The sequence below is a fragment of the Scomber scombrus genome, chromosome 21 (genome assembly GCF_963691925.1).
Source record: "Scomber scombrus chromosome 21, fScoSco1.1, whole genome shotgun sequence".
Classification (NCBI taxonomy): Eukaryota; Metazoa; Chordata; class Actinopteri; order Scombriformes; family Scombridae; genus Scomber; species Scomber scombrus.
In genome coordinates, this window is record NC_084990.1 from 5,666,808 (window position 1) to 5,738,409 (window position 71,602).

Here is a 71,602-nt window from a genome sequence, read left to right on the forward strand (position 1 = left end):
AGACACCAAGTAGCAAGCAGGGCACAAAACCGCCCCCTACAGGTTCACATGTAACCATCATATCATTTACACAATTCATGCTGTACAATCACAAAATATCATATATATAAAGGCTCATTTTATAGAAACAGAAACATGTCACATTTTCATGGTACAATATGTTCAAAGACCCCCCCAAAATTCTGAAAATATCATTGGAAGAAAAAGAAAGGAGCTCAACAAATAAATGAACATTATCATTAGATTTTTCCGACAGGAAGCTACACAGTCAGCTGAGTGAAGACTAACACATATGTAAACACATACAGACACTTACAGTATACACAATGTGTTTTTTTCCCCATTTTCCATTTCTGCTTCACCTTCGTCTCCTCTTTGAGTCTTTTCCTTTTTCATTTGTCTGCCTCTTAATTATAAACAGGAAACACAAAATACCTACGGCAGCAATGATGAATAAAAAACCCAATATAGTGGGTCTCGAAGCCACATTGCGGTCCCTCGATGGATCACCTGGCAAGATAAATTATTAATCAGTTATTATTATCTTAACATGTGGGTTTAATCCAACTTGTTCTATAAGTCCAAACTAAAACTTTAATATATAAAAATAATGAACATATCAGTGCTGCATTGATTGAAAAATACTCACTTGGAATGCTGGTTGGTGTTTGGGTTGTCTTGTCTTGTTTAACTCGTACTTTGATTGATTTATCAGGAAAACCACAGTCTGTATGTACTCTAACAGTGTAATTCTCCTCTTTGGTGACATTTGAGATGGTCAGATACACATAAGACAGTTTGTCCCAACCACAGATGTATTCCTTCAGGTCACTGTTACACTGTATGTCACCATGTGAGTTACTCCAGTGATATTCTTCACCTTTACAGTTGTTTCCAATCATGTAAATTATTCTGCAGTTCAGTGTCACAGCTTCTCCAGCATCAACCTCCACTGTGTCGTTGCACTTCAGTAACACTTCTGAATGAGAAAAGAAGACAATAATTGATGTAATTAATACTAAATAACACATTTACAATATATTCAATATATTTTATATGTATTTCTGGTACAAGCAATGTAATAATACCTGCATTTGAGGCACTGCTTTGTAGAATAGCAGCAGCACACACCAGACTGAAACATGTCCACATGTAAAACATCCTGAAGTTCTGCTGTCGTCACAAACTGCAAGAAAGAAAGAAAGAAAGTTTTGCATTTTAATTTGTTGTGTGTTTTTAGTTTAGTTTGACTGTTTTTAGTTTCCTCAAAGACTTTGATATTTTGGCAAATACTTTTTTGTAGAGGTTAGGTTGTGTTGTTATCTGAGCTTCTCGGTTTTTGTTTTGGTCGCTGGTCCGGCTGTACATGCATGTTAGTGCATGTGACCCTGCATGTTTAATGCATGTTAGTCCCTATGTGTCCTTCACATCTGTTTCCATGATTACAGTCATGTAACAAACTTTCATAGTAAAATAATTTTTTCTCAGAGCCTCATGCAGCCCCTGTGCAGTAACTACCTGTAGCTTTGACAAAAATATCATGTAAATAAATAATGGTTATATTCAGGGGAATCAAGAACCGGTTCCAGTTCCAAATTGTCCAATCCATTGGAATTGTATGCTTCCAAGCTTATCAATTCCTCTTATTGATGCTCAGGTGGTCTTGACTGAACGGAAAAGGTGGAACTCATCTTGGAAGGCAGTGCAGCCTCCAAACTGTCACGCTAAAGTCATCATCAGTCGTTCATCTTCAAAAACAGCAGAAGTTGCAGGCATGTTTTGATTTAATGACCTTTGTGAGACGAATGTGAGGTTTACTGTGAAGTTACTAACCCAAATTTATTGAGTACATAAAGCACACAATTGTTTTTGTCTGAAATGGTGGTTGGTGACATCTAGTGGCTAAATGTTGTTTATGCACCAGTCAATTAGCTTAGCTCAGCACAAAGGCTAAAAACGGTGCAACGGCTATAGACTCAGACGTGTCCTCATGATAAATTGGTACTTTTTAAAACTGCAACAATTAAATCAGTATATTTGAACTATTCATTATTTTAGAGAGTAGTAGAGTTACTATTTCTTAATTGCATGACCACAATACTGTGTATAGATCCTTAAACCATAAAGAGAAACTCAAAGTGGTGACAATAAATGACAGCCTTCAATGAAGTGTGCAGCAACACAACAATACAACATCTTCTGTACTTAGATCTCAGTATTAATATCAATAATACCTCTTTCAGAAAGAGAGGAACTTACCTTGTAGACTGCTTACATGAATGGTGACATGATGAATCCAGTTTTACACCTACACCAGATATCACAGCGGGGGAATTTCCTGAAGTTTGACCTTACGCAAGCCTGCACAAATAAAAAAACAAACAAGGGACAGGTAATAAAAGTAAAATGAGAGAGGGCGGGAGTGAGAGGGAGATATCAGGATTAAGGGCTGTGTTATTAAAGGCCTTTGAATTCGTACTATAAACATGTAGAGAATACCCCTCATTAAAGAGTAATTTTCAGTCATATAACTAATCAATTAATTGAGTTGAAAGTTCTGCGGAAAGTATTGTAGTTGATAAAGTGACAGTTCAGTTGAGCATTAAATCTGAGGTCATTCCATGTAAAAAGGCCCAAAGATACCTCTTTCCAACAGGAATGAAGGGCTACAACTGTGGAGAATCTGTTGTAAAATGTCATTTGATATAACAAATCATACTTTTTAATATGAAAAACTACTCTATACTGGTTCCTGTAACAGGTATGAAACATGTCAGGTAAGCTCAGATTCCTCCAATGTGCATTTAGTCTCCACAAGTTAACTATAAAAGAAGAAAGGGTCATTACTTCACTGTGACTGTGTAATGAATTTTTGCATTGATGCCAGATTTTGTTCACTACTATTGAAGTTAATGGGGTGGACATGGTAAGTCCCACTATAACCCTTCATATCTATGCTGTTTATGCTGTTTTACATTTGACTGAATGCTTCTACAAAATATAAAGTAAAGTATGTGATCTGTATGTAAATGTGCATGTTCATTTTCCTTATGATTGGTCTCCAAGCATCAGCTGCATATAGCTCAGCTCAAACCAGTGTGTAGTCCAATATAGCTGCAACATGATACGTGACTAAACAGTGTATGTCTTATCTATGATCACTAACTAGACTGCAATCATAACCAGGTCCGTTTATTGATGCCTTTGATTGTAACTGGCTCCGACAATGATATGCCAGAGTTATGGAAATATTCTGAGGAAATATACAAAATATACATCAACCAATGTGATTCAATATTATCAATATATATTCAATATGACTATGAATATAATTCTTCCATCTGGCACATTAAGCAGTTTAAATGATGGGTCATAAATGAGGAGATTCCAGTCCTATTCATGTCAATGTTGGCCAAACTGAAAGTTGTTAGACTTGGCATCATTGTGCAATCACTCACTACACAGTGATATAATGACTCTTTCTTCTAAAATGGATTCCTTGAATCTCCACAAGTCCAGATCACCCTCTGGTTTGTTTTCTTAAATTGTTTGCGCAAGAAAGTTTGACAAAAACAGTCTCACCATGAGGTCCATTCAGTAGCTCTTCTTTTCCTCAGCACAACTGTAGATGTTAAAATATCCATACATATATAAAATACTGCTTACCTACATTCAACACAAATACTGATGAATCCCACATAGATGTTATTTTTGTTGGCTTCTGGGTAATTTTTTGTTTTTAGTTTTCATTGCAAATTTCTACTAATTACATTTTTCAGTTTCACTTATTTTCCAGATCTTTATGTTTTTGTTCAGTTAAAACTGCAACTTTAAATTGTTATTCTCATTATTTTATGTTGACATGAAAGAAAAACTGGAAACCAGGTAACCAAATTGTTTGTCTTGCCAAGTCTCCAAAACCTAAAAATATCCAGTTTACAATAATATAAACACAAAGTTATTGATCAGTTTTCTGTTGACCAACTTATCAATCAATCGTTTTAGCAGTAATGGCTGCACACTGTACACATGAAGCACCTTTAAACTGTCAGTTCACAATCAAAAACACTGTCTCACTTACCTCCAGCGATATCTAAACATGCAGGAACTCACAGCACAGACTGAACTTCATGTGTATAATTGGTGGAGTGACCCTTTAATCAAATTCATCATTTTTACATTCATTTCATTTTTTACAAAAAAACAAATTCTGAAAATGTCATTGCAAAGAAACAAAAAAAAGCACAATAAAAACTAAATAAATAAACAAAGACAGGAAGTTACACAGCCAGCTGGGTGAAGAGTAACACATATTGGAACACAAACAGACACTTATACACAGCTTTCAGAATTTGTCAGTGAATCAGCATATTTTCCATTTCTGCTTCACTGCCGTCTCCTCCTTTAGTTTTATCCTTCATACGGCTGATGATTTGTCTGCCTCTGTTAGTTCTAACCAGGAAACACAAAATGCCTACAATAACAGCAGTGGTGACAAGAATACCCAATATGGTGGGAATCACGTGGCTGCGTTTCAGCGATGGCTCAGAGGACTTGGGGGATACACCTAGCAAGATAAATCATTATTAAGCAGTGATTTTAACGTGTGAGAGAATTTCAGTTTTCAAAAAATTATGAAAATAATGCACATATACACTCATTCATATATATTTGATAAAAGACTTAAAGATGTTGAACGATACTCACTCGTAATACCGGTTGATTTTTGGGCTGTCTTGTCTTGTTTAACTCGTACATTGATAGATTTATCAACACTATCACAGTCTGTCACGACTCTAACAGTGTATTTCTCTTCTTTGATGACATTTGAGATGATCAGATACACATAAGACAGACTGTCCCAACCACTCATGTATTTCGTCAGGTCACTGTCTAACTCTATGTCACCATGTGAGTTACTCCACTGATAATCTTCACCTTTACAGATCAGTCCAGCCAAGTAAATTATACTACAGTTCAGTGTCACATCTTCTCCAGCAACAACCTCCACTGTGTCTCTGCATGTTAGAGACACAACTAAATGAGAGAAGGAAACAACAATTGATACAATGAATAATAGCTATGTAACGCATTTACAATATACTTAACATATTTTATATGTATATGTATTTCTGGTACAAGCAATAAAAATACCATTATTTGAGGCGCTGCTTTGTAGAATAATAGCAGCACAAACCAGACTGAAACATGTCCACATGGAAGACATCCTGAAGTTCTGTTGTCGTCACAAAAAGAAAGAGAAAGAAAGAAAGAAAGAAAGAACAGTACAGAACTTTTAGGACAGAGTTTGTTTTTTGCATCTTAAGTTGTTTGTTTTTATCGAGTTCTTAGATTTATTTTTCCATTCAAATGAGTGCATGGCATTTTACACATACGTCCTCCTGCTTCATCACACTGTTCTGATCAGAATGATGAAAGGAATACTTTGACATTTTGGCAAATATATTATTCACTTTCTTGTAGAGATCAATGAAAAGATCGATGCAACTCTTAAAGGTGCAATAAATGACATTCAGTCTCACTGGGTGTGAGCTTCTCTGTTCTTTGTTTTGTTAGCTGGTCCAGCTGTACGTACATGTTAGTGCATGTGAGTGTGCCCGTTAGTGCATGTTAGTCCCTATGTATCCTTCACATCCATTTCCAGGATAGCCACTGTGTTTTAAACTTTCAAAAAGTTCATCTAAACTCAAATATGTTTTATAGTAAATATGAGAAACAGAACAGTAACAGAATCTTCATCCATGTTAGTACTTGATCTGAGTTTCAGTTCAGGGTCTGCTTTCTTTCTGGGGTTTTTTCCAACTTTGGTATGTAAATAAGGCACACATTTGTTGTGGTCAGAGATTTTTGGTGCTATAGGGCGACATCTAGTGGCTGAATGTCATGTATTGCACCTTTTATGTCTGTACAGTGAACACGAAGCTTCTGCTGACAGTCAATTAGCTCAGGTCAAAGGCTAAAAACGGCGAACCAGCTAGACTCAAACATGTCCTCATAATAAGTTGGTAACTTTTTAAACTGCAACAATTAAAGCAGTATTGTTGAACTCTTCATTATTTTAGTGAGTTGAAAAGTTACTATTTCTTCATTGCACGTCCACAATACTGTGTGTTGATCCTAAAATAAGATTCCAAACCTTGAGAGACCACAAAGGGAAACTAAAAGTGGTGACAGTCAATGACAGCCTTCAATGAACTTTATATTCTCTACAGTAATACAACATCCTCTGTGATTAGATCTCAGTAATAATATCAATAATACTGCTTTCAGAAAGAGAGGAGCTTACCTTATAGATAAAAATCCAGTTTTACAATTACGCACCACACCGGGGGAATTTTCTACACAACCTGCACACATGAAAAAAGAGTGAGAGGGAGCTAGTGAGGGAGAGAAATTGGGGTCAAGGGTTGTGTGTTATCAATTGAACATGCGCCTTTGAATTCGTGCTATAAAAAGTTATTACATCTTCTTCTATCTTTCCTTTTTGTGTGAGGCATGGCATGTCTGACTAGAAGTCTTCATATCTATGCTGTTTTACCTTTGACTGTTTATTCTGTTTATTTTTCTGTTTATTTTTCTAATGATTGGTCTCCAAACACGTCATTGCTCTGTCCAGCAGCTGCATATAGCTCAGCTCAAACCAGTGTATAATCCAAGATAGCTGCAACATGATACGTGACTAAACAGGGTAGCTCTTATCTATTATCACTTACCACACTGCAGTCATAACAGGTCAATTGCTGCCACACTATTTCCAGTAAGTTACTTTAATTACTGTAAGTGCATTTTACAGAAAACAGCATTACTGTAACTGCGCTTTACAGTATTATACTGTAATTGTGTTTTAGGGTGTAACATTAATATTATGGAGTATTACTGATAATTTAAGCACCTAAATTCAGCAGGTTTACTGAATTTAAATAAAAATATTTCAGTATAAACAATTTAATTTCATAAAGAAGCATTAGTCTGACTACAGTGACTAAAAACAGTTGTTTATTGTCAACAGATCTGAATAAAATGGCATCTATGACATTTTGACATAATCACAGTGGCAAAAACGTCACAAAAGAATGAACAGTATAGGGCACTTTACAATAACAAAACCACAGACAATAGAAGTACACAACACATTTTGTACAACACATATATGTAACCAAATGAGCACATGTGCCAGCAATAAACTGACTTGTAAAAAGGTAAAACTGTATATATGGATAATTTAGTTTGATTATAAATTGTATTTCATTCTAAAACAGCATCTGCATGAGTCTAAACGAAGTGAGTAGAATGAAAATGTCTTCATTAATTGTCAAACAGTTGAGACAATTCAGGTGTGCCATACCATATAACACAACAACCAGTAGAGAGTGCATAAGTGAATTTGCAAGACCTGACTACATTCAAAGCCTAGAGTGCTGGACAATAATACCCAAAGGATAAACAATATGTAAACAAAAATGTCAAGAAAATAATAATCTGTTTGATTGGTTCCCCTCATTTGTGCTGGCATTTAGCCCTTAAAATATCTAGTAAGTCAATCTTTAGAGTAGTATATAAATGTATCTGCCCAGAGCCAATCACCATAAATAAGTTCCTGGCTCTGTAAACAGGAGAAAAGCAGCTCGGACCAAACCATAAACTATTCCAGGAGCACAGAATGGAGGGGTGATCATTTGATTAGCTGTTGAGCGCAAATCAACAACCTTCCACTAGAATTGCGGAATGCACCTTTAAGTTATATTTTCAGCTGGTATTCAAACTGTGTCACTTTACAGAATTTTAACTACATGGAGCTTAGCCACTGCTTGGTTGTCTTGTGCTTAGGGTCGTTGTCCTGTTAGAAGGTAAACCTTTTCCCCAGTCTGAGGCCCTGAGCGCTCTGGAGCAGGTTTTCATCAAGAATCTCTCTGTACTCATCTTTACCTCTATCCTGACTAGTCTCCCAGTTTCTGCCGCTTTCAGCATTCAGGCCAAAGAATTCAATCTTGGTCTCCAAATCATGTCCAATCAATTGAATTTACTACAGGTGGACTACAATCAAGTTGTAGAAACATCTCACGGATAATCAGTGGAAACATGATGCACCTGAGCTCAATTTTGAGTGTCATAGCAAAGGGTGTGAATACTTGTGTACATGCGATATTTCAGTTTTTTATTTTTAATAAATTTACAAAAATGTCTAAAAACCTTTTTCACTTTGTCATTATGGGGTATTGTGTGTAGATGAATGAGGGGAAAAAAGGAGTTTAATTGATTTTGGAATAAGGCTGTAACATAAAATGTGGGGGAAGTGAAGGGGAGTGAATACTTTCTGTGTGTGTGCACTGTACATATAGCTCAGCTCAAACCAGTGTGTGGTTTAAGATAGCTGCATCATGATATCTGACTAAACGGTAGGTTTTATCTATGGTCATTGCGCAGATTTCAATCATAAACAGGTTAATTTATTGATGGCTCTGATAATAACTGGCTGAACTCAATAATATGGCAGAGTTATGTAAATATAATGACAAAATAACAAAACAAAAACAAATGTGAGAAAATATGCATCAACCAATGTGATTCAATATTATCAATATATATTCAATATGACTATGAATATGATTCTGCCATCTGGCACATTAACCAGTTAAAATGACGAAGAGATTCCAGTCCTATTCATCTCAATGTTGGCCAAACTGAAAGTTCTTAGACCTGGCATCATTGTGTAATCACTCACTACACAGTGATATAATGACTCCTTGAATCTGCACAAGTCCACACCATCTAAACGCTTCTGATTTATAATATATAGGTATGTATGTCCTTCCTCTCTCTCCTCTCTACCCCAACCAGTCGAGGCAGATGGCCTCCCACTTTGAGAAATTGGAAATTACATACATACTAAATGCAACTTTTCACAAATTAACAGTTCAGATGAAATCAGGGACTAAAACAAACCCACACACATCTACTGACTGATCATCAGAATGAAAAGCTGTTTTGAATGTTGATTTTAATGAGTTTCTTCTGAAATTCAGGCTGCTGATTTTTAACTTGCACGTCATCCTTTAACTGGAAAGTTTTAGACATTAAATGTTCACATATTAACAAAGTCATTCACTTTTCAGGAGGTCAATGAAGGTCAATGATACGACAGCGCGCACTGCTTTGTCACAATAGTTTAGTGCTCAACATGTATGACATGTATGTTTTGATCTTGTGAAATAAAGAATGCAAACGACATATAACTTAAAAATACTTGTCCTGGTTGTCTTTGTGGAATGGAAACAAAAGACTTAGAGCAATAATACAAATGAAAATATGTACCAATAATAAAATACTCACTCTAATTACAGAGCTATAGCAGACATTATAATGCTGTTTTCACTAGTGGAGTAAAGCTCCTTATAATGAGTAGAGTCAACTTCATGTGTATAATTGGTGGAGTTCTTTAATTAAATCCATCATATTATTCACATGATCCATGCCTTACAAACACAACATATAATATTTACATGGCTCATTCTGTAAGAACAATAAATGTGACAAGGCACAATATGTACAAAGACCCTCCCCAAACTCTGAAAAAGGCCAGTGGGAGACAAAAAATAAGTTCAATAAAATATTTACATTATCATGAGAGACAGGAAGCTACACAGTCAGCTGGGTGAAGAGTAACAAATACACACACAGACACTTATACACACATATCAGAATTTGTCAGTGATGCAGCACATTTTCTATTGCTGCTTCACTGTCGTCTCCTCTGATGATTTGTCTGCCTCTGTTAGTAATAAACAGGAAACACAAAATACCCACAACAGCAGCAGTGGTGACAAAAATAGCCAATATGGTGGGAATCACATGGCTGCGACTCTGTGGTGGCTCAGTGGGCTTGGGGGATACACCTGGCAAGAAAAATTGTTATTAATCAGTTATTATCTTAACATCAGGGTTTAATCCAACTACATATCTGGACATGAACTTCAATTCATAAAAATGATGAAAATGATGAACATACATATGCATTCATATATATTTGCTAAAATACTTTAAGACACTGACAGCTACTCACCAATAATTGGGTCACTGTGTGGCTGAACTTGTACTTTGATTGCAGATGACTGAACAATACCACAGCTTGTATGTACTGTAACAGTGTAATTCTCTTCTTTGATGACATTTGAGATGGTCAGATACACATAAGTCAGTTTGTCCCAACCACAGATGTATTCCTTCAGGTCACTGTTACACTGTATGCTGCCATGTGAGTTACTCCAGTGATATTGTAGACCTTTACAGTTATCTCCAGGCGTGTCAGTTATTCTGCAGTTCAGTGTCACATGTTTTCCAGCTACAACCTCTGCTTTGTCGTTGCACTTCAGTGACACTTCTGAATGAGAAAAGGAAACAACAATTGATACAATTACTAATACGAAACACATTTACTATATATATTTGATATGTATATGTATTTCTGGTATAAGCAATGTAAAAATACCTTCATTTGAGGCACTGCTGTGTAGAATAGTAGCAGCACACAACAGACTGAAACATGTCCGCATGGAAGACATCCTGATATTCTGCTGTTGTCACACACTGGAAGAAAGAAAGAAAGAAAGAACTTTTAGGACAGAGTTTGGTTTTGCATTTTAATTTGTTTGTTTTTAGTGTTTCCTCAAATAATCTAAAATTATCAGAGTTCTTAGATTTATGTTATTAAAGGAATTCATGATATTTTACACATACTTCCTCCTGCTTCATCACACTGTTCTGATCAAAATGATGAAAGGAATACTTTGATATTTTGGGAAATACACTAATTTGTTTTCTTGTAGAGGAATCAATGAGAAGATTGATGCGACTCTTAAAGGTGCAATAAATGACATTAAGCCTCACTATTTGTCAGCAAACCTCTCTTTACTACGTAAAGATATAGTGGTGTAATGACGTCACACTGACTCTGTGTGTGTTGTTTATCTGAGCTTCTCTGTTCTTTGTTTTGGTAGCTGGTTAGTATTACATGTGAGTCCCTCTGTGTCCTCTACGTCTGCTTTCAAGATAGCGGCCGTGTCACAAACTTTCACAAAGTACAGCTAAACTGAAATATTTGTTTCTGACAGCATTTGAGGTGAAAAACAGACAATACAGTAACATAATCTTCATCCATATGTGATCAGCACTGCCTAGTCTGACCATTTGACTGAGTTTCAGGTCAGTCTGCTTTCTTTCTTTCTTTTTCCAACTTTCTTGAGTAAACAAGGCACATGGATTTTCAGTGCTAAGGGCGCCATCTAGTGGATGACTGTCATGTATTGCACTTTTAATATCTGCACAGTAAACAGGAAGCTACTGCCATAAATCAATAAGACAAGCTCAACAGCCAGTCTCAGATGTGTCCTCATGAAAAGTTGTTAACTTTTTAAACTGCAACAATTCAAACAATATATTTGAACTCTTCATTATTTACAAATTATTATATTCATTGCATGTCGTCCTCAATACTGTGTGTTGATCCTGAAACAAGATTCCAAACCTTGAGAGACCAAAGTGGTGACACTAAATGACAGTCTTCAATGAACTTTATATTCTCTACAACAATACAACATCCTCTGTCCTTAGATCTCAGTATTTATCTCGTTAATACTTCTTTCAGAAAGAGAGGAACTTACCTTGTAGACTGCTTACATGAATGGTGACAATATAAATCCAGTTTTAAATCCAGGTACCACACTGGAGGAATTTCATGTTGGTTGACAGTACAGAAGCCTGCACATAATGAAAAAAACAAGAGACAGGGAATGAAAGTAAAATGAAAAGGGGCGGGAAATAAAACAGGGTCAAGGGTTGTGTGTTATCAATGGAACATTTGCCGATAAACTTTGCCCATAAACATACACTGTAAACCATCATAAAAGAGTAATTTTCCATCATATAACTCATTAATTGATTCAGGTGGACGTTTTGTGGAAAGCACTATGGTTGATAACACCAGTATATATTGGTTCCCATCACAGGTATGAAACATATCAGGTAAGCTGGGATTCCTCCAATGTGCATTTAGTCTCCAAGTTAACTATAAAAGAAGAAAGGGTCATTACCTCACTGTGATTGTGCATTCCATTTTTGCATTGATTCCAAATTGTGGTGACACTTCTATTGAAGTTAATGGGGTGGACATGGTAAGTCCCACTATAACCCTTCATATCTATGCTGTTTTACATTTGACTGAAAGTTTATACAAAATATAAAACGCAGTATGTGATGTTGGCTAGTGTTTTAAAAAAAAAAAAAACTCTCTCTCTCTCATTTTCCTCATGATTGTTCTCCAAACAGATCACGGCTCTCTCCAGCAGCTGCATATGGGTCAGCTCAAACCAGTGTATAGTCCAAGATAGCTACATCATGATATCTGTCTAAACAGGATAGGTCTTATTTATAGTCATAAGGCAGATTACAACGATAACCAGGTTAATTTATTGATGGCTCTGATAATATCTGGCTGAACTCAATGCTATGGCAGAGTTAGGTAAATATCCTGAACCCCAACCCCCACAAAAAGTAAGAAAGTGTGTTTTCAGTATTTTCAATATATATTCAATATGACTTTGAATATGATAAACAAGCATAAACAAGGTCATAAATGAGGTGATACACTGATATGACACTTTCTTCTTTAATGTATTATTTGAATCTCCGCAAGTGTAGACCATCTAAAAGCATCTGTTTATAATATATATGTGTGTATGATAAATATTCTCTACAGTCTCTTCTGGCTGGATTATGCTGCCTACCTACATTCAACACAAATACTGATGAGTCTCACATAGATGTTATTGTTGGCTTTTTAATGATTTGCGTGTCCTTGTCATTATTTAATTTGTCAATTTGTTTTTGTTTTCATTGCAAATTTCTACTGTCTAAATGTTTAGTTTCACTTATTTTCCAGATCTTTGGCCTTTTTTTGTTCAGTTAAAACTATGCAAGTTTAAATTGTTATTCTCATTATTTTATGTTGACTTCACATAACTACAGATTTTTTTTAAACTGTCAATTCATCATTTTGTTAAAAACAAAACAAAACTGAAAAGTCTCCAAGAGTCAAAATATGCAATTTACAATTGTTGATCAGTTTGTTATTTAGCTTATCAATCGTTTTGGCACTAGTGGCTGCAAATGAACCTTTAAACTGTCAGTTCACCATCAAAACACTTTCTCACTTACCTCCAGTGATCTAAACATACAGGAAATCAAAGCATTGGAAATATTACATACATACTAAATGCAACTTTTCACAAATTCACAGTTCAGATGAAATCACGGACCAGAAACAAACCCACACACATCTACTGACTGATCATCAGAATGAAAAGCTGTTTTGAATGTTGATTTTAATGAGTTTCTTCTGAAATTCAGGCTGCTGTTTTTTAACTTGCACGTCATCCTTTAACTGGAAAGTTTTAGACATTAAATGTTCACATATTAACAAAGTCATTCAATTTTTCAGGAGGTCAATGAAGGTCAATGATACGACAGCGCGCACTGCTTTGTCACAATAGTTTAGTGCTCAACATGTATGACATGTATGTTTTGATCTTGTAAAATAAAGAATGCAAACGACATATAACTTAAAAATACTTGTCCTGGTTGTCTTTGTGGAATGGAAACAAAAGACTTAGAGCAATAATACAAATGAAAATATGTACCAATAATAAAATACTCACTCTGATTCTTCACTGGGACGGATAAACCAAACACTCAGCTGGTAATAAGCTAACATCATTTGATAAGTCTATATAAGAAACTTTTAACTTTTCACGCAGGAGACTCAGTTTCGTTTTTGACTGTAGGATTACACAATCACACTGTTGCATAGTCATTCAAGCAAGACCGCCCCTGTTTGATACCACATTGGTTTGTCTTTAAATAAAGGAACAGTGGACACAACTTTGACACAAAACAAAAACAATTTGGATTTGGAATACATTAGATTCCTCCAGTGTGCATTAAGTATCCACAAGTTCAGATCACCTAAAACGGTTTAGTGGTTTATTGCTCTTTAAACTGGCCACAATAAATAGTTTATGCTTGCTACAGACTTCCTCAAATCAGGATGATCTAGATCCTGTTGATCCTGGTACCTTATTTGTGTCTGTCATCATTAGCATCATAAAAAGTTTGTACTTCTAGGCTCCTTCCTAAGGCCCATATTTGGAATATGGTCTCCACCACTTTTTACTCTACATGTCACCCCCTTGTGGACAAATGGAAGAATTGCACCCACTGACACTTCAGTTCTCACTCAGTGGTCTGTAGAGCATCGCGGTCCTCTACTTGTCCTTCATGGTGCCAGCATGAATGATGAAATGTGGTCCGAGCAGAATCAGGAGCCAACCGGAGGCGGCTTTTATTCCTGCCTCCATCATGTCTTAAAACTAAAATGTGTTCTCCTCTCTCTCACCACTGCATGTGTGGGGGCTGTGTATGGGTCTGAGTCTGACTCTTGTACTGGGTGTGCAGCAGTGTGCCGGCCTGTGGGGAGTCCTGGCCCTGCAGCCAGTCTTGATAAAGGGTGTGCAGGGTGGGGTTGACCTCCGGGAGACAGACCGGCATGCTGGTGTAGGCCTCCTCCATCTGCTGAACCAGGGTTTTATCTGTCCGTCCTCCAGCATCGCTCTCTGCCTGTCCGCGACCGCTCAAGCACCCTGAGAGACACACATGGATACATAAGTTAACTAAAGGGATGAACACGGACAGATTTCCACTGATGGGCAACATTTCAGATTAGAAAAGACATGAGAAAACGACTGGAATGATGTTACCTCCTGGGCAGGACAGCACCTCCACCAGCTGGTAAGGCACTCGTCCTTTCCTCATGCGGTGAACGAGGGTCTGGATGTTTCGGAAACCGTAGACGGCGGCAAACTGCAGCAGCGTTTCCCCATCCCGCTCCAGGGTCACTTCCTGGAAGTCGCGGTTCCTACAAAACCAACATGAGACAGGTGAGTAAAAGGGAAAAAAGGGTGATATGGATGATGGAACTGCTGTAAAGTCTTGTTGTCTCTCACTTGAGGGTTTTGTATGTGATCTCTTGGACGTCCAGACCAAAGAGCTCTTTGGCAGCGTGTTTGAACACGTGTTCCAGGAAGCCTTCTGAACTGCGGCCCTCGTATCTCACCAGAGCTGCGTCCCCGGCCTCTCCCAGCCTGCAGAGACAACGACAACAGCTGTTTAGAGGACGGATTAAATAACAGGAGACATTACAAGACAAAAACACCATGAAGTAGGATGTCATGAATTACTTGGGTTAATTTTATACCTCTGACACATTTAAAACATCTAAAGAATCAGACATTTATAATCTTCTTGCAATGTATTATATTGTACAGCTGTAGTTTTTTATGTGCAGTATCAAATATGATCAATACATGCAAAGTTGTCCTTTCTACATGACTGAATAATTAAGCTTCTTACAGTCTATTGCTTCACTGTTAGACATTGAGCTTGCTGACTCAAACTACAACTAAAGATAATTTTCATTATCCATTAATCTGTCAACAAGTTTCATGACAAATCATTAATAAAAAAAATAAAAAAAACAACTCACCAGATCCAAAGTGACATTCAGTAAGTAACAAATGTTTGACCCTTTTACTGGAAAATGACTCAAACTGTTCATCCATTATCAAAAGAGTTTCTGCTTGATTTTCGACTCGTTTAATCTCTTTAGCTGATAACACCCTTTCTTGTCCTCAAAGATCTAATTTTTCATACGATATCTAATGATCGCAGAAGTGGTCATTTACTATAATATTATCATCAGGTTGACTACTCACACGTGGTCCAACGGAACTGAGTCCAGATTCTCCACTGAAACCTTCCTCTGCTCCATCAGGTAGTAGATCTCCCCTGAACCATGAAACATCGCTGTTACTGTCACATCTCCACATCATTATCAACTTTATTGACTGGTTCAGCTTGTTGGCTTTCATTATGAGCTTCAATTAATACAAATTACACAAGCTATCATATACAAAAGACTCATTTTCTAACTTTCTTTTAACATGAAGAGACACTATGTACAGGAACGTGGAGGTTCTCTGCTTGGTTGGAAATGATTCGTATCTTCCTACACTATGACACACCAAACCTCCAGGCAGTAAAAGTTACCGATGGGTCAAAATGAACTCAAATAAGTATTTGCATGTCTATTTAGCACTGGGAATCAGTGCAAGATAAAGAGAACTGAACCTGAGGTGAGGACACAGTCCACATCCCTGCTCTCCAGCAGACTGTTGTAAAACTCCTCTCTGACCGCCTCCAGCTTCTTATCAAAGCAAGGTGCCACCACCACATGATAGACCTTCTCTGGACTCAGCTTCTGCAAGGCAGGAGGAAAAACAACATGTGACACATGGCAGATCTTGTGCAGAACCTTGTGTACTGTTTTGGATGACTAGTGAGTATTGAGTATCAGTTTATTACGGTTGTTTGCAGTCCTAAAGTTGCTCGGCTAGCAAGTGTTTTCATGTCTGTTTGTTGTTTGTCTTTTAAAGTTCGTCAGGCATAAGTGTTTTAACAGCTGTGTTAAACCTGCAAAGGTTTCTAAAGGTTTTCCTGGAAGTCCAAAGGGTCTTGCACCTGTAGACATGGACCCTGGACTAAATCAGCTGTCAACCAGCCAAGTAACACTGCTGTCTGACAAATGCTGACTGCAAGAGAAAATAATGTTGGCAGTTTCCCAAAACCTGACAGCAGAGTACGTCAGTGTGTGACTGATACACAAACTACGTAAATAGAGATTTTTTCAATGGCAGAATTTAACTATAAAAAAAAACTACAATAAAAAGATTTGGACTTTTTGTTAGAGGGCAATGTTCACTCAAGTGTCAGAGACTCCTGTTAAAAAATTTTTCTACCACAACACTGAGTGTGGTGTGCCTCACCACATCACCACCTGACAGCTGTGACAGTCTCTGACCTGTCTCTGGAGATCTGCTGGTCAGGATGCAGAGACAGAGTTCTGCTACTGAACAAACCAAATGACGGTAAACTAGTCAATCATACGGTGCAGAAGAAATGTTTGGAAATTGGAAGCTCATACTGGTCCCAGTGCTTGTCCAGTGCACTCAGTTAATGTGATTAGTTTTGTCTGCAGGCTGCTCGGTCTCAATGGTGAACTGAAACTATACAGATGTGAAATAGCATTGTATTTAGCTCTGATGATAATTTGTGATGTCGTTGTCTGTGCCAGGTGTAAGCTTGGAGAGGACTGTGTGTATCTGTCCACAGCTAATCTCACATACCAGTCAGTGCAATAATGTTTGTGCACATTCATGACTTGCTCAAGGACCTCTACACACTTTTGTCTTTTCAGCAGTTCTCGCCATTTTATGACAGCTTTACGACATCTGTGTGGAAATTGGCTAGGCTAAAAAAAGCAACGTCTATGTGCTGGCCACGTTTTGGCCTTTGCCGTGGCTCAAAAATAACAGTGCTGCTGTAGAACTGGAGACCTTTGACTGTGAGAGGTGTAGTACAGTAAATTCTCACCTGCTGTTTAGAGAAGAAGTCTTTGACCAGGCAGCCCATGATCTGCTGGGAAGATCTGGCTGAGCAGATATGAGGGGTGACCAAACTGCCCAGTACACGCTCTGCATAGCGGATCCACCCTGTATATACACACACACACACACACACACACACACACACACACACACACACACACACACACACACACACACACACACACACACACACACACACACACACACACACACACACACACACACACACACTTATATTGTTAGAGGAACATCTGGTTTATAGCGGCCCAATTTCAAATGTTTACATCCTCTTGTAGGGAAGCATACAGGAAGAAAGTGCTGATTAGTAAGGTTAAATTTACACAGATAGAAAAGCGCACACACTCACACACAAAATAACAAGATTTATACTCAACATGTGTGATTGGCTGTTGCAAAATTTAAAACCTATCCATAGAATTTAAAATAGCTCAAATTTAATTTTGTTTTTAAAGAATAAACCGAGAATCAGCATGACAAGCTAGAAATATAAAAGAAAGTGTAAAGCATTTTCAGTAGATTCCTGTAAATAGACACATTTGTCAAATTTATGGATAACTAAATACTTTCATGGCATTTATCGCAAATTCCCTGAACACACTTCCTAAACACTGAATAAACTAATGGATGTCAATAATAAGTTCCAGCAAAAAAGAACAGAGGTTAAGATAGTTTGTAACTCTGTACGCTCATATCTCTGATGAAGGGAGTGGTGGAAGAAGAGCTTTCTATCTATCCCCACCAGCACTCCAGTGCTATCTCTACTTCTAAAACAAGCTCTATGGGCCTGACAAGCAACAGCTTTGAGTGGAGGGTAGTTCAGCTGGCTAGAAAATTAGTCTGGCAGATGGGTAATGAAAAAAGAAAAGAGGACAGACGGAAGGAGGAAGAAGGCTTTTTACCCGGGCAGGAGGAGGTGAACATGGGCATGGCGTGGGAGTCGTGGTGTCTTCTGCGATACCTCTGGATGAACTCCTTTTGAGACTCCAAGATGCTGAAACCTGCCGCCAGAGTGGTGTCGAACACATACTGCACTCCTGCAAGAGGAAAGAGAGACGGTGACATAAGTAATGGGGGAGAAATGTCGAGCATCTGTGATAGATACCAATGAGTAGGTGGCAGTTTCTCCACACCAGCGATATAGGAATGTATCTAAAGTTTGCAGATAGACAAATTAAAGATGTTTATATGAGAAAATGTGAATCAAGATCAATTTAACATAATAAAAGCAGGAGGAAATCAGGTCAATTTCTGACTTGAAAAAGTAGGATATTGCTTATTCCTCGATCTGATCTGGATAAATATCGACTTCATGATGTCGCCACATACACTCAAAACAACCTTCATGACCTTTTACAGATGAATGCACTTTAATACTTCTTCCTGACAGCTCACCCAGGCTCTTGAGGAAGCTGCAGAGTTTGTGGGCGGCCTCATTGATGTCCAGACCCAACTTCACAGCAAAGTAGGGAAGAGACTGTGGACACACCGACGCCACCAGCACCTTGTGCTTCGTTACGTCACATTTCTGATGGGGACGGAGAAAAAAATAAAGTAAGATATTTCTCAAAGTGCAACAAGACAAACACCCTGACTTTCTCAGGTTGACTGAGCGTGCACCACACCTTGTTGAGGGCTAGAACTCGCTCCACTTCCTCCAGGCTCTGCTGAGAGATCTTCAAGCTCTCCTCCTCTGACAGACAGCCATCACAGGACAGGCAGGCGCTCAGCAGCAGCTGCGGCCCTTCATTCACCTGAGGGAATGGAGACGTGAGTGTTAGGTGATTGAAGAATCCTAATGAAGATTGATTTTGAAGATCAATGGAGTAAACAGCCATTACCTGTCCATTGACTTCATCCCCTTCCTGTTGTGAGCCGGCACCATCATCAGTCTGTTTCTTGTTGCACTGCGAGTAGATTAGAAAAAAAATCTGTGTATATGGTTTTTTCCACAACATCACAGTATTAACAATAATAACATAAATTCACCTGTTTGGTGCAGTTCTCACACTTCTCCTTGCGCTTCCCTATGTTGACCTCTGACATTTTCCTCGGTGGTAGTCTGTACATAGTTGATGACAAACACAAGACAGCATCAGTACCTCCTCACATCGCTTGTTCCCTCTGCAGCACCGGCATGATGACTACGCCTGCAGCCCGCAGCTGTGTCACTGCTTTGCCAACTCCACCCTCCTCTGACTGTCCTCCACCGTCCTATCACAAGCAGCCCGCTTATCATAAACACAACAGCCTCATACTAGGAAGGTGGGAGGCTGTCATTAAAAATCCAATGGCTCACGTTAATTATAGACACAATAATGACAATAGGAACTGTATTGAAACATTAAACAGTCACAAAGCCCATTACATCACAGCATGTTTGTATAAGGGGAGGGGGAGATAAGTGTGGCTAGAGGTTATAATACTGTAAAAAACACACCAATAGTTTAAACAGCATATATTAGTCTCCCATGGTGTAAAAGCCTCCTGTGGTGAATATTTGATCACAGCTGTCTATAATTACAGTCCCGTATGTGTGACCTTAATGAGCTAACTGTTACGTAGGATTTTATATGAGCTATAACTACGTGATTTAAAACTAGGCTAGTGCGTTACAGGCCTTTTCTCTTTAGTTAGCAGTGAATTTAATCACTCTGTTCGCTTTAAATGTTTAACTGACAGTCCCTGCGGTTAAATTACAAAGTTGAATTTTGAGTTAACTCACCGGACGGTTTGTATTGCTCTGCTCTTTCAGACAAAGACATGTAAAACATGCAGAGGACAGTCAGTCAGAGCAGGTGAAACCCAGCAAGCTAACCCAAGTTACTAAGCACTCTTTCAGTTCCCGCTCAAGTCCCCTGTGGACGGCGTCACTGCAGCTATCCTCCGCCGCTAGTTCATAGTCTACAGAGAGCAGCGCTTTCAAAGCTGGGGCTTTTAGTATTGAAACCAGTCATTTCTACGTGTTTCAGTTATGTATGTATGTCCGACTCCATTGTGTTGTGAACCCCGGTGAATCCACACGCATGCGCATATGGGGCGGCGTTCTGTTCCCCCCACCCGCATTCTTCGAAGACCCGCCCTACTGCACGCGAAAAGACGAGTCCTATAGGGCCCTTCGAAGAGCCAACGAATATTAACCAATCAGAGGCAGAGTAGGGCCGAATGCGGGGGAAATAAAAGATAAGACGCTCCAGAAGCGTTGACTTCAGTTAAAAAGCATTGACTTCAGTTTTAAAAAAAAAAAGTAAAGTCTTAAAACAGTTATTTACACGTTGTCACTGCATGAACACTAATACATTATAGATTTACATGGTTAAATATCCCGCGTGAAGTTGATATTAGTTGATTAGTTTTTCAGAGAATGTGTGAAATCAAGAAGAAAACGTGGTTATTGTCAAAGTAACGGCCTACTTCCGTACATTTTAAATTTAGCACACAACTGTTGTGAAGAACGGAAAGTCCTCTTGCGTAATAAACAGACAACGCTGCGAAATATATATATTTTTTACCTCTTCAAATAACGCCTTTTGAGCTTTTATTTCGAAGGCGGTGCTCCTCCAATCAGAGCAGGGGCATCCAGGAAGGAAGTATCACCCATTCAAGACAGTTGTTGCAATAATATGAACAGAACTTCCTTATAACTCACTGCACGTGTTTCTTCGTACAAATACCCTTTTGCTAAATTTTCTATACGAAGACTTTGCAGGAAGATCAACACGTTTCAGGTAAGCGTCTCCAAATAGTCTCCTATATGTTATATTTACTCAGTCCTGGTGAGACAGTGGTGTGTCTTCTCCCATCAGCAACAACAACAGCAGCATCCTGTTGTGCGTCCAGCTGAAATTAAAGGGTTAGTTCACCCAAATCACTAAAGAGAATGTGTTTTTTTCTCTGTCTTTCCTCTTGTGATATCAGGGCATTGGTTTTATTATTGAGGTAATTGGTCACTCTGGTTGATCCAAAGAACACAGTGTTAACAGTGTTTAGTTGTGGGACTATTTCCTTGGTAGAAAGTAGTCCCAATGTAAGATGTCGTCAGCAAGGTGTGGCAGATCATCTTGTGTAAAAGGGACATTGTTTCTGGATTAACCTGTTAGGTGAAAACTGCTACTGACCCCCCATTTCTTTAAGGTAGAACACTGATTAGGCCCAGATTTGCTGTTGACAATTGATTTTAACATTTAGAAATATGCAGTATAGAGAATAAGCACAACACTGAAATAATATTTTTGTTTTAAATAAGGAAAAAAACAACATATTTATGTACCAGCTGTCCCACATATATCAAATTAGAGTTATATACATTTCCATGCATAGACACACGTGCACTCTATATAATGACATACAAACATACCCAAGTATACAAAACAAAAGCTAATCCTACTGAAATGCATTGTAACCACCACTCCCCACTTTCTCCCCACCCCCGGATGAGTGAAAATAATTCTAATCCTTCTAATGTGTATGTATATATATATGTATTTACGTAAGATACTGTATACTGTATTTTAGCACAAGCAGCCTATGAACCAAAAAAGGTCTGAAAACTAGAATTAAATATAATCCCTGTCTCTTCAACACACACGTACACAGTTAGACCACAACTTCCCCATATTTTATGTGAGAGCACCTCTCCTGTGTTGGTCTCTCAAATGAACCAAAATTATCTGCATGGTACCACCACATATGACTGAGAACATTTATTTTTTTGTAATTAGGGTGAACTGATCCTTTTAATGTAGCAATTATATAAGCATCAGGTAACCTTGGCTTTCATTTATCAACAGTAATCTGATATCTTTTTCTGACACAGGTAAATATATAAAGTGCTAGACTTACTTCACATTTGTGCCTTCTGTGCAGATGGGGTACATGACAGTAGAGGTGAACACCTCCACCTTGCTCCACCTGAAGAGATCCCCTGGCATTCGCTCCTGGTCTCTTCTTGTCGGTAAGTGTGTGTATATCTGTGTGTCTGCTGCTCATACCATCTATACTCTTAATGTGAAATCAGTTTATTACACTATCTCCTCTCTCCCCGTTTTACCTCCAAAATGATAAGCCTCTTTTTTAATTTCAGGTATAGCTTCTGTTGGGTTGGCAGCTGCATACTACAGCTCAGGTACACAAAGTGAATGTACATAATCTGTTAACTAATTTGCATCTTTCCATTGACATAACGGTCCATATTTGCTAACTGCACTGCATCTCATACCACTTCTCCTTTTGATTTCCACTTCACAGACAGCATATTATGGAAACTTTTTTACGTTACCGGCTGTCTCTTTGTGGCAATGCAGAACATGGAGGAATGGGAGGAGGCTGTGTTTGACAAAACCAAGAACCTGATCGAGCTGAAGACCATAAGCTTGTACACTTTAATCCTGACATTAAGACGGAAGGGCCAAGAGAAAAGTCAGTGATGGAGATGTGGTTAGCACAGTTCAGTTGTCCATATTTAATTATTAAAGAGGGCAGAATCTGATGTTTTTCTGTCCTCTTTCTCTCTCAAGTTGTGTTGGACCTGACACATCTACGTGATATCTCCATCCAGGAAGAGAAGGTGCGTTATTTGGGGAAAGGCTATGTGCTGGTGTTGCGGCTGGCTACAGGGTTCTCCTACCCCCTAACTCAGAATGCCACACTGGGAGGACGCAGGTAGATATCTGCTGCTGACAGTACAAACCTATAATACATAATGTAATACATAACCTTCATGTTTTTAGTTATATCAAATGCTTTATGATACCTTTTCACGCCTGCATTTTCCAATGTATTTTCATTTTATTAACTGTCTCTTTATGTAGCAGTTGTCATTGTTACATCAGGCTCCACCTTTCCTTTGTGGGATTCAAATGTGGTTCCAACAAGCATAAGAGATAAATGAATGGATTTTATACAGTATGGTCAAGGCAGTAATCAGCAAGTGAAAAGAAACAAAAGACAGGAAGTGAAGGCATTTGCATTCAGACAGGAACCATGGCAATCTTTGTAAGGGGGAAGATGGTTCTTAGACAGTCAAATGTCAATGTTAACTGAGAAGGGCCAAAACAGGAGGTGGTACTTCAGCAATAGTTAAAATCATCAGGGGGCAGGAAAGAGTAAGGTTCTGTTTTCAGACGTCATTTGACTATCAAGTCTTTATGCAAACCTAATGTGTTTATTTCTTCCTCATATAGCAGGCTAAAGGGATTTTGAAGCATTTGTTTTACTTAGTTTGTTTAGTTTGTTTTGTGAATTACTAATTTCTTACTTTCCCTGTGGAATAAATAACAACACATAATAACATCATCCCAAAAAAAAATCTCTTATCTGTATATATCTCTTATTGTTAGGGCTGGGTATCGGTACTCAGTACGTTTAAAGTATTTACCAAAATGAATCGATACCAAGTAGTATTGAAACGTCTCCTGTCAAACGATACCTGCAATCGATCCTTTTTGCAACCAGAGCTAAATTAAAATGATTATTTGTATGGACTTGCTCACAGCCAATCAACGCAAGTGTTCTTCGATTTAATGTGACATGTGATTGGCCCACTGCCACAGCAGCTACAACCCGTCTGTGGTGGTGAAATCGTGGTGAATTTGAGCTAGCGCGCTTAGCAGTTCAGCAGCCAAAATGCCACCTAAATGCTCTAAAATATGGCTACTATACACACCTGTTACACCAGATAAAGTTAAGTGCAAAAAATGTGTAATGGGTATCGAATGAAGTACTTAATTGGTATCAGCATCACTTTAAGGGTGCTTGGATTGGTAATGGTATCGTAATTTTTTAAACGATACCCAGCCATAGTTAGTGACCAAATTCTATGGTATCGGCCCAGAATTTCACAATCAGTGCATCCCAATCAATTATTCAAGCCAAACACTAGTTGGAAGAAAAAAAGCAAAAACAAATATACTTGGTGCAAATAACACAAGATAATATTCCTGTTGTTCTTTTATTCCGTCTGTCTCCTGTCAGCGATGTGGAAGCTATATCTGTACTGCTGAAGCGCTTCCTGGGACTGGAGGAGCTGCAGCGACGCCAGCAGCAGGAGGAGGAGGCAGAGTATGGAGAGGACGCAGTCGATTCTATGGATAGCAGTGGTTCAGAGGGTGAAGCAGGCGAACTCTGATCTCTGTGTGACCTTCAGTCATACTGTAACTTTGGGTGGATGGAGTTGGGGCATTGGGGCATTGCTAAAACATGACTGAGAGTACAGTTTCAGCAATGCCTTCATTACATGTTATACTTCAAGCATGTGCATGTAAAACCAATGATGACACCTCCTTCTGTGTCTCCTTACAGACTTCTACCCTCTGTGATATGTCAGGTAGCCTAGGGAGACTACATTTTTATTTAATTTTCATGTCAGCTGCAAGAAAAAAACATCATCCGATTATGTGTTTTGGCATGCAAATGTTTCATAGATTAGTCAGGTTTCTTAAAAAGGAGGTTCCAGGCAACATGTCGAGACTTTTTCTTGCGTTGTACTGTGTATATATAGCTTTCTCTAAATGTATATCATGTCTTACCTTTTATTGACCTAATTACTGTTTGAGAATACACTCCAGACTTACAGATTTACTGTGCCTTCCTACTGAACTCTAATAAGTGTTTATGTGTTTAGCCCTATGACAATAGAAAGTGCTTTTCCCACCGTTTCTCGGACCACCCATTGGATAATCACCTTTTGCATGTTTATTCATACGCAGAAGGCAATCCGGGTGAATGCATGTGCAAACTGTAATCAAGCATGAGGGATTTTCATGGCGTATTCAAGAGTGAATTATGTGTGAAATGCTTTGGCCTATTGCTGTCCTGTTTTTTTAAAAACATTTCTATACTTCTCGTGAACCAAAGATTGAATCTCAGGCAAACCTTTTGGTGCTTTGGTAAAACTTCTATGTAGTTTTTTTTCTGTCTGCAAAGTGTATTAAATCAGGGTTATGTCAGTATTGGCTGATAAGGTTAAATGTCAGTGAATGCTGCTTGAAAAGAAAATCAGAGGTTTTGTTTGGTTAACTGTTGGATTTAATTATTTTTGTTTACTTTGATACATTTGCAGGAATCATATAAAACAGTTTTGTATGTAAACCCCAAGTCCACTCATCTTCCTTTCTTTGCTACAATTAGTGCAACTTACATACATTTGTTAGCTTATTGGAATCACACAATTTCACATAAAAAAATCAGTGTTTTCAGAAAGTCATCAAAAAAGCACTTCGATTCTTGATCTGGCAAACCTTTCTATGGCACCATCTCCTTCACACAGGCTGCGATTTCATCTATAATCCTCTGCAGAGGAGCCATTACAGGGCTAACATGCTCCTCTATCCACTCCTGGGCTGTTGAATCTGGGTAAAGTTGGACCATCTCCCCTCTCACTTCCTCCCCCTTCTGTTGCAACATTGCCAAATACCTGAGGAGATCAGATGAGGTTTCTTTAAGAAGCTAAATTGGGGGTTTTGAACAAATCCACTTGCAAAGAACAGATGTTGAGTAGAAAGAGTAGCTGTAATGTAAGAAACAAATGCTCACATTGATGCTTCGTTGTGAATCTGCATGGTGATGAGAGGGGATACCATCTTCCTCTGTCTTTGGTAGGGGCTGAACCATCCTCTTACAAACCTACAGTAACATACAGAGGTATTCAGCTATCTTTAAAATGTAAACAAAGTTGTGTCCATATTTGCTTTCTTGCTTAGAGTTAGCTGAGAAGATTAACACCACTCTCATGTCTGTACAGTAAATATAAAACTATAAAAGTTTGAAACTATTGAGGTATCAACATAACATGTTCTGGTAATAAAATGTTCCAATGTATTTGACAGAACAGATATTAAGCCTATATGATGTAAGTTGTAAGCCTAAATTTGTGTTGTGATTAAGAGGGGGTCCTTGCAAAATATTTTGCGCCATTAGGGGTCCCCGACCCCATTAAGTTTGAGAACCCCTGGTCTAGCACATAACCCCCTTTGGATTTTGTACATATTAAACAAACAACATATCATGTGTTATTTATAGAGCTTTAGAGTTGCTTGTAGGTTTATTGTATTGCCTTCAGACAGAGCCTAGTTAGCTGTTTCCCTGCGCTTACAGTCTTTATGCTAAGCTAAGATAATCACCTCCTTGCTCTAGCTTCATAGTTACACACTGATGTGACAATGGTATCAATCTTCTCATCTAACTCTCTACAAAAAAAAGCAAGTGCATTCCCAAGATTGTTTAACTGATCCTTTAAGGTAGGTACATATTATGATTGCTGCCAACAACTTACATGTTGTTTTCAAAAAATCTTATGTCATCTGTGTTAAGGAGTGAATTAAGCTCCACCATTGACTCAGCCAGCCTTCTTCCTGGGAACAGCAAGGTACCATCAGCAGCGCTAAAGGTCACATGAAACAAAATCCCGTTAACTTGGAGATACATACTGTATGTGTCTGTTTTGTTAATAAAACTGTACCGGGCCTCACCTTCCCATTTCCTCTACCTCCATAGAGGAGACACCCAGCCTCTCAGTCACTTTGCTTTGGGCCTCAGCACTTAACTGGCCATGGATGAGAGTTTGGAGACAGGCTGCCAGTGATGGAAGAGCCACAGGTATCAGCTCACACAGTACTGACAAGTGGTCATACCTGGCAATGAGAAAATAATGGACCATGTTAACAACATCAACTGCGATTGACTGAATCAAGATTCTGATACTGCAAAAAAAGTGGGGTTTTCTACCTTCTAGGCTCCCATTACCACATACCTGCATCCAGTAATGTGTGTTAGCTTGTCTAATAAAACACATAAAGACATGGAAAACATCCTCTGAGTCTTACCTTTGCCAGCCTGTGATGGCAATGCCCTTCAGGTTAATGCCAGCAGATAAAGAAGCTGCCACGTTCAGCCACTGCAAATGGTTCTCTAGGTGTCTCTGTGTGCTGGTTACGTTGGTGTAAACACTAGTGGAACCTTTGAAAGAGCTGGCCGCCCACAGGTCTGACATACCGGCACTACAGTATTTCTCCAGCAGAGACACTGGACAAGACAGTTACAGAGCATACATCACAATATTGTTACAGAGGTGCAACTTCAGACTTAGACAATGGAGATGTTGCTGTAGATGTTCTTTTTGAAGGTTGATTTCCATCATACACAGTTCCTACCAGTTTTGTCCACCTCCAGATTAGGGTTGTAGTCCCACAGCATAGGTTGGACGAGTCCTACCAGGCCACTAGCTGTCACATGGATAACAAAACAGAAGACGGAATGAAAACTGTCAAATCAGAAGACATCCGAGTTCACCAAAACTTTTTTTTTTTTTTTTTAAATGTGTAGTTTTTCTTTAAATTCTCTCTTTATTTTGTGTTCTATTACTGGGATTTGTTTTTATCAATTCTTTTTATCGTTATTTTTCTTTTTATACATATTTTCCTAAGGAATCCTTCAGCAATCCCAGCAGGTCTCTAACAAAATAAAGCGTAGTTAAATTTTTATACTATTTCTGTTGTGTTAGTAAATCCAAAACTGGTGTATGACTTTTATCTTATTATCTACTGTTACTATCCACCCATTTGAACTGTAAACATATATGATATAATTCTGCCTGAATACATAAATTGAAGTCATAAATGCAGTTTTTTGGTGAGAATTGTATTTCCTCCTCACCTTTCAGCGTGTCCTGGCTCATGCCTCTCATCATATCATCCCACATTATGACAGTCATATGAGGCCATGTATCCTTTATAGCCTTGGCCACCTTCGTCACATGACTCAGGAAAAGTTGCTCCACTGTGCGTCCAGGTGAAGCCAACCACTGTTTGGACTCCTCACCCTCACCCAACATGTACACCTTGAGGAATGAGAGAATTAGTGATACTATAATACTTAAAACACAACTAGTCAACAGAAGACTAGTCTTTACCTCATCTGCTCCTATGTGCAGCGTGTTTAGACCTGGATGCAGCTCCACCACCTGCCTCAGCATCTCCATCACCAGCCTCACCCCCTCCTCTTTGTGGGGATTCAGGGTGCCGACACAGTGTGCCAACTCCCTCAGGCTCCACATGGGCCGGTGCTTCAACACGAACTACAACAGAGAGCATTGCACTGACTGCACTGATCTCCATCTAAAAATAGAGTGTTTGTAACTTTTACAAACAGTTATATACAGCAAGGGATTGAGATGTTTGCCCCACCTCCATGTGGCCAAAAGTCTGCACCAGCGGGATGACCTCCATGCCTTTACATTTGGCAACTTCCTGTATGGATAATACCTCCTCCCGGCTGCAAACAGAACATACCATATACAGACTTACTTACTGAAGTTAAAGAACAAAGGAATCTTTATGGAACATACATTTTATCTTTCTCCCACTAAGGAAGTATAACAGTTTTATTACAGCTTCTAACGATAAGGAATAAACATGATCTTGTGTACACATCCCAAACTGCACCTGTAAGCAGGCTGCGCTGTGGCCTGCAGCAGCTTCAGCTCGCCCTCATAAGGAAACATGTCCTCATACTCCACCAGCAGGCCATCGGCTCCCAGCTGAGAGAACAAATCGATCAGCTGAGAAAAGGGAAACACACATTAGTGGACAGCAAACATGAATATCTTTAAACACAGACTCAGACTTTAAACATGTGCTGCAGCAGATCACTGATGCAGCTATCCTCTTACCTTGTGTAGGTATTCTACTCTTGGAGGGGCACCTTTTAAATCCAAGTGAACAAGTTTCTTTCCCTTAGGCCAAGGTGGGCAGTTCATTCTGCCCTGCAGACTGTTAGCATGAATAAAAACAGCTCCACATTAGAAACAGGTGTGTGTTAATGTTTGTGAATGAACCATGGATCAGTTGTTTGACTCACCACAACGTAGACACCAAGAACCAATGGAATGATACTGGAGAGGACTGACTGAGAGGAGGATGTTGTTGTAGCCTATCACCTATTCTCCGCCTCTACGATCGCCAAAATATAGTGTAGGTAATCGATTACTTTTGTCTAAGCACACAGAGCAATGGATGGGAGAAAGCATGCCACAATCCATGGTGCTAAATGCTTTATGTTTATCCTTTGTGTAGTTTAGTAGAGACCATCAAGTACAGGATGATATGGCGACACCCTATACTGTACCCTATATTTGTACGTGCAGCGTGTACCTGGACGTGGTCCAATGAAAACGCCGCTTTCTCTTCAGGACAACTAATCGGATTCGCCGATAGGCGTCCACCAGGAAGTGCAGCGGTTCAGGTGGTGGTGGCGGGGTGTATAATATGGTTAGCAGGCAGGCAGGGTGTAGACGTGCAGGACTGGGTTTTCTAAATGCTACGGAGCAGAAGTTTTGAGTCGAAATGGTGTTACCGCGACAGAGAAATGCGAAAGGCTCCAATGCCACCGAGATAGAGAAGAAAATTAAAAGGTGAGTCAACAAAAAAACGAGGGTGTGACATATATATGTTTGTGTATGTGTTTGTGTATGTGTTTGTGTGTGTGTGTCAGTGCTAGGTCTGTCACTAAGAACAAAGAGGTGGACACCAGGACATATCTAGAAATTAATGTCAAACTGGTGTAACGCAGAGAGAAGGTAAAACATACTCATGCTACAGTTGTGTTTGTATACTATGTCGTGATAGTGACTTGGTGCTTATAATATGTTCCACTCACTGGGACTTTACATACTGTGTCACATTTTCCTGTTAGTGTTGAGGACGAAAAGTGACCATAGTTATATCTTTACATATATAAGGCAATTTAAAAAGTAAAATAATGCACATGTAAATACAAGATACCCTCCAGACATGTGTAAAGATATACTATAATACTCTGCTTAGAACAATAATGTATGTATGATACGGTTTTTCCACAAAAAATGGATGATTACCACATTCAAATCCTTTAAAATGACCTCTGCTCCTTCTTCCTTTTTTGACATCCATGAATATGCAAATATACAGTGAATATGCAAATATACAGTCACTGGCCACTTCATCTAATTCCATCTAAGGCAACAGCTCTGCCATAAATTCTACTTTTTTGAAGTTTATACATTTTCAGTTTTTGTTGACATTGTCAATAAAGTGATAATTCTACTTTATTGTTTATAACTGAGGTCGTACTAAGTGGCGGTGGTGTACTGGGATGCATTATATTGACTGGTGTTCTTAATATTTTGCCCCCCTCATGTGTGTTAATGGAATGGTCAAAATATTGGGAACACCATTCAATATAATGCACCCTAATACACCACCATCACCCACTATGACCTCAACAATAAACATGAAGCAGAGTTATCACCTTCTTGACAATGTCAACAAAAACTAAGAAAAATGTTAAACTTCATAAATGTAGAATTTAAAGCAGAGTTGTTGTATTGGATTGAATTAGATTGCACAGGCGTACCTAATAATAAAAACATAAAGATGTTTTTATTCTCTTTCTGCACTTTCTTCTCCTCTTATAGCTATTCTTTCTTCTGCTGATTTTAATCGTGTCTGATTTTAATCGTGTCTGATTTTAATCGTGTCTGATTTTTCTCTTAGTCTTTTGTTTATTTTGTTTTTTGGTTTCTGTAGCACTTTGAGATTACTTTATGAAAAGTGCTTTACAAATAAAATTTATTATTATTATTATTATTAATAAAGAGGCCAGTGACTGTATTTAATGCCAGAAGTTTAACAGCTGGACACAAGATGTTTCCTACTTCAGTGTAATGTTTATTCTCAGTGTTTGTATACTGGAGGTTTCAAGTTTCTACGTCACACTTGTCTAAATTGCATGCTGGACCAGGATTGGCTCCAAACTAGTTGTGATGTCACAAATCATGCTCACACACCCATCCCTTAATATCTGGCTTTCAATGAGCACAGAGAAACTTTTTCAGCAGATGAATGTGAAAACAAACACTGCACATACTGTACATCATTCTGCACAGTGAAGCTCCAATATCCAACTGTAGGAACAATAAGCACAACATAATAATTGTTAATCAGGATATAAATAGATACATGTTAGTTAATCATTTCTATATATTTACATGCTTATTTCTACATTTCTGAACAGTTGCATTTATTTATTTATTTATGCATTTGTACATTTGTACATTCATTTATTTATGTATTTTCACATTTCTTCATGCATAATGTTTTATATATGTTTTTGTGTTTCTGTGTGTTAATGAGGTGGGTGGCAGTAACTTCACTCTGTCGCTTTAATCAATTCATTTCCTGTCCTCATCAGGGGTAACGCACTACGGCAGGGATCCACATGGAGAAGTTCCCGAGGCCTCATGGCCTTGCTGCTGGTTGCTCTGTCTGTGTTTGTGGTGGCTGGTTGGCTGTACGTGACCTCTCTGGACAGTGACATCACAGAAACACTGGTCAGCAAGGGTGAGCTGGTCTCTCCCCAGCCCAGAGTCTACAGTGTCCAGTGCTCTGAAGACTATGAGAACTACCAACGCTATCCAGGTGAGGCTCTGGATTGAGTACTGGATCATGTCAAGCAGTTAGGCAGTTAGACAGTTAGGCGTTACCTCACAGCTGTGTAAACACTACTGGAACAAAATGAAACCTACTTTATAAGTAACTTGTTAATTCAGTGTTGCATTAATGGTGTTGGATTCTGCTTTGTCCATTGTCATTGTAGGCAAGGCAACTTTATTTGTATATCACATTTGGTACACAAAGGCAATTCAAAGTGCCTTAAAGAGTGATTAAAACAAAAAAGTGTACAAGCTAAATAAAATGAGATAAAATAACACAACAAAAGCTCCTACTTAACTAGTAGAAGTAGGCAATATAGAATAGGAAAGTTTTTAGTTTTGACTTAAAAGCGGTCAGAGTCGAGGCTTGTTTAATATCAGCTGGAAGGTTATTCCAGGTCCATGTTTTATGATAACAGAATGCTGCTTTACCATTTTTTGTTCTAACCCTTGGAACAACCAGCAGGCCCAGATGACCTCAGGGTTCTAGAAGGCTTACATGGCACAAGCATGTCAGAGATGAACCTGGTCTCAGAGCCACAAAGTGATTTATAAACAAGCAATAACATTTTGAAATCGATTCTCTGGGTGACTGGTAGCTAGTGTAAGGTTTTTAGAACTGGTGTAGTGTGCTGGTGTTTCTTAGTTTTGGTAAGGACCCTGGCAGCGGCATTTTGAATAATTTAAAGCTCTGTGAATAGACCATTACAATAATCCAGTCTGCTGGAAATAAAGGCATGGGTAAGGCTTTCCAGGCCTTCTTTTGACATTATGTCTCTGACTCTTGCAATATCCTTTAGATGGAAGTGAGCTGACGAGGTTACTGATTTGATATGACTAATACAATTTAAATTTGGATAACACCAAGAATTCTAGCCTGGCTCTTAGTTTTGAGAGACAGGGAGTCAAGGTGAGAGATGACATTATAACAAAAACAAAAACCGAAATCTAAAGAGGAAAATATGTTTCAAATAATGTTTTAAAAAGAAATTAAAACTATTTCCTCTTAAACTGTGGAAGAGTGCCAGTGTGAAGCAGCACTGAAGAAAGCCACTAGATGGCATTATAACACAGGCCTTCTCGATCATAATATGACTTGTACTCCAGGAGTGCTTGACCTGTTGAAGTGTTGAAGCAAACACTAAAGATTTGTTCAAAGCTGCTGAAGAGAGACACCCATATAACGTTACCATGTACATAGCAGTGAGAAGAGTACAAGAAGAACGAGGCAGTACTAATGACTTTATTTGATGAAGTGAGGATGTCTTCAAGGTAGTGTGAGATAGAATGTACTGCGGCATGACTGACTTCACCCTAAAACTAAACTTAAATAAGGTTATAAAATAAAAATAAAAAATCAACTTAAGCATCATGCTTGTCCTTGAAAATGGTAATTTGACAAACAATCCTACCTCAAAATCTACTTACTACCTTTTTTCTGAGCCTCATCAGCAGATGGAGTTTGCTCTGTTGTCATGTAGAGGCATGACTTCAGGATATCCTAAAAATGCTACAGATTAAATCAAAAAAGCAACAGAGCATGTGTGCCAACAGATCTATTAGACCAGAGCAAGCTCCATCAGCTGATTGAAAACCGTGTGTGAAGTTCAGAAAGCTTAAAAAAAGAAAAGAAAAGCCAGTAAGAGCTGAAGTGTTTGAAGTCAAAGGTGCCCTGCAGAGTTTTTTTGTATGTAAACAGGAGTTATGTTTACATAGAGCGTTTCCAGGTATCCTTGGTGCTCTACCTCAGGCAGCATCAAGAGGTTTATTCTGACGCATCTAGAAATAGAGTAAAGGCAGGAAATGACAGTAAATATTGGTAAATACTTAGAAACGGTGCGTACAAAACAATAATGGTTCAAGAAATGGCTCTCATTATTGATAAAAGAGTAATAGCCATGTTGACTTCAAGCTAATTGACAAACCAGATCACTGCTGGTCAATAGTCCAGAACTTCCCATCAGTGGGGTAATGTTCATGTTGGATAGATTGTGTGGCGAAGGGGTCTGATTCATCCTGTTTGTTCATGGTGCTTTTGTGTTTGATTGTACACCTGCACACAGCTGATGACTCTCTTCCTGTTTGTCTGATTCAGTTTTTCTCATTATAATATATTGTGTGTGTGTGTGTGTGTGTGTCCCACATTGAGTGTATTTTTGGTAAACCTGCTCATGAAAGAAAAGCTACATAACGCTTCTAGTGGGCAAGAACTAGATGGGGTACCTTCAAATAAAAATGGTGACATAGAAAGGTGAATCCTAAAATTAAATCCTGACATAGTTTAGGATGCATAACTAAATTGAAAAAGTGCAGATAATTTAAGACTTATTATAAAATTAAACTTATCTGTGCATTTTGTAACTGTGCTCAACCAGACTGCAGCTGTAAAAAAAAGTGCACCTAACAATCAGCCTAGAGCTACAACAATCGAATGTCAAAGTCGATTGATTGAATAATCTTAATCTAGAACTATTTTGAAAATCGATTAATCATTTAAGTCATTTTTCAAGCAAAGTGCCCAAAATGTGTTGGATCCAGCTTTTCAAATGTGAATATTTTTAACTTATTTTCTGTTTTCTGTCTCATTTTTACTTGTAAATATAATACCTTTGGGGTTTGGCTTGTTAGTCGGACAAAACGATAACAAAGGGTTGGGCATTTTTTACTACTTTTTGACATATCGTAGACTTACTTGATTAATGGAGAAAAACCCAGAAGACTAATCAATGACGAAAATAACCTTTAGTTGCAGCCCTAACACTTCTGATTCCTTTTATTTTTTATCACTAACACTTTTTGAAACCGGTCCGAATGCACTGAACAAAGCTAATGAGTGAGTGGGGCTTACTGAACAACCAAATATTTTCTCAATTAGTGAACAATCATTTCTTTATTAAACCTTTCGATATATTCATAATGTCCATCGAGGCTTCCTGAAGCCAAAGGTGACGTCTTTAAGATTTTTTGACCAAGACGTAAGACTGCCGATGGCTAACAGAGGCAGAGTTTTTGTTGGCCGGTTATTTTGACATACATACGCAATACATCCCCAATGTGCTGGAAACAAACAGAAATGGTGAATGAACAATAATGAAAAAAAATCACAGAATTCCAAACACAACTTATTTTAATGCAGACACCTCTAGAATTACAGGATAAAGCTGCCTGCCAAATCTCCTGTGAAATAATACAATTTGAAACCCTTTGAAGAAACCGTTGGCAGGGATAATAGTACAAATTGGCAGTTTATCTTATTAAACATGTGGGCTGCTTGGAGTTCAAACTGTGCATCTCCAGTGTCTAAAGAAAACACTGTGGGTGTCTCAGGATTAGACCAATAAATTATCATTGTCAAGAAGTTGGAGGGGAGCCCTGAATTTTGTGGCATTAATGAACAGAACTCCCATGAACTCCTTACCTTGCACTCTGTCTGTCTACCAGCCACTTTCTCGCTCTACCCAAAGCCTCAAAAACTAGAGATACTTCCTCTAGAAGCTCTAATATTTTTCTCTCTCCCAGGATGCACCCCTCAGAAGTGTGGTCGTGCAGTTACAGACAACGTGGTAACAAGGGAGGAAGCTCAGGTCCTCAAGAGGTAAATGCTGTGAAACAAGAGTACAGAGTGTGTCATTTTCCTATCTTGTTTTTCCATTCAGTGTCTTCTCTTTGTGTGGTTGATGTGAATCATTTTTAATACTTTCTGTCTATCTGATACGCAGGCTGGCTGAGAGGGGGCTTGCACTGGCTGGCTCAGATGGAGGAGTGAGTATATCTCCAAATACTTAACATTTCATTTTTCTTTTCTCAACTAATGTATTTTAAAGAGTCCATATTTGTTTTTCTGCAAATTTTACCCATTAACCAATCATTGTACAGCACATTTTAACTTAATGTTGGCTTTCATTCATGTCACTTCTTAATGAAAATACACTTGTAGAGACTTTAAACTTGCCTGACATGGGTTATTGTGTACAGGAAAAAAATGTCCTTAACCTTTTTATTGTTTGTTCATTATTATCATTATATCATAGTCAAGAAGACCACCATGAATTAGTGGTGCTGAGAAACATTATATTAGAGTCCAGATGATAAACAAGTGTTAAAAGGATAATTTGTTTTTTAATTTCTTACATTAGAAAGTTTGTGGACCCTCAGATGTAAAATTGTCTTTGAACCTGCCAACGCTGAAAGTTTAAAAAAAATAGTCTCTGCCAGTGCTTTGACATAAATACATAATTAATTGATAAATGCAACACGTTTTCCATTGTATTTCTAGCCTCTATAAACATTTTTGTATACAGGATAAGGCCAATATATTTTTTACTGTTGTTAACAAATCTCATGAGAACCAAAATAAAATTAAGATGTATCTCAACACTTGTCTTTGCCAACCTATCTGTGGCACTCAGCCCCAAATCTTTTGTTGGGGTCACAAATATATATATATATATATAAATAAAGGCTCAGTAATTTCCTAAGACAGCTGGGCAGTGTGGCTTTTAGCAAATGTTACTCAAACAGGAATGAACAGTGTATTTGTTTGGGCTCTATTTTCAGCTGTGGGTTAATACACAACTGCTACTCTTGTGAGTATTTACAGCAGCAGGACAGAGTTTGTGCAACTGAGTCAGAATAAACAACAGTGCCCACGTTCATCGTGATGAAAGAACATGTCACCTGGTGCAACAGTGCGGCTCATTAATGTGTTTTTAATTGTTTGTGGAAAACAGCAGAGGTGTACAGCACAGAGGGATGAGATATATCAGGCTTCGGATACACAAACAATGTTTGTGAAAAGGACCATTCAGATGATGCTTTTGGTCTTCATGGGATTTGATCACAATAGGAAAATACAGAATAGAAATAACCTTAGATTTTAAACAAAAGTAGAAATGTTAGTATACACAAAGTATATTCTATCATCCAAAGGTCTTGCAGAGAAATTAACATTTCACTTAAGTGAAGAAATGTTACCACCAGCATCAGCCTAAAAACCCTCTATTTGTCCACATTATATTTTGTTACCTGTTTGTTCCCTTATTTAGACTGGCTGATGTAATTGACCTATCTTGACACTAGAGGGCAGGCTGGTACAATAAGAACAGGCCTGGCTTGAGGAGCCGCTCTGGCAGATAAATCATATTCTTGTCCTGAGACGTCTGGATGTCCCTGGCATGCCCTACCCCTGCTCTCCATTCCCAGCAGGCCTGGTCCTCAGCCAATGAAGGAGCTGTTTACGAAGTGTTAAGACACTTAAGTGGAGGGAGGGGAACCAACAGGGGAACTTCTAAGAAAATGACTTCTTTTTTTCTGGCTTGCGAAAAACAGAGCAGTGTCCCAACAGAGTTGACAAGCAATAACAAGTAAAGGGCAGAGTGAGCACACTAGGAAAGGCCACCGAGGGAATGGCGCAGAGCCTCGAAACAATGACTATACCATGCATGCTCTGACCTGCATTGAACAGCCAGCACTTATTTGTCCTTACTTTTTTGACTTGTCTTTTGCACTAAATCCTATTTTTGTCTTTTGACCCCTTTAGGCCTCCATACTGGATTTGCACTCTGGAGCGTTGTCAATGGGAAAACAGTTTGTCAACATCTACAGGTGGGAGAATGCATCTTGTTGTATTTGCTCTTCTCTGTGTGCCCAGTACTTTTTCTTCCTGTGCCTACAGGAATAATATCTCAATCAATCATTCTATCAATAGATCAAGTTTATGTGTCATATGTATATAAGGTAAACTGAAATGTAATCCTACAATTTCCTTCAACTTGTCCATTGAAAAGAGTTTAAATAGAATCGGAATAGTGTTAGTATGTGTAATTAATATTTGAAGGGTGGGAGAGGGCATTTTTGGGCTGACCTCATTAAGGATCCTAGTGGCCTAAAGGTAGAAGCTCTTCCTGAGCCTTTCAGTTCTGAACTGGTGTATCCGGTACCTTTTTTTCCCCAACTGCAGCAGGGAGAAAAGGCTATCTGGGTGGGGTGGTTGGGATCCTTAATGATTCTCCTTGCCTCCTTCTTGCAGTGCCTGATGCGTCTATTGTATGTTCAGCTGAACATCTTGCAAAAAATGTATCATTTCCAGAAATAAATATTCACCAAAAATTGAGTTAGTCATCAATCTTAGTCAGTTCTTGCAAGCTGTCCTCTACAGGTCCAGTGACCCATATGGCCCTCATTTATCACTGCCAGACGAACTCAGTTTTGTTTGGATCATCTGCTCCTGTCTCTCCTTCTCCCACCTCTACACATCTACCCCCTCCATTCACGTCTCCCTCAGTTTCCTCCAATCTCGTTCCACTGAGCAGTTGGTTGACACTGGATCCTCAGGGACCATCTGGCTGATATTAATCAGGAAGTGATGATGATAGCACTCCTGCTACCGCTTCCCACCCTTCACTCTCCCCTGGGGGTCTTCCTCAAGCGAAGCAGTCAGAAGTTTACTGCCTGCTATGTTTGGAATGCTGGGTGGCACACACCTACGGGTGCACTGTGCCGTGCTGCCAACGTTTGATTTATGCTAACAAAGCCCATCTCCTCTGCTCTATTTTCTCCCTACCGCTGTGACTGTGCTTGTGTTTTTATCTGTCTGCTCTTGTGCCTCTGATTGGCTTTGTCTGTGTGTGGAATTGCCTGTCTGTGATTGTGCGGTGGGGATGTGGTTCTAGGTACTTTGGGGATCAGATCGGGGAGGTGTTCACTCAGGAGGATTTCGAGCTTTACAGGTAACTACGGAAGCTTAATTAAAAACCAGCCATGCGTGTATTGTACTTTCTAAGAGTTTAGTGCCAAAACACAGACAGTTTTTGAAAAACACGTTCTTTAAAAAAAACACAGAAAAATGACAGCAAATACTATCTTTATTACAATGCCTTTGGCAGCATTCTTCTATATTTGATGAGGCATTAAATGATTAATATTGTATAATGATGCTGTTAGTCTACAAAATGAATGTTTGGATTTTTTATATACGCCTGTTCAGTCATTCCTTTGCTTATCATTGTGGATTATCGAATAAAGCAATAAACAGCATGACCACCGAAATGAAAAGATATCCAATATTGTTAAAAATGACGTTATTACCGCAGGTTCAATCGAAAGGGTTTGTATTGTTCCTCATAAACTCTTAGCTGCAGATGAGACATCCTTTTGACGAACATTGCTTTGACAATGCCGCCCCAAGCTCCTCATAGTATCACATCCATTAATCATACTTTCTTAACTAATTATGTTATGTGTCTTTCCCACTGCCAGAAATGTACGCAAGCGAATTCAAGCAGCTATCGCCGAGACATTTGATTTGGACCCAACTCTGATGTACCTCACCAAGCCCACCTTCTTCTCCAGAATCAACAGCACGGAAGCCAAGACCCAGCATGACGAGTACTGGCACCCACACATAGATAAGGTAACGGATAACATGTAGTCATGCACCACTGTCGCACTGGATTATAAAAGTGCTGATACCGAACCAACTTCATAAAATGCATGGTTTATGTTGGCGTGAGTTTAGATGTTGAATTGGTATTCTGAGGAAAAGCAAAAAAAAGAAATTTTGATTGGTCATCTGCTCACTTTTAATTGACTGATGTATTATTTGATGGATTGTTGAATTTGATGCACGAGGTACATTTCAGCTTTCACCTATGGTTATGACCTTTGATTATTGACCAAGATAAATTAGGTTATAGATACAGGTGCCTGAAATTAGTTACCTTCACAAGATGGCTTGGCTCATTCTTTAAACTCAGATGGACATCAAGAAGGAGCTGGGAATAGAACCATATTTGCGATTAAATGAGTCAGTTGATGTGTTACTGTTGTTTGCTTAGGATGCTAGTGTGGTGATTTTTCAGGCATAACCATGTAACATCTGGAATTGCCTGAGGAATTACTGTGTACATCCCATCTGGCCTGGGAACTACTTGGGATCACGTGGGAGGACTTGGCTTTGGAGAAAAACGTGTAACTTGTAGGCTGATTTATTTTTGGAGTCAGTGTGTTTAAAGAAGTGCCTGTCGGATCGTAGGCAGTTTGAGTCCAACACTTATTCTTTTAACGTTCCGAAACTGTCAATCTGACGAGTACAGCCACTTCGTGCAGTGATTTGGGATGGGAAGGCAGGTTTGAACTTCTCTCTGGGGGTCTCCTTTTTCATCCCTCACACTGTTACTTCCGTCATTTTTCATGTGTTCAACCTGGCACAGCAACACAAACGTCTTCTTCAAGGAGAGACCGTCTCAAAGTTCCCTAATCTGTTAGAAAGCAGGTTTTTCACCTCGCCTTCAAGTGTGGCAATTCGGAACAGGTGTAACACGTTTGCCTTTAGATGTGGTCAGACCACACATACAAATTTCAAATATAACCTGATCATCTGCTACCACTGGGACCAGAACCCGGGTAATAGCAGAAAAAGGATGAATGCTATTTCATATCTTTTTAAAAGGTTATCTTGATATGAATTTTACATGGTGTGTCTAATTAGCACCCTCTGAAGAATAGGCGTAGTTGTGTGGTCAGTATTCCCTGATTTTCAGATTCAAGCCTCAGAAATTCCCACTGAATACACACACACTTATATCTTTGCGCCCAGTAAATCCCCTTTGGTCTTCTCACATTCACTTTTGCCATCAGTTCAAACAAGGAGCTCCTGCAAGTTTCAGATGTTTCTGAATCATGAAACAGCCATTTTTACATAAGTTCTTAATATAACTGGTATTCCCCTTCAAGGCAGCTTCTTAATTTACTGTAGCCCATGCCTCTGTTTGGTTATGTAAACTCTTGACGTCATACAACGTTCATAATTTATAAATATTCATTAAACTCTGCTTTTTTGTCCCTGTTTTTAATCTTAGTTGTTCCGTTTTTACTTTGTTCATTTTCATGAGATGTTAAAGTTGTTGTGGGATTGAGAGAAGACCTTGAGGCAAGTTTTAAACATATGGGTTGTCTGTTTTGGGGAGGCAAGTTATTTAGTTAAAAAAGACAGCTTATGATGGGGGGCAACTCCAGAATTGATTGAAGGAAGTTAGGAGGTGTAGACATAGGCTTAGAGGCTTTATTTACTGGCATCAGTCATAAAACTGAAACATCAGTCTCATTATCTATACTCCTCTGTTGTTAAATGAGAAAACAGAAGAGTAAGACCAACATTACTTTACTTCACTTGTATTATTCCTCAGAGTATAGCTTGTTTGCTGTTGCTTCGTCCTTTGTTTTCACTTTCATTTCATATGGGTTTCACGGTCATATTAATATTTGTCACCTCATCTTCTCCCGCTGGCCTTCGACAGCTGGAAAATTTAATCTGGAAGGACCCACTTCTCTTCCCCATCTGTCTCTGCCGCCATTTTGGGGCTAATTGGCCAACCCAACACTCATTTAAATGTAAATGGCCTCTGACGTCTTTGGTGGTGATTTTTTTTTCTCCCCATCGATCATATTGCTGTTACAGTGCCATAGCACCAGTCGTAGTATGACAGCATTGAAAGTGTTTTTTATCTCGTTCATGGCAGGAATAAACTCCGATACATTATGAAACTGAATTAGAGGTAGAGGCACTAATGTTAAATTGTAGATTTTTAATTCATGACCTTGGTTTGTCTTGCTTCTGATGTAAAGAAATCCATCAGCTTGCCGATATGGCGATCATCAGCCTCTAGAGTCGGTTGATTTGGATTTAAATTTTGAGCTTTCTGATGGCCTGATTGGAACTGCTGACCTTGAATCAATTTGCCAAAACATGTAATGGTCTACCCCCCAAAGTCTTACCTTGTGTTAAGTTCTGTATCTCCACATCTATGTGAACTATGGAAGGGGTTGCTTATCAAAAGCCAATTGGGTAATTTATCGCCTTGTTGTAACCAGGTGTGTCTTTCGTAAAAAACAGTATACAATGGACATGGATGTAACAGTGTTTTGACTCATTGAAGTGGTCCAGGAGAGCCTAAAATAATCTTCTTATCTCTTCCCTGCCAAATCTCCTCTCTTATCACCTCTTTTCTTGTGTTTTTTTTAATGTTTTGTGCTTTTATGTTCACTTTGTTTAATTCATTTTTGTCTTAATGTTTGTGATTTATTAGGTGCTAATCCTTATCCCCAATCTCAATCTGCTGTTGAACACCTGAATTTCTCTTCGGGCATGAATAATGTTCGTATTCTTATTAATTGCAATCCACTATTTTAATTTAACATAACCATTATAATGTAGGCTATTGTCATTTGATTTTTACTGTCCATCATTAATCCATTTATCCTACTCTAAATATGATATGTGAAATACAGTCACACAAAAGTCATTTTAATTTTGATTCATTTTAATTAGCCTTAAATACTCATTGCAGACAAGAGCGTTAGCAAGCACATTCAAAAGGGTGGCACTGAAAACACAGACGCTACAAATCACTCTGACAATTGTTGTGGCAGTTTACCTCTTGCACTTAATGTCTGTAAGGAAAGAGGCAATTCTCAATACAGTAATGTTATACCTTTCCAGTGGGTGGATGCTGCTACATTTAGAAATTGTAAAGCTATTAAATTTGTACACATAAACAACCACCCACACTTTCAGCTGACATACACATACCTACAAATTATGTGCTGAAGTAAGCACTGGCTCCTAACGTTACTTCATCTATTAAATATCATCTAAGTTGCTTGCCTTAATGTCTCTCTGGTCTAGGGGTATAGCAGGGACAGAGGCATGTTATCACAGTTTACCTGTAGGTCAGTTAAATTTTTAATTCCTTAATCAAATATGTGAAGGTGTACTCTCCTGTAATATTTCACACTTAACTCAACATATTTAAGCAGGGATTAGGATGTTAAATTGATCCAAAAGGTTTACAAGCAGATGTTTTCCTTAGAAATTGATCCATTTTAGGATACCCTCACATATTATTCCCAGTTCAAAATACCTTTGCACTCTGAACTGGAACTCTGTGGTTTAAGGCTGTTCCGTAACCTAGTGCTTTTCAGCAGACTTTAAGTGGCACATGAGACACCTGAACATGGTAATTGGGTGGCTGCGATTCCCCCAGTACAGTTAAAGGATGAAGCACTGCTGCAGCTAGATCAATGAACTGAAGCAGCAAAAGAAACTTAGAGGAAGCCACATGTCTTAATGCAAAAACCTCTACCATGAAAGCCCCAAATTATACTACCTGAGGCACCGTAGAGGCCAGTAAGCAGTGCCATTTGGGGAGGGAGGACAAAGAGTGACATTTTGCCTAACAGACTGTGGCAGATGTATACAACACCACCTAGTGTATGGTGCTATTAAATGCCGTTTTTTTTAAACGAAAACACGCCTGGTGACTGCGAAAACACAAGGCGATTAATGAACCATTTGGCGTTCAATAGTTGCTTGCAGTGACAAACCCAATGAGGGTTATCATCTGACTCTTTCATTTCCCTCAGCTCATTTCAGCTTCTTTTTCTCACTAGCACCAAATGACAAAGTTAGCAACTTGCTAACTTACTAATGTTTCGTTGCTTTACATTGTAAACGGCCTACGAGAGAGTGTAGTGTTTAAAAATCCAGACATTTCCTTCAGGAGACCAAAACAGAGCTTAAATGACAGTGAATTTTAAAATAACATTAGACCTGAAACATGACTCCAAATGAATGCTAATGTTGCTGTCTGCTGGCTGTTTGCTAACATGTTCGCATTAATGACTTTGTAGGGTCATACTATGTCAATGTTGTGATTCTAGCTAATTCCACTGTTTCCCCAAGAGGGCAAAAATCATATCATGTTAGCTGTCTACCAGTTTACAAGCTAACTCTGCAGTTTCTCAACCCTCAGTACTTTAGTTTCTCAGTCATTGTCGTAATTGTTGTTGGTATGACTCCCACTTGCTGTCTTACATTGTAAACCATGAGCCAGTTTATTGCTTTCCATGCCTATACAACCTAAGGAATCCCAGTAATTGCCGCAAAGGCAGCTGCAGCTAATTAAGACATTTAGAAAGGCATGGACTTCCAGACAGATGCCCGGTGATAATTTGTATTAATCATGATTTTATGTAAAAAAAATTGCATTTTGAAATTTTAGAACTCAATTGGAAACACTTGTGTTTTGGCTGAACCTTCAAACTTGGTGGTTTTGAAGTTGTTTTGGTGATTCATCAAACTCTCTGCAGTTCACTTTGTTTTTCTTTCTTTGAGGTTCCATCAAGTGAAAGTCTAAAATTACATTCTGACTCTTATAAAGCCACTCCTGGTTTCCTGTCAACGTATTCTTTGATGTTTCATTACTAACACTGCACACTGCATGTTGGAGCTTTCTGGGCTTTTATGGATCTAAGCTTCTCTTATTAGTGATGTTGTAGCTTGTGCAGCATAAACGGGCCACAGCAAAGTTAAGTTTGCATGAATACATTTTGCTACAGTTTAAGGATCCAACTTGCACTGCTGCCTTGAGACTACAATCCATTTAGTTGCATAAAATGGTTGCACAGGTACGACACTCAAGTATATTCCCATTTTATGTTATGTTTGGCTATCACAAGGTTCTTGTTAGTGCAGCAGCTAACTGCTGATTTTCTTTTTCAAATAAACCACCTTCTTGTATTTAATCAATCCCAATGGTATGTTGAGGAGAACAGTTCAGGTTCAGGTATGGAGTGAGCAGTAGGTATCCTCATGAGAGATTCCAATAACCAAACATTACTCTATTTAAAATAGTTGTGTTGTATCAAATGTTGATTAAATTGGTGGTCACGAATTTTCTGCCAGTGTTCAATTTTAAGTTTTAAATATGTTTGTCCGTTGATTGGATGGTCCACCACGTTGGTCCAGACTGAAATATATCTTGACGACTATGAAATGAATTGCAATGAAATTTGACATTTCTGGTCTCTGGACTTTGGTAATCCCCTTACTTTTCCATCAGTTTTCACTTATCCTGACATCTACTTGATGCACTGGCACAATATTTGTATACACACACATTCATTATTCCAGACGATGTATCATGATGACTTTTCCCTGTACTGCCATGATGAGATTCACATTTGTGGTTTTGAGTGAAATTTGACAAATACTGGATATATTGCCATGAAATTTGGTGCAGACATTCGTATCCTCTCAGGATGAATTGCAATCACTTTGTTGAACCTGTCTCTTTTCTAGCACCATAATTAGGTCAAAACCCTAATTTGTCCAATACTTGATGTTACAATCAGCCTCAGCTATGCTTTGTTTATACTGTGTGTCTCGCTAACACACTTAAGTAAAATGTCAAACATAGTAAATAGTCTACCTGCTAAACATGCGCATGTTAACACTGTTATTGTTCACTTTCTGTTAGGTGACTTATGGCTCTTTTGACTACACCTCCCTCCTGTACCTGTCTGACTATGGCTCTGACTTCACTGGAGGAAGATTTATCTTCATGGACCAAAACGCCAACCGGACAGTGGAACCACTGGCAGGTAACTACCAGCTGTTTAAGAGTAAAGCTGTAAGTCTAATCTATTAAACCACACTTAAAGTAACTGATGCAGGGCAGATAACGGATTTCATGAACACAGTTAGGTTTAAAATTGTAATAGCTTTATTCAGCTGCATTAGGGAATCTGGAGGTGGTTTTAGTGCACAAATGTGTAGCAAAGTGGGTGTAATCCTCTGTAAGTGGGTAATCAGCAGCACGGACTACTGCACAGTGAAGGTGCAGGGGATTAGGCTAAACCTCTCTTATAGTACCCGGAGGGTTAGACATAACCATATTTTGATCTGTAAGGAAATACAGTGGTCTGTGTCTGTTAATACAGTCTATATATATATATAGAGAGAGAGAGCATAAAGAAAATGTGTGAGTAAATGGACACTTTAAAGTTTCCTGTGCAAAAAGGTCATGACAGAAAAAGCCATACAGAGTTTTAGGGACAATTACCGTGGGACTTCAGAGGCATTAAATGTGAGGCATTAAAAACCAAGAGAATTGGATCAGTTCTCCGGGGAGCTTGTGAGAAATCAGGAAAGTTTCCGAGCTGGTCATTTTAAAGGAATGTGCCAGACTTAGTTCGCGAACTTCTTTAAGATGACCGTGGAATTGAATGGTTAATTTTCAGCCCTTTTTTGCTATGCCATTTATACCGCGCAATCCAGTTTAACTTTTCAACTTTATTGTCCTCGGTGTGGAAAGTCTGTCTCGCAGCCGGTTGATACACAGATCACGCACACCTCTGCAATGTCTCTGAGCTCAAAACCAACACGGAGAGATCTGGGAAGCATTCTGGTTTACTTACTGAATGTCAAAGAAAAGATGTGGAATTTCACATGAGGGCCAAGCTGGAAACCCTTTGTATAACTCGTGTCTAGTCAATTTCATGCATTTACTGTAGCCTAAAATCCTAACATTTTCTATGGGGGTTTTACAGTCTGAACAACATACGACACGCTTTATCATTGTATGCTTGATTGGGGGGGGGGAGAAAAAAATCCACAAAAATAACTTTAATGAGAGTAGACAGAATAATTACAATAGTCAAATTACAATATACAGAAACAGAATGACAATGTAAACATGTATTTTAAATAATAGACATTATCATAATAATATTATTGAAGGGCCTCTGCAGATATGTTTTAAGATACAGTAGCAGTCAAGCCTTTGGACACAATTTCTTACTCAATAATATGGAAACGTGTGTCCAAACCTTTTGACTGGTACTGTATATGAAAATATGAATAATAATTTGAGTGCAATGTGTATTTTCCTCAAGTTCAAGTCCTCATTAAAATGCTAAAATCACATCTCCCCCTTCTGCATAATTAAAAAGTCCAGAATCTCTGAATATGCAAATATTTTTCATTTCACAAGTGTAACTGCTGGACACAGTACGTCTCCTTCAACTCTCAAGTCCATTCTCAGTGTGTGTGCACTGGAGGCTTTGTGAAGTTTCCATATCACACTTGTATAAGTTGCATATTGGACCAGGACTAGCTCCAAACTAATTGTGATGTCACAAATCATGCTGTAGGTACAGCAGATTTAAGGTGAGCACAGAGAAACTTTTCTCCTTCAGCAGATGAATGTGAAAACAAGCTCAAACATCCAGTTGTAGGAACAATAAACAAAGGCATTTTTGAGTGGAGGGGATCATAAATCAGTGTAATCATGAGCAATTGAACAAGTGGAGCAAATGCATCCCCATTATTCAATTAGTGGAAGCAAAGTTATGGTTTTGCTACCACACTTTGTCTTTTTAAAAATAAATGTATCATCATACAGGCCCTGCAATTACAGGATTATATTTAAGCAGCCTGCATCAATGGTCATTTTACTATTTGCAGCAACTGATAAAAACAAGTTATGAAAAATGATGATGAGTGCAGTGAGAGACCAAGCAGAGCTTTTCCTCATTGCACGTAAGTGTTTGAATAAAGAAACAGTCAAATGTTCAGTGATGGGGAGTGGCTTACTTAGACTTCAACAGACCATTTTGCTTAGTTTAAGTTTTAGTCAGACTTTGAATAGAAGCGTTTTTAAGTACAAGGAAGCATCACTCTGTGTAATAATGACTCACCCAGCCACTCTGCACTGTGTTTTCATTATTATGATTATTCAGTCATTTTCTCATACAGGGTAGAGAGGCACAAGTTAAGTCTTTTAAGTCTTGAGGAGCAAAAGTCACTTGAGTTGTGCATTAAAATAGTCCTCCTTGAGATCACGTAGGTTAAAATTTGAACTACTTCAGCTGGTACTGCTATTGAGAATAGCTAAAACTAGAAACCTGTGTGTAAAATAAACAGATGGGACTGGAATGAGAGAGCTTTTTTGAGGCCTTTTTTTCATCCAGATAGTTTGTCTATTAAGAAATGCATTATTTAACCAGTTACTGTATAATTATCCAAAACATATTGTGATGTGTCTATTTAATTAATATTCTTGATTAACATTGAATAACCAAGTAAACCTACTACCATTTTAGGCTGCAACATGTTTTTATGAAATATCATTTCAAATATGAAATAACCATTCTTCTTATAATCATTTCCTGACCTTATCCAACCAATGATATACTGTTCTTGATGCATTCTTGGTTTTCATATCACCCTCAATCTAGCTAATCTAGACTAGTACAAATAACTGTTTCCGCGATGAAATCTAAGAGATTATGTGGTGTAGAAATACATGAAATTTGTTTTAAATTACAATGTTTTTTCTGGCTGAGGGCCTTCTTTTTGTGGAGCAGTTTATACAAAAGTGGAGGGTTGTATGAAAGTGGAATGCCGGCTCTGTCAACACTGTTTTCTACTTGTCAGCGGCACACATTTACATGTTCAGGGAAACACTTAGAAATGCAGCTGTTTTAAATGCTGATGCGACTGAGCCTTTAAAGATTTTCAGAGAAGATGCTAGCATTGTATAAATAGAAGTATAATATGAAATAACCCCTCCTTGATCGTATCTCCTGCCCTGTTCTCTACAAGGGCTCTGAAAACAGTGTTGCACCTGAATAACTGAAGGCATAGTCAGTCTGTTCAATATGGAAACATCTCCCGAGGATGTTACCTCTTCCTGGAGTGTTATTTCCTCTGTGTCATATCTGACAGTAAACCATCCTCTGACATCTCCCTTTACCTTGTCCCTTCTTCCACTTTCCTTCCATGCTCTTCCTTTCTTGTCCTTATCTCACCCCCTTGTTCATCATCTCTTACCCTCTTATACAGTTCCTCTGCCACTTTTAATCAATCCACTCCATCTAACTCCCCATGTGCCAGTCATACACAAGCTCCTCACTCAGTCAGTGAGCAAAAGTTTGGGTAACTGACAGTGTCCTATGACGGATCGGCGAGGGATGTTGACTGAAGGACATATGGTAATGAAGAGTGACTGCAACTGGCGCCTCACCTCCCGTGACAGGTTTGTGTGAATTGCGCAGCCAGCTTGCATCAGTGGAGTGAGAATAACCTCCACACAGCAGAGAGAATGGTGACAGGCTGGTCCCAAACCCAATGATGAAGAAGAAGAAGAAGAAGAAGAAGAAGAATGGAAGGGATTTGACAAGAGAGGAGCAGAGCGAGTTCTTTATAATTCTCAGTGGAGCATTTAAAAGAATCTAAATATGACAGACCTGTCAAAGAACCCATCCACTGTCACTGTGATTTTTATTTAAAGAGATGCATCAAGGAGGAGGCACAGCAAAAAAAGGCCATGCATAATACATTAATGGCCCAGATCATTTATTTTGCTCTGCTAAAACACACCTTTGCTTCATTGACAATCTCTTGCAGCTACATGCTGGACAGTTGATTGACAGATTTTGACTTGTTGAGATTCTGATCCTCATATCTGGACAGGTGATTAGTTCACTGAGATAATCACGGCTCTTTCCAGGTAACAGTGACGAATAAGGTTTAATTATAACTCCAGGAAGACAATCAGGACTTGGCTGTCAGGAAGAGCAAAAGTCAAGAAACTAATGACAGTGAACATCAGGCGGATGGAGGAGGAAAAAGTGGAGGATAAGAGGAGAGGAGGGGGAGAGGGAGAGAGATGACTTATGGATTCTGCTGAATGTAAAAGCGTGCCCTATAGGGAAAGGAGAGAGATGAGGTAGAGGGTGGGCAAAGACAGAAAATGGCCAGGAGATAAACGATGAGTAGATATGTGATAGAGAGATATGGTGTTTGGCTGGGAATGGCTGATACAAGCGGAGCAACAGAAGGGCAAAGAGCGAAAAAAAAGGCACATCTGCCAGTCAACAGAGCCAATATGGGTTAACCTGCCAGCTTAGAGAACCACAGGGGGATTAGATAACCTCAGCAGGGCTAAAACCACCAGCTTGACCTTGGCGGCGGCGCCTCTGCGAGCATACAGAAACTGATTACAGTGGGAATGTGTCTGGACTGCTTCATGGTGCATAATAGGGCTGATTCACATTGTAATGCTCTTGCATCTACATGTGATATTAAATAAGGGTCGCTAACAAAGAGTTATTTTCATTATCGCTTGATCTCGCAGTTATTTTAAGAGCATAAGTGCTGGACTACTGCACTTCCATGCAGTTTGGATAACTCTCAAGAGGCTTTGATTGGTCTGAATGATCAAATTACAGGCAAACTTACATCATGAAATCATGACTTTCAAAACCGTATTATGAGTCCCTCTCAAAAAGCATTCTATATTCTCTATTATGAAACCTGTAACTTCTTTATTGTTAGCCCCTTTGTCAAACATCCATTTCTTTCAAACTCTATAGACACTTCAGGCTTTCTGTTATACATTTGTAGTATCCAATCCAAGCAAAGTTAACTGATGACACACCAGGGTTATTTCTTCAGACCACAGAAGACATTATGAAACTGTGACTACTCCTCATGATTGGTAAACTGACCTTATTAAAAAATATATAGGTGGAGTTGCCCTTTAATCATTTAAAATGGCATAAATAACTGAAAGGGGGTGTCTTCACATTGCTTCCTCATTTAACCGACCAACAGACTATAATGCAAAGCTATTAAATTCAAAATGTTAAACACAAAAAAGAGAAACTGAGACTGACTTCAGTTGAGTTGCTTTGTTGGTAAGCCTCCCAGAACTCTTCTCATCTCATGATCAAACGTTACAACATTCATTTTATATTAAACGTGGCCAACATAATAATAATGAAGTCAACATATGTAGAATCCCCGTGAGCAAAAAGTATCAACTTCAGACTGCTCTCAATGCTCGTTTCTTTTTTCTACTTTTAGCCTTACTTGATGTCAGCTCGTGACAGATTTTTTTTATATGGTCATCTAATATACACAGTGCAAAAGTTCACTACCACTATGCTATTATTATGGCATTTTTTCCAATGTCTTGGGGGTAATCATGCTGAGCCATGACATGACTGTTTACCTTCAACAGGTAAACAGTTGTTTACCTGTTGAAGTAGTTTACATGTTTGAGGTGTGAGTGTGTGATCATCGTGGCTATTTCTGCTTGTATTATTTGGTTTTTAGCACCACTAATGAAGATCTGCTAATTCAGTAGAGAACACATTTAATTTCCCGTAAATTTGTCACAATAAAAGTCATTTAAAAGCTTTTAATCTGAAGCAGTAAAGCGGGAAATATTGGGTTTGCATCGGCACTAACTTAATAGAATAGAATAGAATAGACTTTGTCATCCTGTGCCGTGCCTGAATATAAGAAATATAAAATAGACCGTAATAAATACACAAACACACACACCCTTACACAATCATCCCAATTCAATAAATATATAAAAAACGTGGGCTCACTGGAAGGAAACAGGAGCTAAAACTGCCTGTTAAGAGACAGAGGCTGAACTGAGAGGCTGCATAAAGCATGCGAGTCACACAAAGCTACTCCAGTGGAGTCCCAAAATAGAAATATATAGAGCTGGAAATGAGCATAATAGGTCCCCTTTAATTGATAGATGTCATCTTGATGATGATAGATGACGCCCACTAAACATGATGGCTTTACCTGTATAATAGCACCCCTGCTCTTTTTCCCGAAATGTCAAATTTCAATTTCATAAAACTGTATATGCCTTCTTGATGTTTGTTGAGGTGGTTTTTGTCAACCGATAATTAATTAATATAGTCACTTTATACATAAGCATAGTTATTGTAAACATGTGTCACCACTGATGAGAACAGTGCAAGCCTCTACAGGCTTGAACGCTGCTCTATATACTGATGCATGGTGTGGTCGGAAACAAAAACAAAGTGCTTATATACTTATCAGCCCTCTTTGGGGTTTTAAATAGTAGCTAAAGGTTAAGCCACACAGTCAACCAGGTAGATAAATCAGGGAATGCAATTTTTAAGCCGGCTTTTAATTCAACGTCACCCTGTGTCATCTACTTTGAAGTTTTAAACATGTGTTTCCTTATGTTCTTGAGAGATTCTCTTAGCACCTCATTCCACCCTCCCTAGAGATGCCTCACAGCCTGTGTGATTCATCCTCCACTAATTATGAATCTGTGGGAGTAATCTATGACTGGACAGTGCATCCATATTGTACATGTTGTGACTGTGCTTGTAGTGTTAATGAGTATTTTGCTCCAGCGGAAACATAAAGGTTCAAATCAGTGATGTGTGGCTTTTATTAAAAGTAAAAATAGACTGGAGGCATGAACCAGGAAGCAGGAGTCTTTTTGATTATAAAGTTAAGTAGTTGTTCAATGATAGCAACTAGATTAACAGTGAATTAGAACTTAGAAGCTACGATTCTTAACCACGGTTTATACTTGAAGGAAAGAAAAAACTCACATTTTAAAAACCTCTTTGATTTAATGCTCCAAGTAAAGTAGTATACTGTTTCTGCAGTGCATTTCCCATAGATCACATCCATCAATCAGTGATTCAAGGCGTGTTTATCATCAATTCCTGTTAATTACATTTTCTGTAGGTGACTTTTGTGTGTCTTTCTCTGTCTCTTGTCTCTCTGTCTCTGAGCTGTGGCTGCTTCCCAGCTATTCTTCTGTTCACCCAAAACAAACTAAAAATGTAAAATGCATTAGCTCTCCTGCAAATGTCAATAAAAACCTAATTTAAAAAAATCAAACCACTTATTCAATTACTTAAAAATAGCTTAAGCAATTTATGTTTTTGGAAATTTCCTATTAAGGTTGATAAAAGAGTGCATTACCACAATTTTCTGGGAACAAGATAGCTTTTTTGGCATGAGAATTTCTGAAACAAACAAATAAGTTTGCTACTTCTAACTAAAATACCCTGCAAAATGGGCCACCCAAGTGCATATTGTGTAATCTGTTTTTCACTCTACGTTACATCTCCCATGTTATGTAGAGAGCTATTATGTACCACTTGTTCCACATTTCAAAAAGTAAATTAGACCTTTTAGATATCCACTCATGGCGGTGGTTGGTTATCTTTGTCATGACATTGCTTTTCTATCACATCTTCAGAATTGGCTATTACGTCTTGTCAAATCTAAATTTACGCAAATCACTTTTGTTGTCCACTTCTGTGTTGGTGATAAGAGGGACCATTATCAGAGAGAAAGGGGAGTGGGGGAGTTGAGAGGTTTTGTCAGACCTTTTTTCACTGCTCACAGGAACTACAAGAACAGATGTATAATATACAAATGGGTGAAAAATGAATGCAAAAACCAACGTAGCATGGACTCAGTCCACCACAAACCTCCAGAGCAGCTTCGGTGCTCCTAGCCAAGTCTGTGGAACTCTACTGAAAGGATGGACACCATTCTTCCACAAGACATTCCCTCATTTATATAAACAACTTTAATTTAATCTAATCAGGTAATCTCATTACGATCAATATGTCTTTTGCAAGAGAGACCAAAGCAAGGCTGATGGAAAGAAAAACAAACGTAGCCAGACACAACAAAAGGACATAGAGCTTCAGAGACATTCACCGACATCACTAAATCAATTTGAAGATTAAAGTTTATATTTTATTGTATAATGGAGATGGTGGTAGAGCATTGTCTTACATGTTGGTCCAACATTTTTATTGGGTCTTCAGTTCAGTTGAGATCTGGTGACTGTAAAGTCTCCTGTGTTTTATTTATATAATTGTCATACTCGCCAAACCATTCAGAGATCCCTGATGCACACAACCATCTGCATTTGATATATTTCTCCAGCTGTAGATGTGTAACCTTGGCGGAAATTGGTATTCAGTCTTTTAAAATGGTCACCATAGCCTTTTAACTTCAGTTTTTTTTTGTTTTTTTTTATATTATACCAGGAGGACTCCATGAGATGAACAACACAACTCATGCGTCAGATGCAAAATTGAGACAGTGACTCTTGTACACATGTTTGGAAATGAATTAAAACCATTACTGGGAATCAAGGGTTCATATATTTTTCTCCTCTACACTTATACTGCAGGCAAACTGCTCCCCTCTGCCATTTGATAAGAGGCAAAGTTTATTAAAACAGCCTTGATTCCTGGAAACATTGCCATGGCTTAGGGGAATAAAATTCCCACTTCTACATGACTCAAGAAAATACTTTCATATATAGCCTCAGTAAGATTGCTTATTTTCTCATGCAATCCAGACCCCTCAAGTATATATTGAAACGACTTCAGGCATTATTTGGTAAATTACAGTTAGGTACATAAGATAACTACTTGTGTGACAGCAGTTACACAGTTTATATTTTCCATTAGAAGAGATAATGATCAGATACTGCTGTCGTCTGGAGGAAATAGACATAATTTACCACATTATTTTCTCAATCATCAGGTATTTCTTTTTTTTTCCTTTTTCCCTTTGGGCACAGAGATATTGTACATCAGGAGTGGGGATTAAATGAGAGTAGCAATGTTGTTGCAACAGTGATGGTTGAAATCCCTCAATATCCTGTAGATATTGTAAAGCTTTTACCGTTGCCATAGAGCTACAACTTATATGACCTGCTAGAACTATGAAAAGTTGCATGTTATGTATGTATTGATAAGTTTAACTATTTGTTTTGTGGCCATTTTTTAAAATAGAGCTCCCAGTAGTTAAAATAAACCAGCACCAATACATGGCAGAGCTTACTAGAAATCCTACTGATATGGTGTCTCCATACTGTACATTGAAAGCGCTGTGCAAGAGCAATGTATCCTTAGAAATGTATGTCCAAATTTGATGCGAGTGTTTAAGGAGCAAATATAATTGATTTGCTTTAATTTGATTGATTGATTCAGGCAATATTTTTCAGACACCTATACAAATATTGTGCTTGGAATGTTGTTTTCACACAAAAGGTCAATTACCTAGCTAAAAATTCTCAATTTTTTTTCTTTTTCCTCTTTCTACATTATTGAAAAATCCAGAATCTGAAGTATCAGCACAGGAGGTTTTCAGATTTACACACTTGTATAAGTTGTATACTGGTCCACGATTGGCTCCAAACTAGTATGATAGTATAACACCTGAAACATTTGTATCTGGGGTTTCCATTGGTAAAAAAACAAAATATCCAAACATATGAGGGCTGGTCTGATCGGTAGCATAGACTACTGTTACTGAGACACAATGTCCTGTAAATGCCCTGGAAATAAGTGTGAACCCTCTTGAATTCCTCTGTGAATAACCCTCCATTGTGTTGCCACTAATCTGCTCTGCCGAATGTAGTGAATCTGCTGGGTCCTTCACAGTAAACACTCGGAACGCTTACAATGACAAGTGCAAGGGATTATTTTCAGAGATTATTTCATTGTGCAATTATCTAAAGCCGTGTGGCTAATTTGAGCACTTGAAAATGCCCTCTTTTTCAATGACAGAAAACAAGCAGACCACCACTTATTGTCTTGCTGCTCACACTCTTTTGTTTGTGCATTAATTCTTCGTATTACCCATTCTTTGGTTTTTCAGTGTAAATTCCATTGTTTAACTCTGAGCATTGATTTCCCCTGACATCCTCAACTAATGCCTCACCGGGGGGATTTACACACACGCACACACAGATTGGGGCACAATAATTCCAACTTTTTATTCATATTCACATAATGAGATAACCCCTTCAAAAGGCAAAGAAAGTAGAACTTTTATAACGAAACAAGTATCTGAAAACTTTTCAAAAAATAAATCTCTTCATTATAGGATACAGCTGCAGACTAGCTATGTAAACTTTAATGAACATGTCTATTTAAGACTGAGCAGGTTTTGTTTAGAAGGAACCAGACTGGCTGTTTAATGGCAATAGCTCATTAGCTGGCCCAGCGAAGCAAACACTCTCATAAATGAAGAGAATTTACCCCCCGAGGCAATTTCACCAAACTCACACTGTGTGTAGGTCCAAGGAAAAGAAATTTAAAATCAGACAGTCAAAGGAATGCATTTCAGCACTTGCTAAAATACTGTCCCGGAATGAATCGAGCGTGTCCTTATATTAACTTCATCTCTTCATGGTTCCAGTTTCTTTCTTTTTTTGTGTGTCACGCTGTCTCTACAAATTGCTTTCAGCTCAACAAGAAATCTGCATCCCTCACTTGTAAAGAATAGGTCAACATTTTGGGAAATTCTCTTATTTACTCTCTTTTCTTTCTTCCTTTTAAAATCTCATGTTTGTACACTAAGTACAGAGCAGGAGTCAGAGCATGGTTAGCTTAGCTTAGCATGGAAAGTGGAAAAAGTAAACGTTTAGTTTGGCTCTGTTAAAGTTGTTAATGAACAAAGGAATGTAAATGTACCTTTTTTATGTTTTTATTTTAAGGGGAGTTATGTTCATGACAGACAAAAGTTTAGCTGTAGTCAGGACGTGCTAAGTGTAGCTTAGCATAAAAAGTAGAAGCAGGGGAAAAGCTGAGTTGGTTCTGACAAAAGTCCAAAAATATGCTTTCCAGCACCACTAAACTCAATTTAAATGCCAAATCTCCTCATTAAGTGATACACCAATAGAAACATAAAAACAGTAGCTTCACACAGGACACAAACCTCTGCTTCTTGACCATACTGAAGAGCAGCATCTCCAGCTATTAACTCCAACAAATAACTAATGGTCTTTTTTACATTAATGTTCATGTATGAGTTAAACAATATATAAAACATACTGGCTCCAGCTCAGTACAATACACAGACATCAGGTTATTATCAATCTTTTTATCTCACTTATGGAAATAAAGCAAATACTTCCCACAACATTAAATTATTCCTGTTGAAACATTTTTCTCTCCTCTTTTCCTATCCATTCCCTCCTTTCCTTCCTTTCCCAGGACGAGTCTCTTTCTTCTCTTCCGGCTCGGAGAACCTCCACCGCGTAGAAAGGGTGACATGGGGGACGAGATACGCCATCACCGTGTCCTTCACCTGCGATCCTGCACACGGCATCTCCGACCCCGCCATGCCCGAAGACACCCATGGGTGACGGTGACAGCGCTGCCCACTGGCTCGATGAAGCCCTGCAGTAGAGATGGGGAGCGTGGGGGTAGGGAAAGAAAGAGGGGAGGAAAAGAGTGATGAACTGCGATTTTATACGTCGGTTGTACTTGCAACAATCATAAACTTTAGCTGCATGGTCAATATCTCTAATTTATTTTTATATTATAGATATTGACCTGCTGTCTGTTATGATTGTGCCACAGAAAAAAAGGCCACATACTTGCACCCTCTCTTTTGTTAGAGGTCTTTTCTTATTTTTTAGACCCTTGTCTATTTTTATCCAATTTTCTACAGCAGTAGCTTTTTTTTAAATCATAATCGCTGGTATTAGACCTGTTTGAGTTCCCCACAGGTTTCCACAATCCGCTCTTCTTGATCGTTGGGGGTTGGCTTCAGCAAAAATTGCTTCTCGGCTAAAACGGTTTAAACAAGGCTAAAGTGGGATTGTGTTTTTTTGGCATGTCTGTGTATTTTTTTTTTTATTTTAAGAAGTGAGCTGTCAATTCCTAAAAGAAGAGATATCAATCTGGTGAATCACCTACTGAATCACAAAGTCTCCACTCACTGTGGCCCCCCCATAGGAATACTCATGACCCAAGAGGTGTTTTCTTCTAAGAAGAACCCTCTTCTTATACAGGAGTGATTGCTCTTTCTATTACTTTACCATTTGTTTCAATTTGGTCTGTGAGAACGGTCTGAAATAAAATACTGACGGAACAAAAAGTTTCTCTCTCTCTCTGTCTCTCTCTCTCACTTTCAGTACTCAAAGTTATTGGTGTTTCTTCTGTTTTCTCTGCTTGATTATTAAGAAACCAGCACACTTCACTTGTCAGAATAGTATTTAGTTTTTCATTAAATGAACAAGTGTAATTCTTGTGTACACCTTTTATTGATTTCTATTGGAGTCTTATCTGCTCTTCCTGTGAGTTCCAGACACTTGCAATTGCTTGACTGATCAAACACATTCATCTGTTCAAGAAGTCATTGTGCTTGCCTTTCTTATTTTCCGCACAGCTGCTCAGGACAAACCACTGTCTCCGTTCTCATGTCTCCTTTATAGATTCTAGACTCTAGTGTCCATCATTGTGTGTATACAATATATGCCAAAAAAGGGCTACTTTAATCTTTACCTTTTATAATAGCATTAAACTTGTCTCAAAGTTTGACGTCGATCGTATGATTTTCAGAGTTGGTCATGGTGGTCTATGAAGTGGGCATGATGTGTCAAAACGTCAGTAGCAGTTTGGTTTCCAGTAATCAAAACCTTCTGTTTACTCTTGTTGCATGAAATTTCAATCACTTCTCATTGCATGCAGCCATTTTCCAGTAATCATGACAAAACTAAATCTGTTTACAGCAAGTCACCAAGGGCTCCATATGTGATTAGGGGCACCTAATCTTTCTGTGAATCCAGTGACTTTTATTTACTTTGGCTCTTTACTGCAGGGCATTGTTTGGGTACATTATGTTTATGTTGGCAGCTCTATCTTGAAAGTCAATTTATAATAGCAGCAGCTTACTTCCACATTAAGACCGTATCAGTGGCTCTGCATGTTTTAGCCGATTTACTACACTTCACATGCACTTTACATTCAAACCGTCTAACTAAAAAGTAAGTCCCCCCCCCCCCCCCCTTTGGCTTCCATCTTATTTATGTGCAATATGAATGAAAATGTATTTGCAAATAAGATCAACACTGCATCCCTTTTTGTTAAAGTTATACTATTTGTCTGGGTAATGCACATTTTTAATACTAATGAAGTTTTTGGCCCCTAGAGCAGTGGTCTCCAACCCTGCTCCTGGGGACCTAGACACAGTCAACATTGACATGTTACCACCTTACGAAGTTGATTTGACAAATATGTTAGCAAACAGTTCACACTTCCAGTAGATACAAAGAAAGGTTAGCATTCATTTGCGGTTTTGGTTCTGATTATGTGACAAATATGTCCAATATTCACTCTCTGTTTAGCTCTAAATTAGTCTCCACTAACTCCTATGAAAGAAATATTGTTCTGTACCTTCTATAAGAGCTCAGAACTGCAATGTTCACTGGATACTCACTAAATGTTATTCTACTTGCTGTCTGATGCTGGGCCACTGTGGGTTTATCAGAGCAAAGTTAATGAGAGTGGTGAGAGCAATCAATAATGACTGAATACGCTAAAATGCTTCATTTAACTGGAGAATGATGGTTCGGTGATCATGTTCTATAGGTTGGTCACTAAGAGGTACCCCTTTTGCACAATGCACAGTGATTTGACCCATTGTTAATACATAAATATTGACAAGTGCAGCTTTGAAATGAAATTACCACACGTTAATAACGTAACATAGATTTTTTTTAAATGCAGGCTTGGTGTTCAGTGTAATAGAGTGTGCCAACTGAAGCAAAAAGCCTTCAGAAAAAATGTAAGGTATAATATATGATTTGTAGTTACAGCTTCTTGCTAAGCTTGTAACATAATCCCTACATTTACTTTGACTCTGAACAAAGTGCAAAGTCTTGTGAATTCACATTGACAGAAGATACACTAACAAGTACTGTGCCTACAGCACAATATGGGTCTTCACAGCTCCTGAGAGACCGATTATCACATTCATTAATGTTGAGAAAAGCGTAGCGGTAGGACTTGCATGAGGAGGAGGGCTTTGTGGGAGGAATGTTTTTGTGTAATGAGGATGGTGGTGGATATGTCATGGTAAAATAGCATTGCACCGAAAGTATAGGCTTTAATGTGACAGGGTCATTCACACCTGTCACACGTTTGTTGCAGCACATTGATCATATTTTTTTAAGCTACTCAGATAATGAGCAGAAACCCGTAGTTGGTGACTAGATTTTTTTCCCATCAAGAGGCAATTGATCTCCTTTAATCTTTAAAGTGCTCTGGTCACTGCAAAGAAGCGCACAATCATGTTGTCATGGCTCATGTGATGTATTGATCCAACAGGTCAAATACCTTCTTTTTTTTTTTTTTTTTTTTTTCAAGGTCTGAACCTCAAAGGACGTCTTTAACCGTATTTTACCAGCAGTTTAATGCTGTCAAGATGAATGATTTCTGTTTAAAAACTATACACTTGTAATGCAGTGTATAAGATGCTGTTGTCCCCTAAATCCTATCTAACCTCATCTTAAGACATTGTACTAAAGATAGTCTCATGAACAGTTATTGGAATAAAAAGTCCAACGACTGAGCGTTCACTAAGGCTGTACTGTTTCTCCGCCTGTCACGCTTTCTGTTCTCATGGGCATTTTTATTATACATGGCAGGTTTACCATACTGAATTTGTAGTAATTTGTGGAACACTGAGACCTTGGCTGCATTCAAAACCACCTACGATACTATCAGTACGTACTGATTTGGTGAAATGTAGCAGGTATTATGCAGTATGCAAACAAAAATCATGCCAAAAATACCCACTCACTTTTCGTTGGAGACATGTTGGAGATTTTGAGCAATAAAAGCTTTTGTAAATTTCACTCCAGGACTGTTTAAAATGTTATTTAATCAAGTTTTAATGATTGTTCAAGTGAGAATGTAACCATTTAGATTCCAAATATATGGTCAGTTTATCCAAAGGATGCCTGTTTGGAAATTTGCTCTATCGTTTTCAGAGATTTGAGGGATGGGAGAAATCAGCTAATTGAGTAGACTCTTGCTTTTAGCTGTGCTATTATTTACTTCTGCTTTCCATTACGCAAATCTGCTAAGCCTGGCCTACCATACTTCAACTGAAATTAATTTAACAGGCTTTGGTTACAGGTTTGTCTATCAGCAATAATTAATGATTTATTAATTATTCATCAGATAAGAACCAACAGTAGTAAGTGGTACGTGGTTACAATATATAAAACCCTTCTAGGCCACCAGCTGCTGTTGCTTTTATCTGCTGTACCTAATTAAACTAACATTAGCTTCACAAATTGATGTTATCTCCAGCTGACTGAGAATAGAAATTGTAAATTTCCCAACCATTGGACTGATAAAGGAATATATTATATTCACTTGATGGCTACATAACATCATACTAAAAGACTGAAGCTAACAGCTAAGAGACAGCATTGTTCTTATAATGAAAAGAAAATACATTTAAGACAGAGGTTAGAGTTATTGTTTGTATTTTATATGATATAAAATATATGTATGAAAGCAGATAAACACACTGTTTAATACACTCCTGATGCCTACACTTGTGTGTTCTTGGTTCTGGAAAGGCTAAAAAAAAAAAACCTAAAAAAATCGACACCCCACACCAAACACATTAAATGCCGTGTTACACCTTACTACCATGTGCATCAAGGCATTGTGAAGAAATCCAAAGGTTGACAGGCCTTCATTGCCTAGTTTGCATTGCTAAGCTATGATTGGACGTTTGATGTTTTGAGCAGGGGTTTAGCTGTCAATTTAGCATTCCCTGATTTTGCCCTGTTAGTTTAGCGTGGTCTTGCCTTTTAAAAAGACAGTAAAAATGTACACGTATTCGTCAGGCCAAAACTCTGGAGAGGTTGATGTAATTGGAGCTTTCATTAGCTGGTTAACTGTCTTGAATGTACAGTTAAGTTTTGACCTTTTAAACTTGCCTACAGTCTGACATTCATAGCCATATAGTAATTAGAACATCGCTGTGGTAATATGAACAAATAATGGAGTGATGATACATCTCAGTCTCGAGGGGATTTGGTGATGATGTGAGCTGTATAATTAATTGCTCTGTGTGACTGGTGAATACCACCATTATTATCAGTGGATTGTGCCAACTGGCCCCATCGCACGCCAGCCTCCACAAGAGCTAGTGAGGAGTCACATTACTGACTTGGCTAATCCCCATTTAATGAAACGTGGAAGTGTCTGCCAATAAAAGCAGTTCACATGCAGCTGTAGACCACTGGACTAGGTCTGTAGATGGTGGATGATTGTTCAGTCCCCCATTGACAGCTAAGACAGTTAATGTAGTATCTAATGTACAAAATGTCTCAAGAAATTGTTATTTTTATAAAAACAGTATAGCCAACACTTCTTCTACAGAACATTAATGTTACTATATATTTTATATCAAATGTCAAAATCTCCTTTTAAGTCAATTCAAAAGCTCAGGCAGAATCATGAATTGATTCATGTAAAAACTGGAATGTCAAAGCACAAAAGTGTCATTTGCTGTAAGGATGAAAAATCTCACACAAAGGTGATTTGACAGACTCCTCTGGTTGCATTTTAATAACACCTGAAGAGATGACACATTTTGGCAGTGCGTGCTGTCATTTAAAGGTCACATGCTGCAACTACGAGTGTCATTTATCACTTGTGGATGAATGATGCGTAATTGAAAAAAGTGTATTTTTTCCATTTTCATCACTCCGTGTCCTGCCTTTCAGTGGCAGGTTCTTATTTTCATTTAAGGATCACATTAAAATCCTTTTACTATATATGAGGAGTGCTCCTCCGCCTGTGAAAATGGACCTCAGAATGTCCTCTGTGGTTGTGGTGGAGCTTTGTCAAGTCTCACAAAATCCCTGATGATGTCTGAGTGATGTCATCTGAGATATCTGCATAGGCTTTGGGAATATAAGACGAAAACCAACGTTACCAACTGTAGGCATGGAGTTAAAAAGACATGGGCATTATGGAGAGTGTAAGATCACGCATTTTCTAGAGTTTGACCCCAAAATAGCAACTTAAAAATCACATGTTTATTGTCCTGTCATGTTATTGGCTGAGACCCACCTGGTATCTACCAATTTGGGTAGTTAGCTGTACCAAACTATCCAGTTTTACCCTTGATTGCCACTACCTGAGATGCAAAAGACAACAGATTAGGGCTGCATGAATGATTATTCTCTATATCAATTAATCAATTAGTTCTTCTATAAAATTAATTTTAATTTAATTCATAACACTTTATTTGTCCCTGAGGGGCAATTTTCAAAGGCACTTACAGTAGTATAAATAACAAATAATGAAATTCAGGAAAAAATGAATAAAAGATATGTAAAATGCCAAAATAAGCTGTATACAATGATACCATAATATTCGAAAATGGTGAAAAATGTCAATTACTGTTTCCCAAAGCCCAAGATGCAACTTAAAATGTCTCGTTTTGTCCATACTGACAGACCACAATCCAAACATATTCAGTTCACTATCACAGAGGACTAAAGAACCCGAAAATATTCACATTTAAGAAACTGGAACGAGAGAATTAAAAAAAAAAAAAAAAGACTCAAATAGTCAAATAATAATTAAGTACAATGACTCACGTACAGTTAATCGATTAACAAAATAGTTGGTAATTAATTTCCTGTTGATCAACTAATTGATTAATCGACCGAGGCTCTACAACACAGAAATAAAATGAGAGGAGGGGTTATGTAAATAAGCCATCCCATACAATTAGTTAGTGATGCGCCTGCTTCAGCAGTGAGGCTAGCTCTGGCTTTGTCCTTGCTAGCAGCCAATGTGGATGTTAGAGCACAGTCTGGTTCCTCTTCTAGTTCGGACTCATACAGATCTGCACTGCAGCTGTTTCAAACCCTTTGGACCCTGCAACCTCATTTACACACAACTCAAAAAACCAAATGTCAAATGCCAAATGGAAAATGGAAACAATGAAATTTAAAATGTCAAATGCCAAATGGTAAAGTCCAAATGCAAAAAATAGTAGATAAATAAATGAATTCAATTGTATTGAAGCTTTAAGTGTTTACATTAAAGCTGTTCCATTTTGAGTTTCATATTTGATGTTTCCCTTTTCTTATTTCCATTGTCATTTTCAATTTCATCTTTCATCAATTTAAGTTTTTAGTTTGCATATTTGCATTTAAGCTTATGCATTTTAAATTTCCCTTTTTTCATTGCCATTTTACATTTTCAAATGATCATTTTACATTTTAAATTAGCTTTTTCAATTTGTTGTATCAGTTTAATTATGGCCTGATTATTTATGGTAGTGTGTTAAAACAATTTTCTTTTAATTTTCGAATTAAACTTTTAATTTTAATTACCAAAGTTTTCTATCTTTATTCAACACTTGATTTGCTGTAGTGGTAGTAATTGCTAATAATTACTAATTATTTAATCCATGTAATTTCTCTTTCAGAGTTACAATATTACAATGCAGCAAAACAAAAAGTGTCCCTCCAGGATGGACAAGTTTAGCTGCCTCAGGCAAGAAGATCTCATGAATCTTAAAAGTATGCAGCTGTTATGTTCCATACGGACCGGGTCATATTCTGAAATTGCACAGAGGAAATTCAGCAAAGGGTTTTCAAACAATATGGGGAGAGCAGAGAAAAAGATTGAAGGAGAGGCCGTTTTTCACATCTACACCATGACGATGTTTGTGAAGCATCAAGGAATTGGCTGCAATGAATTTATGCATGAGTTTGTGACATTTGACATGCACACGCACAACAAAGTCCAAGTGTACCGAAGTGTTCAATCCCATCTGGGACATTAGTTTGAAAATGTCACAGCTGTAGATATCATTCAGATATTCATAATTATAAGAAATCGGATGCTGAGGACGTGAGTGTTTGAGGATCGCTGACACGTGCACAGCAGCCGTGTCTACACATGCTTATTAGCGTCCATCTCTCTGTATACACTGTTTGTTTTTTGTCCCTGTTTGGAGAATCTAAAAAGAACACAGTAGCTTCTCAACAGCTGGTTGTGTGTGCTGATAAGACTTTAATAAGTCAGATTAAAGTAAAAGAGCTTCCACAATTAAAGAGTTATGAACTCTCCATAAAACATGAGGCATGCTTGTGCATCACTCATTATGATACCTGCCAAAAGGAACAACCTGAACAAGAGAGACAGCCATCTTGTCCACCCTGTTATTGTCCGTTACTCATTAAGTGAACTCTTTTTAGATGCTGATCAAGTGATCTGTTAATGAATAACAAAATGCATGAATACCATCCGAACACAAAGCTATTGTAAAGCTAGAGCTATTTAAAAGAGTCATTTTCCTCATTTGGATAAAGAGACCCATTGGGTGTTTTTGGCATCAGGAGTGTTAGCTTTCATGGGACGATGCATGCAAATTCAGTGAAAACGATTGGCTACGCAGGTGCAGTCTTTCTAGTCTCCTGCTGTAGAAACGCCTCTGAGGTCCAGATGTGGGCTCAAATCAGTTCCTCACAGCTAAATAGAGTCACACAGCGAAACACACGTCTGGCTCCACTCACCATGTGACTGCTTTGAAAATAGATCATTTTGAGCTTTAACAGAAAAGTTGAATAGGCAGTCAACTTTTAGCATCCATGTCCAAATATGGACCAACAATAGGGCCCCTAGACACCCAGAGACCCCAAGAGCCCCAGAATCACTGTTTTAAAAAAAATTAATTTAAAATGCAGTATAATTTAAACTCAAGTGTGTTTTAATGAGGTGAAGAATGTACCTAAGACTAGTCGTATCACATTTAGCCATAAAGACTACAGCTTGTACAACACAACATCACTCAGGGAAAAACACCTTCTGTAGGAGAATATCTCACCACAGACCAGGTGGGAAATTAAAATAAAGTTTTTATTCAGGTCATACATAGGCACCCAACATTGAAAGAAAATGTGTTTAAACATTTCAGACTAATGTAAGCATGACTGTGGTGTACATTAATTAAGTGTTATTAAGGAGCATGTTTTGTGTAAATATCCCATTATGCCCTACAGCACATGGTCTCTTGGGCAGCAGGATAAAAAAGAATAACAGCATGTGTGATGCACTGATGCATTGTCTCTAATAAAATCAGGTTTAATCAAATTACCACAAATTCAGAATTACTTAAGCAAAGGAACATTTGACTTACTGTAAACCTGGAGGTGACAGGTGTACATGTTGCACACGGGGCGGCAGGTGTCTGGTCAGCAGGGGCCCAACAATGTATTTATACCCTGGGGCCTCCTAGCAGGTCTTTCTGGCCATGCTCATGTTAACACACCATAATTAGTATATTATATTGTATATATTAGGAACATGACTATAATCTGTTAACTAAATTCAGTTTGGTGTTCCAGTATCCTGTATTTATGTCACATTTTAAATGTATGCCTCCTTTAAATGAAAGCCTAAACTGACCTGTAGTAGGTTTACACTTTAAATGTTAAGTACCTTTCACACATAGCTTAGTCTCTGTGGTTAACACTGAGGACTTGTGTTTAAGGCCTTGAGGATCAGTTTTCCCTCTGAGGGTGAAGGAGGTGAAGAAGTGTCAGAGTGCTAATAGGGCTTAGTGGGGCTCATGGCCAAACGGCCGGGCATGGCTGGAATAACAGTAGGCTTTCCTCTGACTAGAAAAGCTTTCAGCATGAGCAGAGAGCAGTGATGCTTGTTAATAGTCTTGTGCTCCAAAATGAGCAGTGAGGTGATGTTATGTTTGTGACTTTGGCCAGCAGAGCAGTACGCAGTTTTTACGCACCGGCTTGTGCGTAATTTGGAAAGGTACTCACCTACCTACTGCGGTTCCAAAAGCTTTCCTCTTCTTTTTCCCACATCACTCGGTTACTTAAGTCACTTCAGAGCGCCCATGACCAGCGTCTCCGAGTTGAACTCAAACTGGTTACTGGAGGACGCCGACTTCCCCCAGGAGTACAGGCTTGGCGGCCGCTGCTTAAACGAGGACGTGTACCTGTAGAAGCTCCTGTGCCTGTTCTTCAAATACTCTCTGTAATTCTTGGTGAGGAGCGTGTAGAGGAAAGGGTTAATGCAGCTGTTACTGTATGTGAGACTCGCCACCAGGTAATTGATGCAGGTGTGAGTCTGCGAGGCCAGGCTCAGAGGTTTGGTGTGATACAGAGGCAACAGCTGCCAAATCCAGAAGGGTAGAAAGCACGCCCAGAACACCAGCACGATGGTGAAAATCATGATCAGCACTTTCTGCTTTGGTGAGCGCTTGCCGCCGTTGCTGATCACAGAGTTGCGCTGGGACTCTAAATAAGTGCGGGCTAACTTGACATAAAGATATCCGATAATGAGACCCGGTGCCATGATGCTGGTGCCAAACAGGACGGTCACGTACACTTTATAAGCCAGGGGTGCCCAGGTGGGTGCGCACATCCTCTTCACACCCCCGTCCGGGGATTTTTTGGTAGTCTGGGCCACCATTATCATCATTGGCAAGGTGAGGACCAAAGAAAGCAGCCACACACCCCACGCCAGAGCTTTGCGGTAACTCTTGGAGCGTCTCACCGTATCCAACGGCTTAGTCACGGCCAGGTAGCGCTCCGTGCACATGACAGTGAGGGTGAAGATGCTGGCGTGCATGGTGAGGAGATCCAAGCTGAGGAGGATGCGGCATCCCACATCACCGAAGTACCAGTCCTTTAAGAAGTATGTGGACACCACGAAGGGGATGGTGGAGAGGTAGAGCAGGTCCGCCAGGGCCAGGTTGATGATGGAGATGTACATAGAGGTGGCAAAACGGATCGAGTGACACATCACCACCAGAGTATACACATTTCCAGACACTCCAATTATATAGACAACGGAGAGAAGCGTCCCGAAAGTAGATGTAATAACGAGTTCATGATCCACAGTCCCGGAGCCGCCACCAGCACCACCAACCCGAGCCGGACTAGTGTTTAAATTCACTGACCTGTTATTCATCGCTCACCTGGTTATCCTTTCCCTCCTGGTGTTTCTTTTTTTATTTCCCTCCGTCCGTTCTTTTGGAGAAGTTTGGAAAAGATGCGCACCGGCACAGGTTGTGTGTGGCTTATCTGCCTCTTAGCGCACCGCCACTGCTCTTTGCTCCTGACGTCACCACCGTTTTTAATGCTCACCCTGAAGATTTCAATCATAAATGTATAAGCTATCCAACCGTCTCTTGGGGTGTAATGTAAACACCTTTCAGCTGAGAACAGCTAAAATGAGCACGGGAGACAGAGAGAAAAAAAAGTGATTCATTGAGAAGAGGATGGGAGGAAGAGAGAGAGAGGAGAGGATGCTTTCTGGATGATGCGATTATGCAAATGTGACCAATTCAAATATTTCATTAAAAAGTTTCATGCAGGCACCTGATGTTAACAGCTGGATCAGTTCGCTTTGGGGGGAAATAGTTAAAGACACATTAAATTGATTTTTACGCACACTTGCTGGATTCATTATTTTAAAATTGGCCTTAATGTGTCATAACTCATCACCATTTTTAAATTCTCCTTGCAGCAAACTAGACTGATAAGCGCAAGTTGAACCTGCAGAGATAATTCATCTTTTCTCTTGCACTGACCACAGGCACACGCGTTTAAAAATAAAATAAAAAGCCTCTGAATCGGCACCAGAGTTCCAATTAATGTCCTTCTCTCCTCCATATCAGCCTGTCTGCTCTTCAACATTGTCATGACATTAATGAACACTCCGCTGATTGCCACGAAGTCTTCCAAAATTCCCTTCTGACCTGTCTGCAGTTCGCTTAAAATCATTACAAATGAATGCAGAGATTTTGGAAATGTCACTGAATAATCTTACACTGAGCTGAAAACAAACATTAGTTACATTGATCTGTTTCTCCCCACTGGTGTTTGATATAATATAATATAATATAATATAATATAATATAATATAATATCTATTAATGCTGCAGCTTAACATAAAACAACTGTTTAATTAAGTCTCTTCTTTGTGCATCAACCTCAGATCTGCTTCATTTTCAGGGCCAATACTCTTGTATATAGAAATAAAACATCATCTACTTCAATTCAATTCAAGGTTTATTTGTCATTTACATGTTTGCACATGAAACAAAATTTGTACTCAGGTCCAGCAGCGTACAGGACAATGTGATTAGACTCATTATCACAGTCCAAACACGGAAGCTGACACACGTGCCAGCTTTGTTACTTTCATTTCATAGTTGGCTTTTGCTCTCTTGCAGCCTCTCTTCTCTTCCTACATCAATGAGTATGTTTTGAGCCAATAATCTTTTTCCAGACAGTGCAGGTGTTCTCAGACTCATCCATCCACAGGTGATTGGTCTCAAAGAAGGACCACTTCACTACACTGTGCCAGGCAGCCTCAAAGCTAAAAATGACTCTCTGTGTGTGTGTAATAGTCACAGTTTTAGTTTGAGCTCATGGGCAGAGCAGCGCTGGAGCCAGGAATATATGGTCATTAGTGGGGTTGCGCTGGACTGAAGTGCAGTGGAAAAGGCGAGGGGTGGTAAAGAGAGAAGTCGCTGTTAACACTGTGACACCCAGCGGAGTCCTTTTCTGTAATGTCTGGTTTCAGTTGCTTGTCACATCCCCCCAGCCTCACACACACACACACACAATCACACACAATACAAGAAGGCTTCAGTATTCCCTTTAGGGAAAGTGGAGCAAACAAATTGGGGTGCAATGACTCCATCTTTTTATTCATATTCACAAAATTAGATTTCCCTTCTCAGATAAATGATTGAATCAGATGCCACAGGACATGATTTCCAGTATCAAATTGGACACCTTCCCTGTGCTGCAGCAGCTGGTACATAGCAGGGACACTTAGACGTCCTTTCATCTTGTGTAGCTCTTGCACTTTTCAAGCAGATTCTTACAATCTTGATCTTTTTTTAAAAATCAGCTTGTGGAAAAAGCAAACAAGAAAATGTCAGACTGGTATTGTCTGCTGCGGTTGTCTGTCCTTCAAAACAGACACGTGGGAGGTTCGAGCTGCAGATGAGCAGGGGCTTTATGATGAACACAGTGTGTTGTGATTCTTAAAAAAAGGGTATTGTTGAACATGTTACTTCTTCAAACTATTATTTTTTCAGAGGTAGTGCAAAGCTGACCTGCTGAGATGTGAATTCAGAGGTCAGAAGTAGCCTGCAGTATTTCTGTGGTGTGATTTATTTGAAATGTTTCCCTGCGAAAAAAAACCATTGCGTTCACATGTGAGGTTTCTATCTCACCAAACTTGTTTCGTGCCAGAACAGGAAAAGGCACAAAAAAAACTGCACCCTAATTAAATAGGCCTACATTACCTAGAAGCTAGTTGGTCTACAGTGTGACGGCAATGAATCAGATCATTAGGAGTTGGTGGAGACAAAAACTCTGAAAAAAGAAAGTGAATATTGGACTTATATTCACAAAGGGGCTAGAAGTACAAGTCCAAATCAATGCCAGTTTTGCTGGGTTAGGGTTAGATGTGTATTCGGCAACTATTGTTGTTCAAAAATATCACAAACTTTCTTGGTGTGTAATCACCGATAATGTATTGTGTGCATGTATTTATGTCATAATAGATAATGAGAAACAAGAAATGGAGAAAAAGTTGGAAAAAGTTGCCTTTTTTCAGATCCCTGAGTCATCACCCACATCTCAGACTTTTTCATTCATTTAGTTATCAAAAGTATTGTCTTGTATTCTCTGATTCCTGTTTCCAGGGCTGTAGAGCAACTCAGCCAATCAGAATATGTAGGTGGGCGTAAGAATGAGGACATCAGCTTCCTGTGCTCGAGCCAGAAATATAGCGAGAGAAAAATGGCAAAAAAAAGGCAGATTAGATCGACGCAGCTGTTCAGGTTGTTGTTAATTGATTTAAGACAGAATGCTAATTGAATTTTCATATAAAGTCGATGGTAAGAAGTGAGCGAGGGGCTGACAAATACAAATTTGCTCCAGCAGCACAAATTGAGTGAAAGTGCAAGCTGAAAATGTCTCAAATATAATGAAAAAAATGTGCAGATTTCAGGCTTAAATAATAAACATAGAGAGACTAGGAGGAACATAACAGAGAACCAGAGTTCAGGGTGAGTTCTGAGATCAGTTGAGAGCCGACACACAAACATACACACACCATTTCACCCACAAACCCAGCCAAAGTTGCTATCAGCTATACAGTTAAAGCCTGTACAGTCATTACACTGGCTGATTGAGGCAAACAAACACTGACTTCCAGTGGTCAAATTTGCAGTAATAACACAGGGGAAATTATTATTAATTTGTGTTCTGTTTGAACAGAAATAATTACCGGTGTACAAGAAAAACTGCTACTAAAAACAGAGCTTCCCTGTTGACTCCAAATTGTGTTTGCAGGACAGATAAGTTAGTTCAGTTTAGTTTAAAAAACACTAACTTACTTCACTCACTTCCCTATGTAGTACCACTAAAACTGCTGAGGGCTGCGTTATAATGCTGATGTGCTCGTTACATTATAAAAATAAGCTGCAGACCCTCCAGTGCAGGAAGTTGGCAGAATTAATACACTGAAGATCCCACGGCCTCACAAATGTGTAAGTAAAGTACAATATTTTAGACTATGTCATGTAGTCAAAGCGGTGAATTTATTTTCCCATCTATGGGTTAGATATAGACGGGACTAGATGCACATTAAGTAAGATTGGAATGAAGCACACAAATGATGGGAATCAGGGTGACAGGTCAATATGGGAAAAAGAAAGTGACTTTGCTGTGTGGCCGTGAGGGAGGGAAAAGTAAAATACGAGAAAATGGAAATGAGAGAAAGAGAATATAATGGGACAATAGAGAATAGGGGAAAACATCAGCCATGTAGAATGAAGAAAGAAGTAGAAAAAAGAAGGAGAAAAAAAGGCTTGAGTGACAAGAATGAGGACTGTGCACAGTATGTATATTTTTGTTTGTAGATACAGCATTGTGCAGTAAAGGTCAGGCTCGATGATTCAGTATATTCAGTCACTATAAGCTTTGAACAATGTTATGCTAGAGGAGAAATATTCTGCAAACAATACCTTGCTTGGAGTAAGGGAGAG

General features: G+C 38.6%; 5 protein-coding genes across 9 annotated transcripts; 2 read left to right on the forward strand and 3 right to left on the reverse strand.

Moving 5' to 3' along the window:
* Window positions 1-13,379: 13,379 nt before the first annotated feature.
* narf (nuclear prelamin A recognition factor) lies at window positions 13,380-20,595 on the reverse strand. Of its 3 annotated transcripts, none has more exons than XM_062442016.1 (11): window positions 20,317-20,595; window positions 19,581-19,653; window positions 19,217-19,498; window positions 18,987-19,119; window positions 18,494-18,628; window positions 17,560-17,678; window positions 16,258-16,387; window positions 15,843-15,915; window positions 15,075-15,212; window positions 14,829-14,986; window positions 14,042-14,711 (listed from the first exon to the last, which is right to left on the reverse strand). In XM_062442016.1, exons 2-11 carry the CDS (start codon window positions 19,635-19,637, stop codon window positions 14,464-14,466), a joined length of 1,473 nt encoding a protein of 490 aa, XP_062298000.1. In that variant the 5' UTR covers window positions 19,638-19,653; window positions 20,317-20,595; the 3' UTR covers window positions 14,042-14,463. The 3 variants fall into 3 exon arrangements, with proteins under 3 accessions (XP_062297999.1, XP_062298000.1, XP_062298001.1); XM_062442017.1 differs by lacking the exon at window positions 20,317-20,595 and having other exon boundaries at window positions 19,217-19,345; window positions 19,433-19,498; window positions 19,581-20,284; XM_062442015.1 differs by lacking the exon at window positions 20,317-20,595 and having other exon boundaries at window positions 13,380-14,711; window positions 19,581-20,286.
* On the forward strand, window positions 16,380-25,165 carry LOC134002952 (cytochrome b-245 chaperone 1 homolog). 3 transcript variants are annotated; one of them, XM_062442021.1, is made up of 7 exons: window positions 21,211-21,319; window positions 21,398-21,444; window positions 22,458-22,545; window positions 22,675-22,716; window positions 22,839-23,009; window positions 23,108-23,252; window positions 24,564-25,165. In XM_062442021.1, exons 3-7 carry the CDS (start codon window positions 22,458-22,460, stop codon window positions 24,715-24,717), a joined length of 600 nt encoding a protein of 199 aa, XP_062298005.1. In that variant the 5' UTR covers window positions 21,211-21,319; window positions 21,398-21,444; the 3' UTR covers window positions 24,718-25,165. The 3 variants fall into 3 exon arrangements, with proteins under 3 accessions (XP_062298006.1, XP_062298004.1, XP_062298005.1); XM_062442022.1 differs by lacking the exons at window positions 21,211-21,319; window positions 21,398-21,444 and adding an exon at window positions 16,380-16,465; XM_062442020.1 differs by lacking the exon at window positions 21,398-21,444 and having other exon boundaries at window positions 21,172-21,319.
* A 150-nt stretch (window positions 25,166-25,315) lies between these two features.
* On the reverse strand, window positions 25,316-29,685 carry hexd (hexosaminidase d). Its single transcript, XM_062442018.1, has 12 exons — window positions 29,445-29,685; window positions 29,257-29,356; window positions 29,030-29,145; window positions 28,772-28,859; window positions 28,498-28,662; window positions 28,242-28,425; window positions 27,740-27,811; window positions 27,413-27,611; window positions 27,059-27,220; window positions 26,863-26,970; window positions 26,124-26,213; window positions 25,316-26,004 (listed from the first exon to the last, which is right to left on the reverse strand). The coding sequence occupies exons 2-12, from the start codon at window positions 29,341-29,343 to the stop codon at window positions 25,833-25,835; spliced, it is 1,443 nt and encodes a 480-aa protein (XP_062298002.1). The 5' UTR covers window positions 29,344-29,356; window positions 29,445-29,685; the 3' UTR covers window positions 25,316-25,832.
* A 140-nt stretch (window positions 29,686-29,825) lies between these two features.
* uts2r2 (urotensin-2 receptor 2) lies at window positions 29,826-58,026 on the forward strand. The gene is made up of 9 exons (XM_062442019.1): window positions 29,826-29,997; window positions 31,815-32,041; window positions 35,575-35,650; window positions 35,775-35,817; window positions 37,595-37,659; window positions 38,727-38,783; window positions 39,313-39,466; window positions 45,372-45,495; window positions 56,725-58,026. The coding sequence occupies exons 1-9, from the start codon at window positions 29,930-29,932 to the stop codon at window positions 56,874-56,876; spliced, it is 966 nt and encodes a 321-aa protein (XP_062298003.1). The 5' UTR covers window positions 29,826-29,929; the 3' UTR covers window positions 56,877-58,026.
* An 8,379-nt stretch (window positions 58,027-66,405) lies between these two features.
* LOC134003654 (urotensin-2 receptor) lies at window positions 66,406-67,500 on the reverse strand. The gene has a single exon (XM_062442914.1). The coding sequence runs from the start codon at window positions 67,498-67,500 to the stop codon at window positions 66,406-66,408; it is 1,095 nt and encodes a 364-aa protein (XP_062298898.1).
* Between the last annotated feature and the right edge of the window lie 4,102 nt (window positions 67,501-71,602).

Bases quoted from the DNA above. Each gene is read 5' to 3' on its own strand.
- narf (XM_062442015.1), bottom strand. From the start codon at position 19,661: ATGTACAGACTACCACCGAGGAAAATGTCAGAGGTCAACATAGGGAAG. The intron at 19,499-19,580 runs GTGAATTTATGT...ATCTACTCGCAG, and splicing joins GTGAGAACTGCACCAAACAG to TGCAACAAGAAACAGACTGA. The intron at 18,629-18,986 runs GTGAGCTGTCAG...TTCCTCTTGCAG, and splicing joins CAGCTTCCTCAAGAGCCTGG to GAGTGCAGTATGTGTTCGAC.
- LOC134002952 (XM_062442022.1), top strand. From the start codon at position 22,458: ATGGGGTACATGACAGTAGAGGTGAACACCTCCACCTTGCTCCACCTG. The intron at 22,546-22,674 runs GTAAGTGTGTGT...TTTTAATTTCAG, and splicing joins CTCCTGGTCTCTTCTTGTCG to GTATAGCTTCTGTTGGGTTG. The intron at 23,253-24,563 runs GTAGATATCTGC...GTCTCCTGTCAG, and splicing joins GCCACACTGGGAGGACGCAG to CGATGTGGAAGCTATATCTG.
- hexd (XM_062442018.1), bottom strand. From the start codon at position 29,343: ATGAACTGCCCACCTTGGCCTAAGGGAAAGAAACTTGTTCACTTGGAT. The intron at 28,426-28,497 runs GTAAAGACTAGT...TCATTCCTCAAG, and splicing joins TGCACATAGGAGCAGATGAG to GTGTACATGTTGGGTGAGGG. The intron at 26,971-27,058 runs GTGAGGCCCGGT...TGTGACCTTTAG, and splicing joins GAGGTAGAGGAAATGGGAAG to CGCTGCTGATGGTACCTTGC.
- uts2r2 (XM_062442019.1), top strand. From the start codon at position 29,930: ATGGTGTTACCGCGACAGAGAAATGCGAAAGGCTCCAATGCCACCGAG. The intron at 37,660-38,726 runs GTGGGAGAATGC...ATGTGGTTCTAG, and splicing joins CAGTTTGTCAACATCTACAG to GTACTTTGGGGATCAGATCG. The intron at 45,496-56,724 runs GTAACTACCAGC...TTCCTTTCCCAG, and splicing joins GACAGTGGAACCACTGGCAG to GACGAGTCTCTTTCTTCTCT.
- LOC134003654 (XM_062442914.1), bottom strand. From the start codon at position 67,500: ATGAATAACAGGTCAGTGAATTTAAACACTAGTCCGGCTCGGGTTGGT.